We start from the raw sequence: 72,089 nt of genomic DNA, 5'->3' as shown, positions 1-72,089 counted from the left end.
TTTGTGTTACAGGGACTTGATTGTGAGTGTTACAGTGACTTGATATTTGTGTTACAGGGACTTGTTGTTTTTGTGTTACAGGGACTTGATTATTTGTGTTACAGTGACTTGTTGTTTGTGTTACAGTGACTTGATTGTTTGTGTTACAGTGACTTGATATTTGTGCTACAGGGACTTGTTGTTTGTGTTACAGGGACTTGATTGTTTATGTTACAGTAACGTGATTGTTTGTGTTACAGTGCCTTGTTGTTTGTGTTACAGGGACTTGTTGTTTGTGTTACAGGGACTTGTTGTTTGTGTTACAGTGATTTGATTGTTTGTGTTACAGTGACTTGATATTTGTGTTACAGGGACTTGTTGTTTGTGTTACAGTGACTTGATTGTGTGTGCTACAGTGACTTGATATTTGTGTTACAGTGACTTGATTATTTGTGTTACAGGGACTTGATTGTGTGTGTTACAGTGACTTGATTGCTTGTGTTACAGTGACTTGATTGTTTGTGTTAGAGGGACTTGATTGTTTGTGTTACAGTGACTTGATTGTGTGTGTTACAGTGATTTGATTGTTTGTGTTACAGGGACTTGATTGTTTGTGTTACAGTGATTTGGTTGTGTGTGTTACAGTGATTTGGTTGTTGGTGTTACAGTGACTTGATTGTGTGTGTTACAGTGACTTGACTGTTTGTGTTACAGGGACTTGTTGTTTGTGCTACAGTGACTTGATTGTTTGTGTTACAGTTACTTGATTGCTTGTGTTACAGTGACTTGTTTTTTGTGTTACAGTGACTTGATTGTTTGTGTTAACGTGATTTCATATTTGTGTTACAGTGACTTGATTGTTTGTGTTACAGGGATTTGATTGTTTGTGTTACAGTGACTTGTTGTTTGTGTTACAGGGACTTGTTGTTTGTGTTACAGTGACTTGATTGTTTGTGTTACAGTGACTTGATATTTGTGTTACAGTGACTTGATTGTGTGTGTTACAGTGACATGATTGTTTGTGTCACAGTGACTTGTTGTTTGTGTTACAGTGACTTGATTGTTTGTGTTACAGGGACTTGATTGTTTGTGTTACAGGGACTTGTTGTTTGTGTTACAGTGACTTGATTGTGTGTGTTACAGTTACTTGATATTTGTGTTACAGTGACTTGTTGTTTGTGTTACAGTGACTTGATTGTTTGTTTTACAGTGACTTGATATTTTGTGTTACAGTGACTTGATTGTTTGTGTTACAATGACTTGATATTTTGTGTTACAGTGACTTGATATTTGTGTTACAGTGACTTGATTGTTTGTGTTACAGTGACTTGATATTTGTGGTACAGTGACTTGATATTTTGTGTTACAGTGACTTGATATTTGTGTTACAGTGACTTGATTGTTTGTGTTACAGTGACTTGTTGTTTGTGTTACAGTGACTTGATTGTTTGTGCTACAGTGACTTCATATTTCTGTTACAGTGACTTGATTGTTTGTGTTACAGGGACGTGTTGTTTGTGTTACAGTGACTTGTTTGTTTGTGTTACAGTGACTTGATATTTGTGTTACAGTGACTTGATTGTGTATCTTACAGCGACTTGATTGTTTGTGTAAAAGTGACTTGTTGTTTGTGTTACAGTGACTTGATTGTTTGTGTTACAGTGATTTGGTTGTTTGTGTTACAGTGATTTGGTTGTTTGTTTTACAGTGATTTGATTGTTTGTGTTACAGTGACTTGATTGTTTGTGTTACAGGGACTTGATTGTTTGTGTTACAGTGATTTGGTTGTGTGTGTTACAGTGACTTGATTGTTTGTGTTACAGTGACTTGTTGTTTGTGTTACAGGGACTTGACTGTTTGTGTTACAGGGACTTGATTGTTTGTGTTACAGGGACTTGATTGTGAGTGTTACAGTGACTTGATATTTGTGTTACAGGGACTTGTTGTTTGTGTTACAGTGATTTGGTTGTTTGTGTTACAGTGATTTGGTTGTGTGTGCTACAGTGATTTGATTGTTTGTGTTACAGTGACTTGATTGTTTGTGTTACAGGGACTTGATTGTTTGTGTTACAGTGATTTGGTTGTGTGTGTTACAGTGACTTGATTGTTTGTGTTACAGTGACTTGATTGTTTGTGTTACAGGGACTTGATTGTTTGTGTTACAGTGATTTGGTTGTGTGTGTTACAGTGACTTGATTGTTTGTGTTACAGTGACTTAATTGTTTGTGTTACAGTGACTTGTTGTTTGTGTTACAGGGACTTGACTGTTTGTGTTACAGGGACTTGATTGTTTGTGTTACAGGGACTTGATTGTGAGTGTTACAGTGACTTGATATTTGTGTTACAGTGACTTGATTGTTTGTGTTACAGTGACTTGTTGTTTGTGTTACAGTGATTTGGTTGTGTGTGTTACAGTGATTTGATTGTTTGTGTTACAGTGACTTGATTGTTTGTGTTACAGGGACTTGATTGTTTGTGTTACAGTGATTTGGTTGTGTTTGTTACAGTGACTTGATTGTTTGTGTTACAGTGACTTGATTGTTTGTGTTACAGTGACTTGTTGTTTGTGTTACAGGGACTTGATTGTTTGTGTTACAGGGACTTGATTGTTTGTGTTACAGGGACTTGATTGTGAGTGTTACAGTGACTTGATATTTGTGTTACAGGGACTTGTTGTTTGTGTTACAGGGACATGATTATTTGTGTTACAGTGACTTGTTGTTTGTGTTACAGTGACTTGATTGTTTGTGTTACAGTGACTTGATATTTGTGCTACAGGGACTTGTTGTTTGTGTTACAGGGACTTGATTGTTTATGTTACAGTGACGTGATTGTTTGTGTTACAGTGCCTTGTTGTTTGTGTTACAGGGACTTGTTGTTTGTGTTACAGGGACTTGTTGTTTGTGTTACAGTGATTTGATTGTTTGTGTTACAGTGACTTGATATTTGTGTTACAGGGACTTGTTGTTTGTGTTACAGTGAGTTGATTGTGTGTGTTACAGTGACTTGATATTTGTGTTACAGTGACTTGATTATTTGTGTTACAGTGATTTGGTTGTGTGTGTTACAGTGACTTGATTGTTTGTGTTACAGTGACTTGATTGTTTGTGTTACAGTGACTTGTTGTTTGTGTTACAGGGACTTGACTGTTTGTGTTACAGGGACTTGATTGTTTGTGTTACAGGGACTTGATTGTGAGTGTTACAGTGACTTGATATTTGTGTTACAGTGACTGGATTGTTTGTGTTACAGTGACTTGTTGTTTGTGTTACAGTGATTTGGTTGTGTGTGTTACAGTGATTTGATTGTTTGTGTTACAGTGACTTGATTGTTTGTGTTACAGGGACTTGATTGTTTGTGTTACAGTGATTTGGTTGTGTTTGTTACAGTGACTTGATTGTTTGTGTTACAGTGACTTGATTGTTTGTGTTACAGTGACTTGTTGTTTGTGTTACAGGGACTTGATTGTTTGTGTTACAGGGACTTGATTGTTTGTGTTACAGGGACTTGATTGTGAGTGTTACAGTGACTTGATATTTGTGTTACAGGGACTTGTTGTTTTTGTGTTACAGGGACTTGATTATTTGTGTTACAGTGACTTGTTGTTTGTGTTACAGTGACTTGATTGTTTGTGTTACAGTGACTTGATATTTGTGCTACAGGGACTTGTTGTTTGTGTTACAGGGACTTGATTGTTTATGTTACAGTAACGTGATTGTTTGTGTTACAGTGCCTTGTTGTTTGTGTTACAGGGACTTGTTGTTTGTGTTACAGGGACTTGTTGTTTGTGTTACAGTGATTTGATTGTTTGTGTTACAGTGACTTGATATTTGTGTTACAGGGACTTGTTGTTTGTGTTACAGTGACTTGATTGTGTGTGCTACAGTGACTTGATATTTGTGTTACAGTGACTTGATTATTTGTGTTACAGGGACTTGATTGTGTGTGTTACAGTGACTTGATTGCTTGTGTTACAGTGACTTGATTGTTTGTGTTAGAGGGACTTGATTGTTTGTGTTACAGTGACTTGATTGTGTGTGTTACAGTGATTTGATTGTTTGTGTTACAGGGACTTGATTGTTTGTGTTACAGTGATTTGGTTGTGTGTGTTACAGTGATTTGGTTGTTGGTGTTACAGTGACTTGATTGTGTGTGTTACAGTGACTTGACTGTTTGTGTTACAGGGACTTGTTGTTTGTGCTACAGTGACTTGATTGTTTGTGTTACAGTTACTTGATTGCTTGTGTTACAGTGACTTGTTTTTTGTGTTACAGTGACTTGATTGTTTGTGTTAACGTGATTTCATATTTGTGTTACAGTGACTTGATTGTTTGTGTTACAGGGATTTGATTGTTTGTGTTACAGTGACTTGTTGTTTGTGTTACAGGGACTTGTTGTTTGTGTTACAGTGACTTGATTGTTTGTGTTACAGTGACTTGATATTTGTGTTACAGTGACTTGATTGTGTGTGTTACAGTGACATGATTGTTTGTGTCACAGTGACTTGTTGTTTGTGTTACAGTGACTTGATTGTTTGTGTTACAGGGACTTGATTGTTTGTGTTACAGGGACTTGTTGTTTGTGTTACAGTGACTTGATTGTGTGTGTTACAGTTACTTGATATTTGTGTTACAGTGACTTGTTGTTTGTGTTACAGTGACTTGATTGTTTGTTTTACAGTGACTTGATATTTTGTGTTACAGTGACTTGATTGTTTGTGTTACAGTGACTTGATATTTGTGTTACAGTGACTTGATATTTTGTGTTACAGTGACTTGATATTTGTGTTACAGTGACTTGATTGTTTTTGTTACAGTGACTTGATATTTGTGGTACAGTGACTTGATATTTTGTGTTACAGTGACTTGATATTTGTGTTACAGTGACTTGATTGTTTGTGTTACAGTGACTTGATTGTTTGTGCTACAGTGACTTCATATTTCTGTTACAGTGAATTGATTGTTTGTGTTACAGGGACTTGATTGTTTGTGTTACAGGGACGTGTTGTTTGTGTTACAGTGACTTGCTTGTTTGTGTTACAGTGACTTGATATTTGTGTTACAGTGACTTGATTGTGTATCTTACAGCGACTTGATTGTTTGTGTAAAAGTGACTTGTTGTTTGTGTTACAGTGACTTGATTGGTTGTGTTACAGTGATTTGGTTGTTTGTGTAACAGTGATTTGGTTGTTTGTTTTACAGTGATTTGATTGTTTGTTTTACAGTGATTTGATTGTTTGTGTTACAGTGATTTGATTGTTTGTGTTACATGGACTTGATTGTTTGTGTTACAGTGATTTGGTTTTGTGTGTTACAGTGACTTGATTGTTTGTGTTACTGTGACTTGATTGTTTGTGTTACAGTGACTTGTTGTTTGTGTTACAGGGACTTGACTGTTTGTGTTACAGGGACTTGATTGTTTGTGTTACAGGGACTTGATTGTGAGTGTTACAGTGACTTTGATATTTGTGTTACAGGGACTTGTTGTTTGTGTTACAGTGATTTGGTTGTTTGTGTTACAGTGCCATGTTGTTTGTGTTACAGGGACTTGACTGTTTGTGTTACAGGGACTTGATTGTTTGTGTTACAGGGACTTGATTGTGAGTGTTACAGTGACTTGATATTTGTGTTACAGTGACTTGATTGTTTGTGTTACAGTGACATGTTGTTTGTGTTACAGTGATTTGGTTGTGTGTGTTACAGTGATTTGATTGTTTGTGTTACAGGGACTTGATTGTGAGTGTTACAGTGACTTGATATTTGTGTTACAGTGACTTGATTGTTTGTGTTACAGTGACTTGTTGTTTGTGTTACAGTGATTTGGTTGTGTGTGTTACAGTGATTTGATTGTTTGTGTTACAGTGACTTGATTGTTTGTGTTACAGGCACTTGATTGTGAGTGTTACAGTGACTTGATATTTGTGTTACAGGGACTTGTTGTTTGTGTTACAGGGACTTGATTATTTGTGTTACAGTGACTTGTTGTTTGTGTTACAGTGACTTGATTGTTTGTGTTACAGTGACTTGATATTTGTGCTACAGGGACTTGTTGTTTGTGTGATAGGGACTTGATTGTTTGTGTTACAGTGACGTGATTGTTTGTGTTACAGTGCCTTGTTGTTTGTGTTACAGGGACTTGTTGTTTGTGTTACAGGGACTTGTTGTTTGTATTACAGTGATTTGATTGTTTGTGTTACAGTGACTTGATATTTGTGTTACAGGGACTTGTTGTTTGTGTTACAGTGACTTGATTGTGTGTGTTACAGTGACTTGATATTTGTGTTACAGTGACTTGATTATTTGTGTTACTGGGACTTGATTGTGTGTGTTACAGTGACTTGATTGCTTGTGTTAGAGGGACTTGATTGTTTGTGTTACAGTGACTTGATTGTGTGTGTTACAGTGATTTGATTGTTTGTGTTACAGGGACTTGATTGTTTGTGTTACAGTGATTTGATTGTGTGTGTTACAGTGATTTGGTTGTTGGTGTTACAGTGACTTGATTGTGTGTGTTACAGTGACTTGACTGTTTGTGTTACAGGGACTTGTTGTTTGTGCTACAGTGACTTGATTGTTTGTGTTACAGTTACTTGATTGCTTGTGTTACAGTGACTTGTTTTTTGTGTTACAGTGACTTGATTGTTTGTGTTACAGTGATTTCATATTTGTGGTACAGTGACTTGATTGTTTGTGTTACAGGGATTTGATTTTTTGTGTTACAGTGACTTGTTGTTTGTGTTACAGGGACTTGTTGTTTGTGTTACAGTGACTTGATTGTTTGTGTTACAGTGACTTGATATTTGTGTTACAGTGAATTGATTGTGTGTGTTACAGTGACATGATTGTTTGTGTTACAGTGACTTGTTGTTTGTGTTACAGTGACTTGATTGTTTGTGTTACAGGGACTTGATTGTTTGTGTTACAGGGACTTGTTGTTTGTGTTACAGTGACTTGATTGTGTGTTACAGTTACTTGATATTTGTGTTACAGTGACTTGTTGTTTGTGTTACAGTGACTTGATTGTTTGTTTTACAGTGACTTGATATTTTGTGTTACAGTGACTTGATTGTTAGTGTTACAGTGACTTGATATTTGTGTTACAGTGACTTGATATTTTGTGTTACAGTGACTTGATATTTGTGTTACAGTGACTTGATTGTTTGTGTTACAGTGACTTGTTGTTTGTGTTACAGTGACTTGATTGTTTGTGCTACAGTGACTTGATTGTTTGTGTTACAGGGACTTGATTGTTTGTGTTACAGGGACGTGTTGTTTGTGTTACAGTGACTTGCTTGTTTGTGTTACAGTGACTTGATATTTGTGTTACAGTGACTTGATTGTTTGTGTTACAGTGACTTGTTGTTTGTGTTACAGTGATTTGGTTGTTTGTGTTACAGTGATTTCGTTGTTTGTTTTACAGTGATTTGATTGTTTGTGTTACAGTGACTTGATTGTTTGTGTTACAGGGACTTGATTGTTTGTGTTACAGTGATTTGGTTGTGTGTGTTACAGTGACTTGATTGTTTGTGTTACAGTGAGTTGATTGTTTGTGTTACAGTGACTTGTTGTTTGTGTTACAGGGACTTGACTGTTTGTGTTACAGGGACTTGATTGTTTGTGTTACAGGGACTTGATTGTGAGTGTTACAGTGACTTGATATTTGTGTTACAGGGACTTGTTGTTTGTGTTACAGTGATTTGGTTGTTTGTGTTACAGTGATTTGGTTGTGTGTGTTACAGTGATTTGATTGTTTGTGTTACAGTGACTTGATTGTTTGTGTTACAGGGACTTGATTGTTTGTGTTATAGTGATTTGGTTGTGTGTGTTACAGTGACTTGATTGTTTGTGTTACAGTGACTTGATTGTTTGTGTTACAGGGACTTGATTGTTTGTGTTACAGTGATTTGGTTGTGTGTGTTACAGTGACTTGATTGTTTGTGTTACAGTGACTTGATTGTTTATGTTACAGTGAATTGTTGTTTGTGTTACAGGGACTTGTTGTTTGTGTTACAGGGACTTGATTGTTTGTGTTACAGTGACGTGATTGTTTGTGTTACAGTGACTTGTTGTTTGTGTTACAGGGACTTGTTGTTTGTGTTACAGGGACTTGTTGTTTGTGTTACAGTGACTTGATTGTTTGTGTTACAGGGACGTGATTGTTTGTGTTACAGTGACTTGTTGTTTGTGTTACAGGGACTTGTTGTGTGTGTTACAGGGACTTGTTGTTTGTGTTACAGTGACTTGATTGTTTGTGTTACAGTGACTTGATATTTGTTTTACAGGGACTTGTTGTTTGTGTTACAGTGACTTGATATTTGTGTTACAGGGACTTGTTGTTTGTGTTACAGTGACTTGATTGTGTGTGTTACAGTGACTTGATATTTGTGTTACAGTGACTTGATTGTGTGTGTTACAGTGACTTGATATTTGTGTTACAGTGACTTGTTGTTTGTGTTAAAGTGACTTGATTGTTTGTGTTACAGTGACTTGATTGTTTGTGTTACAGTGACTTGATATTTGTGTTACAGTGACTTGATATTTTGTGTTACAGTGACTTGATATTTGTGTTACAGTGACTTGATTGTTTGTGTTACAGTGACTTGATATTTGTGGTACAGTGACTTGATATTTTGTGTTACAGTGACTTGATATTTGTGTTACAGTGACTTGATTGTTTGTGTTACAGTGACTTGTTGTTTGTGTTACAGTGACTTGATTGTTTGTGCTACAGTGACTTCATATTTCTGTTACAGTGACTTGATTGTTTGTGTTACAGGGACTTGATTGTTTGTGTTACAGGGACGTGTTGTTTGTGTTACAGTGACTTGCTTGTTTGTGTTACAGTGACTTGATATTTGTGTTACAGTGACTTGATTGTGTATCTTACAGCGACTTGATTGTTTGTGTAAAAGTGACTTGTTGTTTGTGTTACAGTGACTTGATTGTTTGTGTTACAGTGATTTGGTTGTTTGTGTTACAGTGATTTGGTTGTTTGTTTTACAGTGATTTGATTGTTTGTGTTACAGGGACTTGACTGTTTGTGTTACAGGGACTTGATTGTTTGTGTTACAGGGACTTGATTGTGAGTGTTACAGTGACTTGATATTTGTGTTACAGGGACTTGTTGTTTGTGTTACAGTGATTTGGTTGTGTGTGTTACAGTGATTTGATTGTTTGTGTTACAGTGACTTGATTGTTTGTGTTACAGTGACTTGATTGTTTGTGTTACAGTGATTTGGTTGTGTGTGTTACAGTGACTTGATTGTTTGTGTTACAGTGACTTGATTGTTTGTGTTACAGGGACTTGATTGTTTGTGTTACAGTGATTTGGTTGTGTGTGTTACAGTGACTTGATTGTTTGTGTTACAGTGACTTGATTGTTTGTGTTACAGTGACTTGTTGTTTGTGTTACAGGGACTTGACTGTTTGTGTTACAGGGACTTGATTGTTTGTGTTACAGGGACTTGATTGTGAGTGTTACAGTGACTTGATATTTGTGTTACAGTGACTTGATTGTTTGTGTTACAGTGACTTGTTGTTTGTGTTACAGTGATTTGGTTGTGTGTGTTACAGTGATTTGATTGTTTGTGTTACAGTGACTTGATTGTTTGTGTTACAGTGACTTGATTGTTTGTGTTACAGTGATTTGGTTGTGTGCGTTACAGTGACTTGATTGTTTGTGTTACAGTGACTTGATTGTTTGTGTTACAGTGACTTGTTGTTTGTGTTACAGGGACTTGATTGTTTGTGTTACAGGGACTTGATTGTTTGTGTTACAGGGACTTGATTGTGAGTGTTACAGTGACTTGATATTTGTGTTACAGGGACTTGTTGTTTGTGTTTCAGGGACTTGATTATTTGTGTTACAGTGATTTGATTGTTTGTGTTACAGTGACTTGATATTTGTGTTACAGGGACTTGTTGTTTGTGTTACTGTGACTTGATTGTGTGTGTTACAGTGACTTGATATTTGTGTTACATTGACTTGATTATTTGTGTTACAGGGACTTGATTGTGTGTGTTAGAGTGACTTGATTGCTTGTGTTACAGTGACTTGATTGTTTATGTTAGAGGGACTTGATTGTTTGTGTTACAGTGACTTGATTGTGTGTGTTACAGTGATTTGATTGTTTGTGTTACAGGGACTTGATTGTTTGTGTTACAGGGACTTGATTGTTTGTGTAACAGTGATTTGATAGTTTGTGTTAAAGGGACTTGATTGTTTGTGTTACAGGGACTTGATTGTTTGTGTTACAGTGATTTGATTGTTTGTGTTACAGGGACTTGATTGCTTGTGTTACAGTGACCTGATTGTTTGTGTTACAGTGACTTGATATTTGTGTTACAGTGACTTGATTGTTTGTGCTACAGGGACTTGATTGTTTGTGTTACAGGGACTTGTTGTTTGTGTAACAGTGATTTGGTTGTTTGTGTTACAGTGATTTGGTTGTTTGTTTTACAGTGATTTGGTTGTGTGTGTTACAGTGATTTGATTGTTTGTGTTACAGAGACTTGATTGTTTGTGTTACAGTGACTTGATTGGTTGTGTTACAGTGATTTGGTTGTGTTTGTTACAGTGACTTGATTGTTTGTGCTACAGTGACTTGATTGTTTGTGTTACAGTGACTTGTTGTTTGTGTTACAGGGACTTGATTGTTTGTGTTACAGGGACTTGATTGTTTGTGTTACAGGGACTTGATTGTGAGTGTTACAGTGACTTGATATTTGTGTTACAGGGACTTGTTGTTTGTGTTACAGGGACTTGATTATTTGTGTTACAGTGACTTGTTGTTTGTGTTACAGTGACTTGATTGTTTGTGTTACAGTGACTTGATATTTGTGTTACAGGGACTTGTTGTTTGTGTTACAGGGACTTTATTGTTTGTGTTACAGTGACGTGATTGTTTGTGTTACAGTGACTTGTTGTTTGTGTTACAGGGACTTGTTGTTTGTGTTACAGGGACTTGTTGTTTGTGTTACAGTGACTTGATTGTTTGTGTTACAGTGACGTGATTGTTTGTGTTACAGTGACTTGTTGTTTGTGTTACAGGGACTTGTTGTTTGTGTTACAGGGACTTGTTGTTTGTGTTACAGTGACTTGATTGTTTGTGTTACAGTGACTTGATATTTGTGTTACAGGGACTTGTTGTTTGTGTTACAATGACTTGATTGTGTGTGTTACAGTGACTTGATATTTGTGTTACAGTGACTTGATTGTGTGTGTTACAGTGACTTGATATTTGTGTTACAGTGACTTGTTGTTTGTGTTAAAGTGACTTGATTGTTTGTGTTACAGGGACGATTGTTTGTGTTACAGTGACTTGTTGTTTGTGTTACAGGGACTTGATTATTTGTGTTACAGTGACTTGATTGTTTGTGTTACAGGGACTTGTTGTTTGTGTTACAGGGACTTGATTGTGTGTGTTACAGTGACTTGATATTTGTGTTACAGTGACTTGATTGTGTGTGTTACAGTGACTTGATTGTTTGTGTTACAGGGACTTGATTGTGAGTGTTACAGTGATTTGTTTTTGTGTTACAGGGACTTGATTGTGAGTGTTACAGTGACTTGATTGTTTGTGTTACAGGGACTTGATTGTGAGTGTTACAGTGACTTGTTGTTTGTGTTACAGGAATTTGATTGTAAGTGTTGATGAACACCTATTGCAGTTTATTTAAAATTCTGACATGACTGCGTGTTTGATTCAATGAAATTGTTAAATTGGTCATACATTTAACCAACTTATGTAGGACACCCGTCAAATGAAAGAGCAAAGTGATACAATAAAGCATACTTCAGATTTTAATTCCACTAAGTAGCCGTTATGAAAAATTTGCAAAAAATGTCTATTTTATGTTATTGGAAGGAGTTATTTAAAAGGTGAGAGTATTTTATTTTTAAACTGATAAAAACAGTTCTATTTTGAGGTTTTGAATTATTTCTTCTAAAATGTTGTTTTCTATAGGCTTTTACGAAGTTTTAAAGGGAGATTAGACCAATTATATATAAAAAAAAAACTATATATATAAAGTTATCTCCCTAATGAAACTTGTTGACAACATATCTTAACTGATCATGAACATATATTGTACTGAAAATTGCATGTTTAGATTCAAACTGATGTCTGATTCTTACAAAATATAGAAGACGTTTTTAAAAGGAATAGTATGAACATTTACACTTTAATTGGACATGTTTATAGCAATATCAATATATAGGCTTTCTGCAATTGAATTTTTTCTTTAGTTGCTTTGTCATTAATCAAACATTGATTGTTCAGGTTTGTATCGGTTCAAATTTTATAATACTGTATACTTTTTATAGGGATTTGCTTATTGTTGAACGTCCACATACAGTAATCTATTGTTCCTTAGATCTGCGTCAGTATGGACCCTGGTAGATAGTTGTCTCAACGGTATTCCCGTATGTTTATATACATGCAAATTGGTAATCAGTTGTCCGATTATCTAAAAGATATTTTGCCTCCCCCATTTTATTCATAAATTTCCCAGCTAAAATCTGTGAAATAGCCAAACGGTAACAAATCCATTTATCAAGGCCCATACTACATCTAGGCTCTGAAACAATGTAAATATAGCTTTACAATATCTAAATTCTATACATACCTTTATCAGAGGGTTTCCAAAAAAATTATGATTTTTTTTTTACTTTTTTTCAATTTTGGAAGGTTTTCTGTTTATTGTAAGCTGTTGTTTGAGATATAAATGTGATTTTAAATATTTCTACTTTGTACTTATAATACATATTGCTTGTCTTGAGTGGTTTTCAATATTTCCAGTTTTTTAGTACAATTTATAAAATATTCCGCCTTCCTGTTTTCGTTGATATCAATGATACAAATCTAAGTTTTAAATTCAAATTAATAATTGCTGGTCACCAAATTTGTTAGTTTCCGTTTACAGTTATGTTTGTATTGTTTAAGATAGATTCAAGATTGAAACTTTCCGGTTTCCTATTTTCTGAGATGTAATGATAAAATCTTTGTTTTGTCTAAACATATTTTCCCCTGTCATGAACTTTTGCGAGTTTCCTTATGCATTCATGGTTATGATGTTTGAAATAAAGTTATTGTAATAGACAGTTGTTCCATTATATGATAAATCTGAAATATACCAAGTTTCATCGAATGTTTTTTAATTAAAAACAATGATTAGAGACTTTCACTTTTGAATTTTTCTCGATATTTTAGTTCTTTTACTTTCTTTTACTATCCTTAGCACATATACTTTCTGTAGCAATTTCAGTTATGTCTTAGCTTTTTCTGCATAGATAAACCTGCCTTAAAGCCCCGATCATCGATTTAAATCTTTTAAAAATCTAGTTAATCGGTAACATTCGGTAATCATATTAAACCTCCCTATTTGCTGGTGGATAGTTGTCTGATCGGTAATGATACCAAATCTCATTTTTTCTGGTAGATATTTGTCTCATCGGCAATCATACCAAATCGTCCTATTTTCTGGTGGGTAGTTGTCTCAATGGTAATCATACTAAATCTCCTTTTTTCTGGCATATAGTAGTCTGTTCTGTAATAATACCAAATCTCCTTTTTTTCGGGTGGATAGTTGTTTGATCGGTATTCATACCACATCTCCAAATTTCTGGTGAATTGTTGTCTCATCGATAATCATACCAAATCTCCTTATTTTCTGGTGGATTTTTGTCTCATAGATAATCATACCAAATGTACTTATTTTCAGGTGGATAGTTGTCTTATCGATAATCATACCAAATTTCCTTATTTTCTGGTCGATAGTTGTCTCATTGGTAATCAAACCAACTCTCATTAATTCTGGTGGATATTTGTATCATCACTTATCATTTCAAATCTCCTTATTTTCAGGTGGATAGTAGTTGTATTGAAAATTATACCAAATCTTCTTATTTTCTGTTGGATAGTTGTCTCATCTGTAGTCATACCAAATTCTCCTTATTTTCTGTTGGATAGTTGTCTCATCTGTAGTCATACCAAATCTCCTTATTTTTTGGTCGATAGTTGGCTCATTAATAATCAAACCAATTCGTTTGTTTTTCTAGTGGATAGTTGTCTCATTGGTAATATACCAAACCTCCTAATTTTCTGGTAGATAGTTGTCTCATCGGTAATCATACCAAATCTCCTTGTTTTTTGGTTGATAGTTATCACATCAGTACTCATACCAAGCCTCCTTATTTTCTGGTGGATGGTTGTCTCATCGGTAATCATACCAACTCTCTTCATTTTCTGGTGGATAGTTGTTTCATTGGTTATCCTACAAAGTTTCCTTTTTCTGGTGGATAGTTATCTTATCGGTAATCATACCAACTCTCTTCATTTTCTGGTGGATAGTTGTTTCATTGGTTATCCTACAAAGTTTCCTTTTTCTGGTGGAAAGTTGTCTCTTCGGAAATCATACCATATCTCTTGAATTTCTAGTGGATAGTTTAGGTAGTAAACCAAATCTTCTTATTTTCTGGTCGAAATTGTCTCATTGGTAATCAGATCAAATCTCATCAATTCTGGTGGATAGTTGTATCATCCCTAATCATTTCAAATTTCCTTATTTTCAGGTGGATTGTTGTCTTATTGAAAACTTTATCAAATCTCCTTTTTGTTGGATAGATGTCTCACCTGTAATCATACCACAATCTCCTTATTTTCTGTTGGATGGTTGTTTGATCGATAACCTTGCCAAATCTTCTTATTTTCTGGTGGATAGTTATCACATCGGTACTCATACCAAGTCTCCCTATTTTCTGGTGGATAGTTGTCTCATCAGTACTCATACCAAGTCTCCTTATTTTTGGGGTAATAATTGTTTCGTCGGTAATTATACCAAATCTCCTTATTTTCTGGTGGATAGTTTTCTCATCGGTAATCAGACCAAATCTCCTTATTTTCTGGTGGACAGTTGTCATATCAGTACTCATACCAAGTCTCCTTATTTTCTGTTGGATAGTTTTCTCAAAAGTAATCATACCAGATCTCCTTTTTTTCAGGCGGAATGTTGTCTTATATATTGTCATACCAAATCTTCTTACTTTTTGGTGGAAAGTTGTCTTATCATATCTAATCTCCTTATTTTCTGGGTAATAATTGTTTCATCGGTAATCATACCAACTCTCCTGATTTTCTGGTGGATAGTTGTCTCATCGGTAATAAGATCAACTCTCATTAATTCTGGTGGATAGTTGTATCATCGCTAATCAGACCAAATCTCCTTATTTTCTGGTGGACAGTTGTCACATCAGTAATCATACCAAGTCTCCTTATTTTCTGTTTGATTGTTTTCTCAAAAGTAATCATACCAGATCTCCTTTTTTTCAGGCGGAATGTTGTCTTATGTATTGTCATACCAAATCTTCTTACTTTTTGGTGGAAAGTTGTCTTATCATATCTAATCTCCTTATTTTCTGGGTAATAATTGTTTCATCGGTAATCATACCAACTCTCCTGATTTTCTGGTGGATAGTTGTCTCATCGGTAATAAGATCAACTCTCATTAATTCTGGTGGATAGTTGTATCATCGCTAATCATTTCCAATTTCCTTATTTTCTGGTGGATGATTGTATAATCGATAACCTTCCAAATCTTCTTTTTTTCTGGTAGATAGTTGTCTCATCGGTAATCATACCAAATCTCCTTATTTTCTGGTGGATTTTTGTCTCATAGATAATCATACCAAATTTACTTATTTTCAGGTGGATAGTTGTCTAATAGGTAGTCGTACCAAATCTCATTATTTTCTGTTGGATAGTTGTCTCATCCGAAATAATACCAAATTCTCCTTATTTTCTAGGTGATGATTATCTGATTGATAATCATACCAAATCTTCTTATTTTCTGGTCGATAGTTGTCTCATTGGTAATCAAACCAACTCTCATTAATTCTGGTGAATAGTTGTATCATCGCTAATCATTTCAAATCTCCTTATTTCCAGGTGGATTGTTGACTTATTGAAAACTATACCAAATCACCATATTTCCTGTTTGATAGTTGTCTCGTCGGAAATCATACCATATCTCTTGAATTTCTGGTGGATAGCTGTCTCATAGGTAGTATACCAAAATCTCCTGATTTTCTGGTGGATAGTTGTCACATCGGTACTCATAACAAGTCTCCTTATTTTCTGTTGGATAATTGTCTCATAGGTAATCACACCAGCTGTCCTGTTTTTCTGATGGGTAGTTTTCTCATCGGTAATCTTACCAAATCTCCTTATTTTCTGGTTGATAGTTGTCTTATCGATGATCATACCAAATCTCCTAATTTTGAGGGTAATAATTGTCTCATCGGTAATCATACCAGCTGTCCTGATTTTCTGATGGGTAGTTTTCTCATCGGTAATCATACCAAATCTCCTTATTTGTCTGGTCGATAGTTGTCTCATTGGTAATCAAACCAACTCTAATTAATTCTGGTGGATAGTTGTATCATCGCTAATCATTTCAAATCTCCTTATTTTCAGGGGGATTGTTGACTTATTGAAAACTATACTAAATCACTTTATTTCCTGTTGGATAGTTGTCTCAACTGTAATCATACCAAAATCTTTTTTTTTTCTTGTAAATGGTTGTCTAATCGATAATCATACCAAATCTCCTTATTATCTGGTCGATAGTTGTCTCATTTATAGTTAAACCAAATCACTTTAATTTCTCGTGGATAGTTGTCACATACCAAATTTCCATATTTTCTGATGGATAGTTATCACATCAGTACTCATACCAAGTCTCCTTATTTTCTGGTGGATAGTTGTCTCATCGGCAATCATACCAAATCTCCTTATTTTCTGGTTGATAGTTGTTTTATCGATAATCATTTCAAATGTGCTTATTTTTATGTGGATTGTTGTCTTATTGGTAATATACCAAATCTCCTTATTTATACTAAGTTTCCTTTTTCTGATGGATAGTTGTGTCATCGGAAAGCATACCAAATCTCTTTAATTTCTGGTGGATAGTTGTCTCATCGGTAGTTTACTAAATCTCCGTATTTTCTGGTAGATAGTTGTCTCATCGGTAATCATATAATATCTCCTTATTTTCTGGTGAATAGTTGTCACATCTGTACTCATACTAGGTCTCCTTATTTTCTTGTGGATTGTTGTCTGATCAGTAATCATACCAAATCTCCTAATTTTCTGGTCAATAGTTGTCTGATCAGTTATCATACCATATTTTCTTATTTTCATAAACATGTGCATCATGCATCAGTGTCCCGATTATCTTGTAAATAATATGCCACCGTTTGTCTCTGATTTAACCATATAATCTGTGCAATAGCCAATTATAACTGTCCCTACTACTCATAAGCTACCGAAACAATGTAAAAATATCTATAATACAATGTATATGCAAGTTTAATCAATTCCTTTATCATAGGTTTGAACAAAATCATGATATTCAATCTAATTTTTTTCCGTTTTGTATGATTTTTATTAAACGAATCATTTAACTAAAATATACAATTATTTGACTTCAAATATTTCTACTTTTACAGAATACATTATTAATATTGTTTATCAGCAGTGATTTTACAATTGACACACTTTTCGGTTTCCTTATTTTCCCCTTGATTTCAATATACAAATCTTAGTTTTAAAACTCAGATTACTTATTTTGGGTCGTGAATTGTGTTATTTTCCTCATACAGTTATGTTGCTATTGTTTCAAGTAGAGTTACAATTGAAAAATTTCCCAGTTTCCGTTTTTCTGAGATTTGATGACAAAATCTTAGTTTTTGTCTAAAAATACTTTTTCCGGTCATGAACATATGTCAGTTTCCTTATTTACTTATCATGCTTATGTTTTTGATGTTTAAAATAAAGTTTTATTGTAACAAACATGTTGTTCCACATTTAACTCTGTAGACTTTTGTTATATCAAAGAAGATGTAATCCTTCACATACAAACTTTCTGTTGCAATTTTAGTTAAGTCTAAGCCTTTTCCTCGTAGATTAACTGGAATATAAGCCACCGGCCATCGGTTTAAAAAAAGGACAAGGGATAACATCAGCAAAAGTACTTGTTTAAAAACGAAAACTCTTTAATAGAGTGTGGTGTTTTAAAACAAATGTAATTATGAAATAGTATGTCTAATGTGGTGTCAATAATTGTACGGATATAAGTGCGGTTTTCTTATATGAATGAAATGTATATGTCATCATAATTTGCATTTTTCATTTGCTTGAAATATGAAAATAAGGAGATGTGGTATATTTGAAAATGAGACAACTATCCAACAAGGTTCTAATAAAGTAGATGTAACAGTTATAGGCAGCTGTGCACGCCTGACTTAAATAAAAGCATACTATATCATCCACGACTCACTTCATACTTACTGTATGAAATGGATAAAACGGGAAAAAGCTGACAAAAAATCTTTGGACTCTTTTTTTAATTCAGTATTGAAGATAGTTGATATACGTATTCAACATTTTAAAGAACATTTTACTATAAACAATAACCACAATAAACCTTTTTCTCGTATCAAACATAAACTAAAAGAACTAGCCAAGGAATTTGTTTTTGTCCCGGCAGATAAAGCTGCTAATAATATTATTATTGTTTGACGTAAATTTTACATTGAGGTTCTGAAAAAGGAAATCACCAATTCACCAACATTCCAACTGACTCCATTTTCAGAAAACGAAATCTGTAACAAACATAAACTTTTAGCCACCGCTTTACAAGCAGAGCCAAATACAATGAAAGTCCCAAATATGTATTGGCTTCCGAAGCTACACAAAACCCCTTACAAATATAGATTTATTTCGTCTTCAAGCCATTGTTCAACTACTAAATTGTCTATTCTTCTTACCAGCACACTTGGTACAATTAAAAACCTGATAATAAATTGTTCAAATAAGGCCTTCGAAAATAGTGGAATAAATTACTTTTGGAGTGTCAAGAACTCGTTGGAAGTACTTGATAAATTGCATGCTTATATTGGTGATTTTGAATCTGTTCAAAGTTTTGATTTTTCTACCCTGTATACCACATTGCCTCACATTCTCATTAAGAAAAATTCATACACCTAATTAAATGGGCATTCAAAAAATCAGAATGTGAATATATATGTTCAAAATCTTTTATCGGAATTCCAATGGGGACTAACTGTGTACCACTTATTGCGGACCTGTTTTTGTATTGTTATGAGTTACAATTTATGACAAAAATAAGCAAAGACCCATCGAAACAACATCTGATAAACAAATTTAATAATACTTTTAGATATTTGGATGATATTTTGGCTCTCAATAATGACGACTTCAGTATGTATGTTAATGAAATTTACCCTGTTGAACTTACTTTAAATAAAGCTAATACTAACAATGACCACTGCCCTTTTCTCGATCTTGATATCTATATCACTAATGGAAAGCTGAATACTAAAATTTATGATAAAAGGGATGATTTTTCATTTCCTATCGTTAATTATCCGTTTTTAGATGGTGACGTTCCCTTGTCACCATCTTACGGTGTTTATATATCTCAACTTGTACGATTCGCTCGTGTATGTAACAATGTTTTAGATTTTAACGAGAGAAATTTATGTATTACTGAAAAATTATTACACCATGGTTTTCGATATCACAAACTAGTCAAAACTTTTACTAAATTTTATCATCGGTATAAAGATATCATTCGTAAATATAGCTCAACATGCAGACTTTTAATACGTTCAGGTATTTCACATCCAATTTTTTATGGTAATATTCTTTATAAAGCACAAAGGTGTCAGTATTCACCTCAGAAACTTACAAAACCTTTGAATAGACTTATTAAGAAGGGATATAATTACGATACTGTTGTCAAGTCATTAAAGATTGCATATTTTGGCGTTAATATTGAGTCACTGATAAGGTCTTTGCATCGGAACTAAACACATTATTTTTTTTAAAAACAGTTGTTGGCATGACACGGGTTATGTTCTTCTCATATATGTTATGATGGTATGATACTAAACCCCTAACGGGAAGGATTGTGCCTGATGTTCATATGATGAAATCATAATCTTTCAGTCAGTTTAATTGAAGTCTGGAGCTGGCATGTCAGTTAACTGCTAGTAGTCTGTTGTTATTTATGTATTATTGTCATTTTGTTTATTTTCTTTGGTTACATCTTCTGACATCAGACTCGGATTTCTCTTGAACTGAATTTTAATGTGCGTATTGTTATGCGTTTACTTTACTACATTGGTTAGAGGTATAGGGGGAGGGTTGAGATCTCACAAACATGTTTAACCCCGCCGCATTTTTGCGCCTGTCCCAAATCAGGAGCCTCTGGCCTTTGTTAGTCTTGTATTATTTTAATTTTAGTTTCTTGTGTACAATTTGGAAATTAGTATGGCGTTCATTATCACTGGACTAGTATGTATTTGTTTAGGGGCCAGCTGAAGGACGCCTCCGGGTGCGGGAATTTCTCGCTACATTGAAGACCTGTTGGTGACCCTCTGCTGTTGTTGTTTATTTGGTCGGGTTGTTGTCTCTTTGACACATTCCCCATTTCCATTCTCAATTTTATGTCTTATGTCTGATTCCAATGCCACCATGCTGTCTATTGTATATCTACAAAGACTCCATACTGTCACATTTCTGAGTACAATGTTACCTGGCTGTCCCATGTCTGACTCCAATGATCATTATATTGCATGCCTCATTCCAATAACTTCATAATGCCCCATGATAATGTATATCCCAATAACACTATGCTGTGTAATGCCTGACTTCAATGATTCCATGCTGTCCAATTTCTGACTTTAATGACACCATGATGTCCAATGTCTTACTTCAATGTCTCCAGCTATTTCATGACTGACTACAATCCTAACATGATTTTCAAAACTGATTCCAAAGATTTCATACTCATAGACTTCATAGTCATGTCTGACTTAAATGACACCATACTGTCACATGTCTTATTCCAATGACACAATGCTCTCCGATGCCTTTCTCATATACCCAAATCCTGATTGCGATGTTTTCATACTGTATCATGTCTGATTTCAATAAAACAATGCTACCCTATGCCTGACTCACAAACCAGTATAATGTCCCATGTCTGGTTCTAATGCCGCATGTCTGTCTCATGTCTGACTTTAATGACTACATACTGTCCCATGTCTGATTCCAATGACACAATGATATCCAATGTCTGGCTTCCATACTGACTAATTTTTGACTCCATTGACACTATGCTGTCCCTTACTCCAATTACTCCATGCTGTCTTATAACATTCTCCAATGAAACAATGATGTCCTATGTCTGACTTTAATGACTCCATACTGTCACCTTTCTGACTCCAATGACACCATGCTGTCGAATGTTTTATTCCATTAACTCCGAGCTACCCCATGTCTGACTACGTACAATCCTATCATGCTGTCCCAAACCTGATTCGTATGATTTCATTCTGTTTCACGCCTGACTTAAATAAAAGCATGTTGTCTCATGTATGATTCCAATGCCACTATGTTGTCCAATATCTGACTACAACGACTCTATTTTGTCACATTTTTGAGAACCATGATACCTTGTTGGCCAATGTCTGACTACAATAACACCATTATATTTCATGGCAAACTCCAACGACTCCATACTGCACCATGATTTTTTCCGAATGACATTGTGCCGTCCCATATCTGACTCCAATGACGACATGATGTCAAATATCTTACTTCAATGACTGGAGCTATCCAATGTCTAACTACAATCAAATCGTTCTATCCCAAACCTGATTCCAATGATGTCATGCAGTCTCATGCTTGACTTCAATGACTCCATGCTGTTCAATTTATGACTCCAATGACTCCATGCTGTTCAATTTCTGACTCCAATGACAACACGATGTCCAGTGTTTTACTTCAATGACTTCAGCTATTCCATGTCTGACTACAATCCAATCCTGCTTTTTCAAAACTGATTCCAAAGATTTCATACTGTTTCATGCCTGACTTTAATGACACCATGCTGTCCCATGTCTTCTTCGAATGAAGCAATGCTATCCGAATCTTGACTCAAATACCGCCAGGTTTTTCCATGTCTGACTAGAATGTCACAATTCTGTTAATTTCTGACTCCAGTGATACAATTATTTTTAATGTCTTACTCCAAAAACTCTATACTGCCACATGATATTTCCCAATAACACTGTGATGTCCCATGTCTGTCTGCAATGAATTCATACTATCCTTATTTCTGACTCCAATAACACCATGATGTTAATGTCTTACTTAAATGCCTCCAGCTATACCATGTCAGACGAAAACTCAATAATGATTTTCTTTATCTTATTCCAATGATTTCGTACTGTATCATGTCTGACTTCAATGACTCCATACTGTCACATTCTGACTCCAATGATACCATGATGTCAATGTTTTACTTCAATGACTTCAGTTATTCCATGCGTGACTACAAGCCCATCATGCTGTACCAAATCTGATTTCCCTACTGTCTCAAGCCTGACTTCAAAGAATCCATACTACCCCATGTTATTCCTCAACAACACTGTGCTGTCCCATATCTGACTTCAATGAATCAATACTGTCCAATATCTGACTTCAATGACACCATAATGTCAATTTCTTATTCTAATGATTCAAGTTATTCCATGCACGACTACAATTCCATCATGGTGTCCAAAATCGGATCTCCCTACTGTGTGAAGAATGACTTCAATGACACCATGCTGTCCCATGTCTTATTCCAATGACATCATGTTATGGGATTCCTGACTTTGATACCACCTTACTGTCCCATTTCTGCCTTTATTGACTCCAGTCTGTCCCATTTCTAACTTTCATGACACCATTCTGTCCCATGTGTGACTCTAATGACACCATTATATGTCATTCCTTACTTAAATGAGTACATGCTGTCTATTCCTGACTTTTATAAAATTATACTATCTCATGTCTGACTTTAATGACTACATACTGTCCCATTTCTGACTCCAATTACACCATGCTCTCCAATGGCTTACTCCAGTGATGCAATTCCTGACCAAATCCTATCAAGCTATCCAAAACTGGATTGCAATGATTTCATACTGTCTCAACCTGACTTTAACGACGCCATGCTTACCCATGTCTTATTAATGTTACAAGTATAGCCGATGCCTGATATTACAATGTGTTTTTATAATATTCCCAAATGACTTTATGCTGTCCAATTTTGACTCTAATGACACTATGGTGTCCAATGTTTTACTCCAATGACTCCAGGCTTTAATATGCCTAACTAAAATAGCATGCTTTCCCAAGACTGATTGCAACGAGTTCATCCTGTCTCATGTCTGACTTCAATGACACCATGAAGTCCCGTGTCTGACTCAAATTACGGCATTCTATTTTATCCTTTATTTCAATGATTCCTTGCTGTTCCACGACTGTCTCAAATGACACCATATTGTTTTTTGTCTGACTTCAATGACTCCATACTGTGCAATTCCTGACTCCAATGACACCATACTGTCCATTGTCTTAATCTAATGAAACCATTAAATCCCATGGCAGCCTCAAATGGCACTATGCTGTCCCATGTCTGACTATAATGTCTTATGTATGCCTCAAATGACACCATGCTGTCCAACATCCTACTCCAATGACTCCATGCTATCCCATGCCTGACCATAATGATATCATGCTGTCCCAAACCTGATTCAATTGATTTCAGACTTTAATAAAAGCATAGTGTCCAGTATCTAATTCCAATTCCACCATGCTTATCCATTTCTGACTACAATGACACCGTGCTGTTCCTTGTTTGACTCCAATTACACAAGTATATTGCATGCCTTACTCCAATGACTACATACTGCCCAAAGATATTTCGTCTTACTTCAATGACTCAATACTGTCCCATTTCTGACTCCAATGACACAATTATGTCAATGTCACTCCAATGACTCCATTCTATCCGATACCTGGTTACGTATATAATGCTGTCGAAAACCTGATTCCTAAGATTGTATACTGTATCATGCCTGACTTCAATTTAAACCATGCAGTCCAATGTCAGATTCAATAACACCATGTTATCCCATGACTGACATCATTGCCACTATGCTGTCCCATATCGCCTGATTCTTATGGTGCTGTGCTATTTCATACCTGATTTTCATACCACCATGCTGTCCCAGGTCTGACTTCAATGACTCCAAACTGTCCAGTGTCTGACTCCAATGACACCTTGATATCCCATGTCTGATTTTCAATACCTCTGTGCTGTTAAATGGTTGATTCCAATGACAACCATGCTGTCCCATGTCTGACTCGAATGACACCTTGCTGTCATATGTCTGGCTGCCTGCAAGGACATCATGCTGTCGCATTTCTGAATTCAATGACACAATGCTATCCTAAGTCTGATAATAATCGCTACATCCTGTTTCATGTCTGATTCGATGCTGCCCAGTGATGTATGATTCCAATTACACAATGCTGTCAAATGCCTGACTCTTATGACACAATGCTGTTCCATGTCTGACTCCAGTGACTCCATGCTGTTCTATATCTGACTTCATGCTGCTATCATTTTAGACTCAAATAACACAATGTTGTCCAATGTATGACTCTAACGACACAGTGCTTTCCCATGTCTGACTTCAACGACTCTTTTTTGTTCCATGTCTGACTCTGATGGTACTCTGCTGTCCCAAGTCTGACTCTAATGACTCCCTACTGTCTCATATGTAAAACATAGACAGTATTTGAATTTTCTAACAAATGTTGTATCATAGCATCCTATATTCATATTTATCAAGAAACTCATTTCTAAATTCATTTGTTGGTATAATCACCAAAGCATTGTGTATCCTCTGTTTATTCATTTCCTACTCAGAACACATGTTAGCAACATTAAGACAAGTCAGACAATGCACAGTTTATTATCCTTAAAGAAGTGACTGTACCAAGCAAAGAATATGCTAGTTGTTATATTGTGTTTCTTTTGTGTCATTTGTTTCCTTTTATAGTTAAGTGTGAATTCACATTATTATAAGTCGTTGCACGGTACTTTCTATCCCCAATTCATGTATTTAGTTTTGATGTGATATTTTTTATTTTCATCGGATTTTGTCTAATGCTTAGTTCGTTTCTGTGTGTGTTAAATTTGAATGTTGTGTCGTCATTCTCTTGTATTTAATGCGTTTCCCTCGGCTTTGGTTTGTGACCCAGTTTCTTTCGATTTATGAGTTTTGAACATTGGTATACTACTGTTGCCTTTATTTATAAGTTAAATGATCTGTGTCTCATTGTCAATGCTACAACATCTTCTTATTTATTTAAAAGAAGCTCCTGACTAGGCACAAAAACCTGAATAGTTATTTTAACATGTACTGTTAAAAACTGGTATGTTTGCATTGATGTTGCCATACGAAGACATCATTTTTGTAGTGCAAATCATAGAAAGTCTAGTAAGAAAAAAACTTTTATTTTCATATATGTTTTGGAACATTTGTTTCGCCTTTTTTTTTCAAAAGTAAACATATAGAATTTGATTCATCAATTCTCTCATAAGATGGTTACAGATATACGCTCTACAGAAGACTTTTGTACAAAAGTGATGTGAATTTCTTAATCATCTCTTAAAAAAAAAGATATAAAGTATATATTTGACGTGAATAACTAAATGTACAGAGAATAACGTTCATAAAAATTATCATTTAAGAGTACAACATGTGGCATAGATGATTTGTTGTATTAATAGTTTTGTTAGTTCAATATGCACTCCTCATTGTGAAAACAATGTGTTCCGTAACAAAGTGTTTTATGTACAGTAAACAATCACAGCCGGACCACCATTCAGCAACAAAAGTCAAATCTGTAATAATGTAGAATAAACATCAAACAAGTATGTAATCAAATATATACTTCTCAGTAACAATGACATAAACTGTCATTTAAAATTTACTTTACACTACATTTCTAATCAAATACAGGTTGAAAACACAAAGAAGCTGGCTCTCCGTAGAAAGGAAATTTAAATACTTAACATGCTTAAGGGCAGACAAATCAAATAAAACATTTCAAATGAAAAAAAAATATCAATTACATCATCTTTTAACACATGTTATTAATTGACAATATGAATCAAGTCTGTCTTACATTTAACATGTTTAAATACAAATTCCTCAAAAAATCAAAATTATTATGAAATAATTTTGTTTATTTATGTATTTTTTTAACTTCACGTCACTGTCATTACCTTAATACTTACATCGACCAAATCACGTCTTTCAGCTCAAATCCATGCCATTAACTAATCCTTTGTCTATGTACGATTTATTGTGACAACAAAGTGCTCTGTAGCAATATGGTACCTTTCATCTGTGTGATGGTACAGTATAGAATCACAATCAGCCCACCGTTCAGCGACAACAATAAATTCTATAGAAATGCAGTATAAACCAAGTGCAGACATACATAACAGAAATCATACACGAGATGAGATTCACTTTGATGCGGTTCAGTCTTATCATACATGAGATGGTCTACAGATTCACGTTGGTGAGGTTCAGTCGCATCATACATGAGATGGTCTACAGATCGTTCAGTCTTGCAATACATGAGATGGTCTACAGATTCAATTTGCTGAGGTTCAGTCTTATCATACATGAGATGGTATAGAGATTCATTTTGGTGAGGTTAAGTCTAGACATACATGAGATGGTATACAGATTCACTTTGGTGGGATTCAGTCTTGTCATACATGAGATGGTTTAAGATTTACTTTGGTGAGGTTCAGTTTGTTCATACATGAGATGGTCTACATATTCACTTTCGTGATGTTCACTCTTGTCATACATGAGACGATCTACAGATACAATTCAGTGAGGTTCAGTCTTGTCATACATGAGATAGTCTACAGATTCACTATGGTGAGGTTCAGTGTTAGCATAAATGAGATGGTCTACATATTCACTTTGGTGAGGTTCAGTCGTATCATTCATGAGATTTTCTACAGATTCACATAGGTGAGGTTCAGTCTTATCATGCATGAGATGGTGTACAGATTCACATTGGTGAAGTTCAGTCTTGTCCTACATGATATGATCTACAGATTCACTTTGGTGAGGTTCGGTCTTATCATATATGAAATGGTCTACAGATTCACTTTAGTGATGTTCAGTCTTGTCATACATGAAATGGTCTAAAGATTCACTTTGGTGAGGTTCCGTCTTGTCATACATGAGATGGTCTACAGATTCACTTTGGTGAGGTTCAGTCTTATCATACATGAGATGGTCTACAATTTTACGTTGATGAGGTTCAGTCTTGTCATTAATGAGATGGTATAGAAATTCACTTTGGTGAGGTTCAGTCTTGACATGCATGGATTGGTTTACAGATTCACATTGGTGAGGTTCAGTCTTGACATACATGAGATGGTCTACCGATTCACTTTGGTGAGGTTTAGTCTTGACAAACAGATTCAGTCTTGTCTTTAATGAGATGGGATAGAGCTTCACTTTGGTGAGTTTCAGTCTTGACATGCATGGATTGGTTTACAGATTCACATTGGTGAGGTTTAGTCTTGACATACATGGATTGGTCTACAGATTCACTTTGGTGAGGTGACATGACTATAAGACGTGTCACGGTACTTTTCTATCCCAAATTCATGTATTTGGTTTTTATGCTATTTTGATTATTCTCATCGGATTTTGTCTAATGCTTAGTCCGTTGCTGTGTGTGTTACATTTTAATGTTGTGTCGTTGTTCTCCTCTAATATTAAATGCGTTTCTCTCAGTTTTAGTTTGTTACCCCGATTTTGTTTTTTGTCCATAGATTTATGAGTTTTGAACAGCAGTATACTACTGTTGCCTTGATTTAGTCTGGTCATTAATGAGATGGTCTACAGATTCACATTGGTGCGGTTCAGTCTTGACATACATGAAATGGTCTACAAATTCACAATGGAGCGGTTCAGTCTTGACATACACGAGAAGGTCTACAGATTCACTTTGGTGAGGTTTAGTCTTGACATACATGAGATGGTCTACAGATTCACTTTGATGATATTCAGTCTTGTCATATATGAAATGGTCTACATATTCCCTTTATTGAGGTATAGTCTTGACATCCATGAGATGGTCTACATATTCACTTTGGTGAGGTTCTGTCTTGTCATATATAAGATTGTTTACAGATTCACTTTGGTGAGGTTTAGTCTTGACATACATGAGATGGTCTAAAGATTCACTTTGGTGAGATTTAGTCTTGGCATACATGAGATGGTCTACAGATTCACTTTGGTGAGGTTCAGTCTTTACTGTTTTATGTTGTGTTTTGTATACAATTTTACGTCGGTGAGGGTTAAGTCTTGACATGCATGGATTGGTTTACAGATTCACTTCGGTGAGGTTCAGTCTTGACATGCATGGATTGGTTTACAGATTCACTTTGGTAAGGTTCAGTCTTGACATGCATGGATTGGTTTACAGATTCACATTGGTGGAGTTCAGTCTTGACATACATGAGATGGTGTACATATTCACTTTGGTGAGGTTTAGTCTTGACATACATGAGATGGTCTACATATTCACGTTGGTGAAGTTCAGTCTTGACAAACATGAAATGGTCTACAGATTAACTTTGGTGAGGTTCAGTCTTGACATGCATGGATTGGTTTACAGATTCACATTGGTGATGTTCAGTCTTGACATACATGAAATGGTCTACAGATTCACTTTGGAGAGGTTTAGTCTTGACATACATGAGATGGTTTACAGATTCACTTTGGTGAGGTTCAGTCTTCACATACATGAAATGGTCTACAGATTCACTTTGGTGAGGTTCTGTCTTGTCATACATGAAATGGTCTACATATTCACTTTGGTGAGGTTCAGTCTTATCATACATGAGATGGTCTACAATTTTACTTTGGTGAGGTTCAGTCTTGTCTTTAATGGGATGGTATAGAGATTCACTTTGGTGAGGTTCAGTCTTGACATGCATGGATTGGTTTACCGATTCACATTGGTGAGGTTCAGTCTTGACATACATGAAATGGTCTACAGATTCACTTTGTTGAGATTAAGTCTTGATATACAGATGCAGTCTTGTCATTAATGAGATGGTATAGACATTCACTTTGTTGAGGTTCAGTCTTGACATTCATGGATTGGGTTACATATTGACATTGGCGAGGTTTAGTCTTGACATACATGAATTAGTCTACAGATTTACTTTTGTGAGGTCACATGACTAAAAGACGTGTCAAGGTACTTTTCTATCCGAAATTCATGTATTTGGTTTTTATGCTATATTGGTTATTCTGATCGGTTTTTGTCTTATGCTTAGTCCGTTGCTGTGTGTGTTACATTTTAATGTTGTGTCGTTGTTCTCCTCTAATATTAAATGCGTTTCTCTCAGTTTTAGTTTGTTATCCGATTTTGTTTTTTGTCCATAGATTTATGAGTTTTGAACAGCAGTATACTACTGTTGCCTTGATTTAGTCCGGTCATTAATGAGATGGTCTACAGATTCACATTAATGCGATTCATTCTTGACATACATGAAATGGTCTACAGATTCCCTTTGGTGAGGTTTAGTCTTGACATACATGAGATGGTCTACATATTCACTTTGGTGAGGTTCTGTCTTGTCATATATAAGATTGTTTGCAGATTCACTTTGGTGAGGTTTAGTCTTGACATACATGAGCTGGTCTACAGATTCACTTTGGTGAGATTTAGTCTTGGCATACATGAGATGGTCTACAGATTCACTTTGGTGAGGTTCAGTCTTTACTGTTTTATGTTGTGTTTTGTATACAATTTTACGTCGGTGAGGGTTCAGTCTTGTCATTAATGAGATGGTATAGAGATTCACTTTGGTGAGGTTCAGTCTTGATATGCATGGATTGGTTTACAGATTCACTTTGGTAAGGCTCAGTCTTGACATGCATGGATTAGTTTACAGATTCACATTGGTGAAGTTCAGTCTTGACAAACATGAAATGGTCTACTAATTCACTTTGGGGAGGTTCAGTCTTGACATGCATGGATTGGTTTACAGATTCACATTGGTGAGGTTTAGTCTTGACATACATGGATTGGTCTACAGATTCACTTTGGTGAGGTCACATGACTATAAGACGTGTCACGGTACTTTTCTATCCCAAATTCATGTATTTGTTTTTTATGCTATTTTGATTATTCTCATCGGATTTTGTCTAATGCTTAGTCCGTTGCTGTGTGTGATACATTTTAATGTTGTGTCGTTGTTCTCCTCTAATATTAAATGCGTTTCTCTCAGTTTTAGTTTGTTATCCCGATTTTGTTTTTTGTCCATAGATTTATGAGTTTTAAACAGCAGTATACTACTGTTGCCTTGATTTAGTCTGGTCATTAATGAGATGGTCTACAGATTCACATTAATGCGATTCAGTCTTGACATACATGAAATGGTCTACAGATTCACTTTGGTGAGGTTTAGTCTTGACATACATGAGATGGTCTACAGATTCACTTTGATGATATTCAGTATTGTCATATATGAAATGGTCTACATATTCCCTTTGGTGAGGTTTAGTCTTGACATACATGAGATGGTCTACAGATTCACTTTGGTGAGGTTTAGTCTTGACATTCATGAGATGGTCTACATATTCACTTTGGTGAGGTTCTGTCTTGTCATATATAAGATTGTTTACAGATTCACTTTGGTGAGGTTCAGTTTTGACATACATGAGATGGTCTACATATTCACTTTGGTGAGGTTCTGTCTTGTCATATATAAGATTGTTTACAGATTCACTTTGGTGAGGTTTAGTCTTGACATACATGAGATGGTCTACAGATTCACTTTGGTGAGATTTAGTCTTGGCATACATGAGATGGTCTACAGATTCACTTTGGTGAGGTTCAGTCTTTACTGTTTTATGTTGTGTTTTGTATACAATTTTACGTCGGTGAGGGTTCAGTCTTGTCATTAATGAGATGGTATAGAGATTCACTTTGGTGAGGTTCAGTCTTGATATGCATGGATTGGTTTACAGATTCACTTTGGTAAGGCTCAGTCTTGACATGCATGGATTAGTTTACAGATTCACATTGGTGAAGTTCAGTCTTGACAAATATGAAATGGTCTGCATATTCACTTTCGGGAGGTTTAGTCTTGACATACATGAGATGGTCTACAGATTCACTTTGGTGAGGTTCAGTCTTCACATATATGAAATGGTCTACAGATTCACTTTTGTGATGTTCAGTCTTGTCATACATGAAATTGTCTACAGATTCACTTTGGTGAGGTTCTGTCTTGTCATACATGAAATGGTCTACATATTCACTTTGGTGAGGGACAGTCTTATCATACATGAGATGGTCTACAATTTTACTTTGGTGAGGTTCAGTCTTGTCTTTAATGAGATGGTATAGAGATTCACTTTGGTGAGGTTCAGTCTTGACAGGCATGGATTGGTTTACAGATTCACATTGGTGAGGTTCAGTCTTGACATACATGAGATGGTCTACAGATTCACTTTGTTGAGATTTAGTCTTGATATACAGATTCAGTCTTGTCATTAATGAGATGGTATAGAGATTCACTTTGGTGAGGTTCAGTCTTGACATGCATGGATTGGGTTACACATTGACATTGGTGAGGTTTAGTCTTGACATACATGAATTAGTCTACAGATTCACTTTTGTGAGGTCACATGACTATTAGACGTGTCAAGGTACTTCTCTATCCCAAATTCATGTATTTGATTTTTATGCTATATTGGTTATTCTGATCGGTTTTTGTCCTTAGTCCATTGCTGTGTGTGTTACATTTTATTGTTGTGTCGTTGTTCTCCTCTAATATTAAATGCGTTTCTCTCAGTTTTAATTTGTTATCCGATTTTGTTTTTTGTCCATAGATTTATGAGTTTTGAACAGCAGTATACTACTGTTGCCTTGATTTAGTCTGGTCATTAATGAGATGGTCTACAGATTCACATTAATGCGATTTAGTCTTGACATACATAAAATGGTCTACAGATTCACTTTGGTGAGGTTTAGTCTTGACATACATGAGATGGTCTACAGATTCACTTTGGTGAGGTTCCGTCTTGTCATACATGAGATGGTCTACAGATTCACTTTGGCGATGTTCAGTCTGATCATACATGAGATGGTCTACATATTCACTTTGGTGAGGTTCTGTCTTGTCATATATAAGATTGTTTACAGATTCACTTTGGTGAGGTTTAGTCTTGACATACATGAGATGGTCTACAGATTCACTTTGGTGAGATTTAGTCTTGGCATACATGAAATGGTCTACATATTCACTTTGGTGAGGTTCAGTCTTTACTGTTTTATGTTGTGTTTTGTATACAATTTTACGTCGGTGAGGGTTCAGTCTTGTCATGCATGGATTGGTTTACAGATTCACTTCGGTAAGGTTCAGTCTTGACATGCATGTATTGGTTTACAGATTCACATTGGTGAGGTTCAGTCTTGACATACATGCGATGGTCTACATATTCACTTTGGAGAGGTTTAGTCTTGACATACATGAGATGTCTACATATTCACGTTGGTGAAGTTCAGTCTTGACAAACATGAAATGGTCTACAGATTCACTTTGGTGAAGTTCAGTCTTGACATGCATGGATTGGTTTACAGATTCACATTGGTGAGGTTCAGTCTTGACATACATAAAATGGTCTACAGATTCACTTTGGTAAGGTTTAGTCTTGACATACATGAGATGGTCTACATATTCACTTTGGTGAGGTTCAGTCTTCACATATATGAAATGGTCTACAGATTCACTTTAGTGATGTTCAGTCTTGTCATACATGAAATGGTCTACAGATTCACTTTGGTGAGGTTCTGTCTTGTCATACATGAAATGGTCTACATATTCACTTTGGTGAGGTTCAGTCTTATCATACATGAGATGGTCTACAATTTTACTTTGGTGAGGTTCAGTCTTGTCTTTAATGAGATGGTATAGAGATTCACTTTGGTGAGGTTCAGTCTTGACAGGCATAGATTGGTTTACAGATTTACATTGGTTAGATTCAGTCTTGACATACATGAGATGGTCTACAGATTCACTTTGTTGAGATTTAGTCTTGATAAACAGATTCAGTCTTGTCATTAATGAGAAGGTAAAGAGATTCACTTTGGTGAGGTTCAGTCTTGACATGCATGGATTGGGTTACATATTGACATTGGCGAGGTTTAGTCTTGACATACATGAATTAGTCTACAGATTCACTTTTGTGAGGTCACATGACTATAAGCCGTGTCAAGGTACTTTTCTATCCCAAAATCATGTATTTGGTTTTTATGCTATATTGGTTATTCTGATCGGTTTTTGTCTAATGCTTAGTCCGTTGCTGTGTGTATTACATTTTAATGTTGTGTCGTTGTTCCCCTCTAATATTTGATGCGTTTCTCTCAGTTTTAGTTTGTTACCCCGATTTTGTTTTTTGTCCATAGATTTATGAGTTTTGAACAGCGGTATACTACTGTGGCCTTTATTTAGTTTGGTCATTAATGAGATGGTCTACAGATTCACATTGGTGCGATTCAGTCTTCACATACATGAGATGTCTACAAAGTCACATTGGTGCGGTTCAGTTTTGACACACATGAGAAGGTCTATAGATTCACTTCGGTGAGGTTTAGTCTTGACATACATGAGATGGTCTACATATTCACCTTGGTGAGGTTTAGTCTTGTCATACATGAGATGGTCTACAGGTTCACTTTGGTGAGGTTAAGTCTTGACATATATGAAATGGTCTACATATTCACCTTGGTGAGGTTTAGTCTTGACATACATGAGATGGTCTACATATTCACCTTGGTGAGGTTTAGTCTTGTCATACATGAGATGGTCTACAGGTTCACTTTGGTGAAGTTCAGTCTTGACATGCATGGATTGGTTTACAGATTCACATTGGTGAGGTTCAGTCTTGACATACATAAAATGGTCTACAGATTCACTTTGGTAAGGTTTAGTCTTGACATACATGAGATGGTCTACATATTCACTTTGGTGAGGTTCAGTCTTCACATATATGAAATGGTCTACAGATTCACTTTAGTGATGTTCAGTCTTGTCATACATGAAATGGTCTACAGATTCACTTTGGTGAGGTTCTGTCTTGTCATACATGAAATGGTCTACATATTCACTTTGGTGAGGTTCAGTCTTATCATACATGAGATGGTCTACAATTTTACTTTGGTGAAGTTCAGTCTTGTCTTTAATGAGATGGTATAGAGATTCACTTTGGTGAGGTTCAGTCTTGACAGGCATAGATTGGTTTACAGATTCACATTGGTTAGATTCAGTCTTGACATACATGAGATGGTCTACAGATTCACTTTGTTGAGATTTACTCTTGATATACAGATTCAGTCTTGTCATTAATGAGAAGGTAAAGAGATTCACTTTGGTGAGGTTCAGTCTTGACATGCATGGATTGGGTTACATATTGACATTGGCGAGGTTTAGTCTTGACATACATGAATTAGTCTACAGATTCACTTTTGTGAGGTCACATGACTATAAGCCGTGTCAAGGTACTTTTCTATCCCAAAATCATGTATTTGGTTTTTATGCTATATTGGTTATTCTGATCGGTTTTTGTCTAATGCTTAGTCCGTTGCTGTGTGTATTACATTTTAATGTTGTGTCGTTGTTCCCCTCTAATATTTGATGCGTTTCTCTCAGTTTTAGTTTGTTACCCCGATTTTGTTTTTTGTCCATAGATTTATGAGTTTTGAACAGCGGTATACTACTGTGGCCTTTATTTAGTTTGGTCATTAATGAGATGGTCTACAGATTCACATTGGTGCGATTCAGTCTTCACATACATGAGATGTCTACAAAGTCACATTGGTGCGGTTCAGTTTTGACACACATGAGAAGGTCTATAGATTCACTTTGGTGAGGTTTAGTCTTGACATACATGAGATGGTCTACATATTCACCTTGGTGAGGTTTAGTCTTGTCATACATGAGATGGTCTACAGGTTCACTTTGGTGAGGTTAAGTCTTGACATATATGAAATGGTCTACATATTCACCTTGGTGAGGTTTAGTCTTGACATACATGAGATGGTCTACATATTCACCTTGGTGAGGTTTAGTCTTGTCATACATGAGATGGTCTACAGGTTCACTTTGGTGAGGTTTAGTCTTGACATACATTAGATGGTCTACAGATTCACTTTGGTGAGGTTTAGTCTTTACTGTTTTATGTTGTGTTTTGTATACAATTTTACGTTGGTGAGGTTCAGTCTTGTCATTAATGAGATGGTTTAGAGATTCACTTTGGTGAGATTCAATCTTGACATCCATGGATTGGTTTACAGATTCACTTCGGGGAGGTTCAGTCTTGACATGCATGGATTGGTTTAAAGATTCACATTGGTGAGGTTCAGTCTTGACATACATGAGAAGGTCTACAGATTCACGTTGGTGAGGTTCAGTCTTGTCATATATGAAATGGTCGACAGATTCACTTTGGTGAGGTTTTGTCTTGACATTCATGAGATGGTCTACAGATTCACTTTGGTGAGGTTTAGTCTTGACATACATGAGATGGTCTACAGATTCACTTTGGTGAGGTTTAATCTTGACATACATGAGATGGTCTACAGATTCACTTTGGTGAGGTTTAGTCTTGACATACATGAGATGGTTTACAGATTCACTTTGGTGAGGTGTAGTCTTGACATACATGAGATGGTCTACAGATTCACTTTGGTGAGGTTTAGTCTGGACATACATGAGATGGTCTACAGATTCACTTTGGTGAGGTTTAATCTTGACATACATGAGATGGTCTACAGATTCACTTTGGTGAGGTTTAGTCTTGACATACATGAGATGGTTTACAGATTCACTTTGGTGAGGTGTAGTCTTGACATACATGAGATGGTCTACAGATTCACTTTGGTGAGGTTTAGTCTGGACATACATGAGATGGTCTACAGATTCACTTTGGTGAGGTTTAGTCTTGACATACAAGAGATGGTCTACAGATTCACTTTGGTGAGGTGTAGTCTTGACATACATGAGATGGTCTACAGATTCACTTTGGTGAGGTTTAGTCTTGACATACATGCGATGGTCTACAGATTCACTTTGGTGAGGTTTAGTCTTGACATACATTAGATGGTCTACATAAAATTGAGAATGGAAATGGGGAATGTGTCAAAGAGACAACAACCCGACCAAATAAAAAACAACAGCAGAGGGTCACCAACAGGTCTTCAATGTAACGAGAAATTCCCGCACCCGGAGGCGTGTTCACTTTGTTGAGGTTCAGTCTTTACTTTTTTATGTTGTGTTTTGTATACTATTGATTGTCTGTTTGTCTGTTAGTCTTTTTTTTTAGCCACGGAGTTGTAAATTTTCGACGTATGAGTGTCGGTTTCCATCTAGTATCTTCTGTTTAACTTTAAATTGTCCAACGTTCATCAAGTATGCCAACATATTTAATCGAGTATGTCATTGTGTATTACAAAACATTATCTACATGAACAAGGTAGGCTTTGAAACAAAAACATCAAAATAAAAACAAAGTTTTGATTTTGAAAAAAATTGATAAATCCGAACAAGTTTTTTAGTCAATTGAAATCAAGTCAAATATAAAGATTCGAGTATTAGCTAAACATCAACCTTATTTCTTGTGTATAGCACTCATTTGCCTCAATTCTAGTTTTGGGTATTTTGTAATATTTTCCAACATTTACACTCAGAAAAGTTCATAATTTATATATATATATATATATATTTATATATTTTCACTTCCAATCAAATGTAGCCACCAGTTGACTTTTCGTTAACGAGTTTTATCGAATTGCAATATGACCATTCTGCATTATTGTTTTTTTTTTCAAACAGGGGACTGACAAGTTAGGTTTTATTAAACAGCAAATACAAATTGGATTCAGTCATGTTCTTTCTGAAAACAATACATGTATGTAACAGCATTATTAAAAAATTTAATCGGGGTTTACCATAGATTATTTAAGGTTTCTCCTCAAATATGGAATATCCCGCATCAGTTTTAATGTTCCAAGCACAAAATACTTTAATTCAGAACATTATTCTGAAGCAGTGATATTTGGAAAGAAAATACTTAAGTTCAATGTTTTGTCATAAAATCAGGAATTCGTGATACACATGTTCATGTATAATCTTTTAGTGATATTCAACCTGTTGATTGTTTATAAATTAAGGTTAGTGCTTAATAAAGGCAACAGAAGTATACCGCTGTTCGAAATTCATAAATCAATTGAGAAAAAAAAAAACAAATCCGGGTTACAAACTAAAATTGGGGGAAACACATCAAATATAAGAGGAGAACTAGGACACAACAGAAACACAGCATTACAACTATTACTTTATAAGTTCATCTATTGAGCAATTATTTATAATGATCACTGACAGTTATGATGTTTGGGGAAAACATATAATAAACAAAACGATAGATCATTTTCAATTTCAAGAAATCGCAATGTCTCTTTCATAAAAGATATGTACATTAAAAAGGATAAACATGATTTCCATATCCACATATACTTGTTTGTGATGGTGTTTACGTAATTCATGCTTTAATTAAATTAAACTTTGATAGACAGTTTTGCCGGAAACAATGTGTCAACGTAAGCTTCAACTTATTTTAAAAGGCGACCTATTCAACACTGTAATAAAATCATTGAATATTGATTTTATTGGTATAAATATTGATTTTGTTCTCAGTAAATTAAAAGCCAACTAAATATTACTAGTATTTTATATACATATACATATAAACGGATCTACCATTTGTCGATACCTGAAACTTGGCATTGCACAAGGTCATGTTTTTCTCTTGCTGTTTATGACGTCTTTACACTAAATCCATTGGATGTTGGATGTGCATGGATTGATAGTTTAGTCTTAGATGAATGATTTTTTTATTAGTTGCTAGTGGCTTTGGACTAGCTGTCAGATAACTGCGAGTACTTTCAGATCTGTTCAATGTGTCTTTTTGTGTCGGGATGTATAAGTACCCGGCCACGTCCACTTGTATTTTTTGTCCATCTGATGAGTTAAGCCTTTTTCAACTCATTTTTATAGTTCTTTCTTATGTTATACTGTTATACCACTGTCCAAGGTTAGGGGGCGGGTTGGGATCCAGCTGACATGTTTAACCTCGACACATTATTTATGTATGTGCCTGTCCCAAGTCAGGAGCCTGTAATTCAGTGGTTGTCGTTTGTTTATGTGTTACATATGTGTTTTTCGTTAAATTTTTTTACATAAATAAAGCCGTTAGTTTTCTCGTTTGAATTGTTTTACATTGTCATATCGGAGCCTTTTATAGCTTTCTACGCGATGTGGGCTTTGTTTATTGTTGAAGGCCGTACGGTGACCTAAAGTTGTTAATGACTGTGTCATTTTTGTCTTTTGTGGATAGTTGTCTCAGTGGCAATCATACCACATCTTCTTTTTTATATATTCAGTCAATTTCACTGTAATGTAAATACCCAACAGAAACGAATGGAATTCCTGGGTTCACAGATGATGATATCTTAAGTAAAATAATAATTATGAAAATTAAAGAAATTCTAGTTGTGTGAGTGCATCGGCGCAGTTTACACTTCAATAATCTCTCGAAAAGATGTGCTTAACTCCTTGATATTTTTTCTTTAAATTTCCATAGCATATTAGTTATCTCTCATTCGGAATGAGTTCTTCTGTCACTCATTGGAAATTCACTGTGCATGCCATGAACGACAGTAGGTTTTAATGATACACCTATATGGAGTTATTTTCTTTCAGAAGATAGCTCCTTCTTTTGTTAAGTCAACCTGGACGATTTCAAGTTTCAATTAATTTTGCTTCAAGGCATACTGTTACGACCTGTGTTCAGCCTGAACTGCAGATACTATATATGATGATCTTGTAAATCTTGCGGTGAAGCTACAATAACACCCCCCCAAAAAAAAAACAAAAACAAGAAAGAAAGAAAACAAAACAAGCAAACACACAAGCTAAAAATCTTAAGTGCAATTGGTTCCCAGTGACCATGAAAAATATGACACATTTATTACAGAACAGGTTCCAAAATTGATATTGTTTGAAGCCTTGGGAGTGATTTAAATAATTCTTGCACGCGTTAAACAACCAATTAAGAAAACTTCATGTTATTTTTCTTTGCCTGCATGTATCAATGCCAGATTTTCATACAATGTATATCAAAGGTGTATATCAGACGGGTAACAGACACGTTAAAAATCAATGTTGATCAACTATTTGTATCATAGATGTGTCTGCTGGAGATACAAACTATTTTATTTTTTAGCCATGACGTTGTCAGTTTTTTATTCATGTATGAGTTTGACTGTCCCTTTGGTATCTTTCGCACCTCTTTATATAGAAAATTACATTGTTAGTGCTCTCCCGTGTACAATTCTTGCCAGGCATTTATGCAATTCCGTATTGCCCTTGGACAGATAAAATATGATAATTGATGGGGACATTGGAACTTTTGTTTTTCATTTTTATCAAAATCAATGCGAACAGAAAAATGCATTATTACAGAGCCCTATGTGTGCCATGTAAATATAAATATTTTCGTTTGACAGAGATTTAATCTGGTGCGCACCAGTTTGAAATATCGTGTGCACGACTTTGAAACTCATGCGCAATCGTTTAAAACCGCAGTGCACGACTTTAAAACTAATGTGCACGACTATGAAACTCGTGTGCACGACTAAGAAACTCGTGAATATGATTTATGATATTTTTACATTTTAAAATTGGTGTGCATAATTTTCAAACGCAGTTTGACTGTCTCTATACTGGTTTGAAAGTTGTGTGCTACATTTTGAATGTCCTGCGCACGAGTTTGAAAGTCGTAAACCAGATTAAAACTTCAGCACACAAAATATGATAATATTTACATAGCACTTCAGGGTCTATGTACTATTCTCAAAGACTATACACAGTGGAAACAAATAGTTTAAAAACAAAAACATAAATAAAAACCTGATCAACAATATTATCCAATTCCCTTTTAAAATATTCGTCTGTTATGAGAGGGCTATTTTTTAAACTTGAAAAGTGTTTTTAATGTAATCGTTAACATTATCATACGACTGGAGCAAGATATATTTATTGGGCCTTTGACATCTCTTCAACTGTTTTTGTTCCTATACATCTTTGGGTTTCAAATATTTGTCTTTAAGCGTTCCTAATGAAGGTAAATTCAGAAAAACACTTCGGATGAATAAAACTTATAACGTGATGTTTTAATTTGTTTATTTATGAATACTTTATAAATTAATAAGAAATGATTTTTTTTTTATTTATGAATATGTCTGTTTGCAAGTGTACACAAAAAGCGCACTATCTGCCCTTCTTGGACTCCGATTCTGATAGTAACTGTAAATCTCTACTACTAGTTATACTACTACTACTACTACTACTACTACTACTTTTCTGTGGAAAGACCTGTTGTTTTTCTTTTTTTCTTTTTTTTCTTCCGCCTAATTTTGTTCTTGCGATAAATATTTGTTTCGCAATGTGTCGCGTAGATATTTAGAATATGATATCGAACAGTTTATGCGTAACCGAATACTTTTCTTTGTAGAAGTTATTTCACCAAACACTGTTTTCCTTGTGTCCACGACTCCTTCACAATTTTTTTTTTTAATTGCTCGTTATATCCTTCGCATGATTTGTCCAATTTCGACCGAAGCAATATGAACGCTCCATATGAGACTTATTTCCCCTTTTGTATTTGAAATTTTGAAATGTATTTTAAACTGGAACACCATAAGTGATAGAGACCTAGGATCTTTTGATTTGAGGTGCTTGGTCCAAAAAATGAAAATTATGTCACGGTCAAAGGTCAAGGTCATATTCTTATTTTTGATTTAGGCTTATTTCCACTCATTTCCAGAAACTGTATAAGATATCGACAAATTATTTTGACTTAATTGTTAGTTGCTACATGTCGTAACTTTATAATTTTAGTTGAAAGGGTGCATAGACAATGAATGGGAGTTTTTGCCCCTATCATATCTAAAATTATGTGTAAAGTGATATAACATATTAGAGACCTAGGGTCTTTTGATTTGATATCCTCAGTTTGTGACCTTGAAACTGAGGTCAAGGTCATATATTAATTTGACGTTCTAGATTTTGACCTTTGCTTTAAATTCATATCTATACATCATAAAGCCATATGAACTGACATTTTAGACTGATTTTTAATATTTTGATATCGAAATAGATATTAACTGGTGGAAAGACCTTCAATTGTTCTCTAAACAATTGGTTTTTAATTATCATTATTATTGTTATAATTACTTCTACTACTACAGCTGCTAATATTTGTCCTACTTCACCATTACATGCCGTTTCTACTTTTGTAGTTTCTTTTTCTATGAAAGCTTCAAACACTATATATATATTGAATGTCTCAGATAAGGTCGCACATAATAAAACTACTTCTGCTTGTATTTCTATTACTACTATTTCTAATACTATTTCTGGTATTTGTATTACTACTGCTATAAGTTATTGAAAGTAGGATAAGATAAGGATTGGTGTTATGAAAATTTGCTGTTACAATTTTTAATAAAACAGTTTAGATTAAGGATTGTATCTCCCTGATGCGAAGCTCTGATTCCTTGCTCGGCTTTGGCTATACATTTTTGTTCTCATTGGTTTGTAGCTCTTCACCTTTTAAATAATCATTGGATTCTCAAAAATTTGGCCTCGAGCATGACTGAAGAGACATTGATTTGTTGTCGAAATTCGTATCTGGTGCAGAAGAATTGGTACCGTTTGTGTTATTGGACAGTTTTAACCAGTACATTTTTTGACAGTTCTAACCGAGTACAGTTTTGGACCGTTCTATATTATAACAGAACCTGCAGATCTATCTCGAGAACCGTTCCTGAGAATCTATCTATTTTTATTTTAATTTGCTAATACATGTAGTACTACATTAAGGTATTTATTTTCTTTCATTCGTTCTTTCTTTCTCAGATTTATCTATTAATTTAGTTTCATTTATTTGATTACATTTGTTAATTATATTCATGTATTTCTCATTCTATCTATGTATGTAATTTGTTTTACATTCCTTCAAATATTTGCACACAAATATTCAAGAATATCTATGTTACTTGTGTTTGTATACCCCTATTTAACTATAATGTATGTCTGTTTGTTTTTTTCACACATTGTTGTCAATATAATCGATGTTTTGTAAACAACTGTCATACAATTATGAGATTTAACTAGCTACAAAATCACGTTTCATCTACCATTTTCTAAATAAGAAAATGTCTGTACTAAGTCCTGAATATGACAGATGTTTTCCATTCGTTTGATATGTTTGAGCGTTTCATTTTGTCATTTGATAAGGGACTTTCCGATTTGAGTTTTCCTTGGAGGTCGGTTTTTTTGTTATTTTACTTTTCAGCATATGCCACCGTTTCCATGTTCATACAAAAACGCTAAGGTATTGTTACAAAATATTTTATGAAGTGATGTTATCTTTGGTATTTCGCTGCATATTTGAAGATACAATGCTTTTACTCTATTTACTCTATTTGCCCATATATTTGTTTTGTCTGTTTTTTTTTCATTCAATGAAATATTACAATTCCTGCATACACGTTGATATTAAAGTACCTAGTATAGTTCAAGCATGTCTAAAACATGTTCTTATATGCATTCACATTATATGGGTATACTGTTTGTAAATGTGATTCGGTGTTTTAATGAAAACAATTAGATAAATCGAAGATCAGCATAAATCGATACTAATTTGTTTTTAAACGTTGTATTACTACTCAAGTACCAGAAGCACTCAGAATGTATCCACTTAAAATACTTGAAGATGTGGAAGTTGTTCTATATTAGTGTTTCCTGACAAATCACTTGAACAATTTCTGACAGTTCAATCAATATAATATATTTTAATTAATGTACTCTTTTTTTTTCTTTCTTCCTTTTCCTTTTTTAATTTTCGTTAATTAATTTATTTAAGGTTCTTTCAGTGATCTAAATTACTGTGTTTTTATTCATTTTTTTGTCTATTCTATATATATATATATATATGTATTTTCTTTTAAATGTATCAATATTATTTCAAACATAAGTGATACGGATGCTACCTTTATACATCATGTAAATAAATTTCAATGATAATACTTCACCCCATTGTTAATGTTATTATTACAACAGAATGTTAAATGTCGGATTACACTTGGACAGCATAATTTTATTTATGTATTTCTTATTTTATCTTTTTATCTTCAATGTACTTTTTTAATTTGATCGATATCTTTTTTTAATGAATTACCTATATATATCGTTGTTACATTTATCATGTTTATATGGCATGTTCACAAATGTTCATGATAATACTTGAACATAAATATAGTATTACAAAAGATTGTAAAAATCGTATTTCAAGACAATTTCCGCCTAAACGATAAAGTCAATGTGTACTCAAATTTGAAACAATTTACTCTTTCTAAAAAAATATACAACTAGTATTATTGCAAATAATTATGGAAATATTAGAAGCATATTTTCTTACGACTGAAGCAATACTACATACAAACACAATGTTGTTGATTACACCTTTATTATAAAGATAGAGAATTAACATAACTACGTACATATAAAACATAGTAAATGTGTCTAAATAAAGGCAACAGTAGTATACAGCTGTTCAGTAGTCATACATCGATTAAGCGAAAAACAGTTCGGGTTACAAACTTAAACCAAAGGGAACACATAAACTATAAAAGGAAAACAACAGAACAACAGAAATAATGAATTGCAACAAAAACAAACGTAAACTTACATACATAGAAATGGACTATTTGATGACAACTGCCATATATTGATTGATGTTTTGTATCCAGAATATTATTTACTGGACAAATGCAGATAACCGCCAATGTCCAAAATCACGATAGTGTTACTGCTCTACATGAAGTCTGAACGAACTGTTAAAATCTTATACAGATGGTGCACTCGTACCTTATTTGATAAAACTCAGTATTTTTGTTTATTTATTTCTTGTTTTATATATATATAATGCCTAAATGATAACAAAAATATGCATCACAGATAAAGATTAATGGATATAGAGGTAAACTGTAACGCAGTTTTTTATAATAATTTGCCTTTAAAAGTCTGATTGATACGCAAGTACCGGAAGCATTTTAAGTGTATCTACTTATATAAGTCTATAAAGCCTTGTAAACTGGTATAAAGAGACAATCCCAATGAAAATGTAACGATGACTGTGTAATCTACTTTTAGATATTTATCTTTTCTAATGTTTTTAAGGAAAACATAGAACTTGTACTTTTTGCTATTAATTGTGAAAATCTTTGCAGCATCTCTTTTCTCTACTAAAGCCTTATAACATACATATATAATATTTTCGCCTAACAATGATTTAAAATATAGATTCATAGCAGAACTATAAATTAAAAAAAAATATGGCGTTCAAATTGATACTTTGTATTTATCATATGACTTACAAGAAAATCCAACTATCACAGACTGTTCTAATTTTATAGTTTATTTTATATTTATATGTGATATAAAGTCACTGACCGTGAATAGGGTTAGGTCACGCCTACCACTTTTAAATTCATATTGAAATGTACACACTTGAGCGAGGTAGTCACCGACACAAATCCCATATTTATCCTACAAAACTGCACAATAAATATGTAATTGCTATTGTTAATTGATAAATGTTTATAGTTTCTTACATTCATTTCTTATTTTTGATATTTTATTATGTAATCTGCCACACTCGTTCATCAATCTTCATGAATTTTATGATTTTCTTTATCACAGTCTAAATTTAGAAATTCATATCCGTCAAAGTAAGAAACTTTTCTAGGGTGAACCTTTTTATAATATTTATAAAAAGCAAAATGATAACACAAGATGGGTATCAAATTGTTTCAGATCGGAGTATAAAGATTCCTATTTTTATTGACATATTGACTCATGATATATAAAAATTAAAGGTGGACTAACTTGACACATTGACGATACAAGGATTCGTCACAAAACGCAAAGAATGCTCTACATAACTTAGGTTTTATAAAAAAAAAATGATAGTAAAGACTGTATTTTTTAATATATGTTTCTTTTTCTTCATTTGCCTATACTGATTTTTTTTTTTTTTTTTGCAAATGTATTGTATCCTACAATTATTCGAATACGCATGCAAACGATACTTTTATAATAAATAATAGTTTGATTATAATGTATCTGAAGCATTTGTTTATACTAGTATATATTCATATTCAATAAATATATTACTTGTAATTTTCGTTCAGTTTTTAATTTTTACTGTTAGATAAATGATAATTAGATGTAAAATTATATGCAGATGTCTAATATAATTTACCATAATAGTATTATCTCTTCTCAAGTATCGGAAGCATTCAATGTGTAACTACTTATCATAACCTACATACAAGAAAACATATAATAACGAAGGTACGAATGATAAATATCTGATTGAACAGTTTAATAGCATAATAGGTCATATTTGATATGTTCTTGATAACCTTTGAGAGTGTTAGATTATCTACGAGGAAAGTAGGAGTTGGAAGGTATTAGAATTGTGTAACAGGAGGGAAAAGGATGTACAAGTAATTATCATCTTCTTGAAATTAGAACATAACATCGTTATCTTTGATAAATGCTTCATTAACCGATATACCAAACCTGAGATTACTATTACGCAGTAGTCTCAGATCAAACTAATCAACTATCTATTAAACATCCTGAATGTCATAGTGAATTTCCTCATAATTGTATAATTGATATAAATGAACCTAATATCTGGGGAACACAATTAATACTATATATTTGTGTTTGACTTGCGATAAAAATATTGTGCTTTCTCAAAAAATCTTTGTTCAAACGTTAAAAACCGGTTTTATATAAAATTGAGTATTATACCTCAAATATATTTGCTTTAAACTACACATATTGGTATGTATAACATGAAAAGTAAGTCTCATTAAAGATTGGGTTAAATGAAATGTAATCAAATTGAGATTGCAAATAAACATAACAGAATACATTATCGTAAGTTAGAAATAGAACATATTTTAAATTCACGTGTTTCGTTATTAAATTAAAATGACAAATCTGATAAACTTGAGATATCCTATACGGTAAATTCACATAAAAATACCGAACTCCAAGGAAAATTTAAAACAGAAAGCCCCTTCTCAAATGTCAAAATCAAAGCTCAAACACATCAAATGAATATACACATAATTTATCCCTTTATTGTTGATGCGTAAGAAACACTTCCAAATTGACTTTCATAAGAAACGCTGATACCAAAAACAAAAAACAATAAACCAAAGGTTGTGTATGTACTTTTAAATACAGAGAAACAATTGTGATTAGTTCTAATCAATCTCAAAATTTATCAGAAACGGTAAAAAAAAAAAAAAACTGCTCTAGAAATCTAGAAATGTCAGTCGATTAGAACCCCTTTAGAACAGTTTCTGACAATACCAGTTTTACCCTAGAACTGTTTTGGATTGTTCCGACTATGAATAGTCACAAACTGTTCTTGAAGATAACATATCATGATAATTCTAAAATATGACAGATTCAGACAGTTCTATATGATAACAGATCTTGAGAGATCTATCCTAGATCCGTACTTGGCAGTCTTATCTATTTATATAGTAATTTGATGCAAATGCAATATTTTCAATTAGGTTATTTTGAACATACCTTTTCTTGCTTTTCATAAAACAATTTATTCAATTAATTTAATTAAGTTTATAAAGCTTATTATTCTATTTATAAATTCATTTTATTTTAAACATGTATCTATGACATATGATATTGATTAATATTATGCCAAATCAATATGCATTGGTTCAATTTATGAAATATTATTTTTGTGTGTATTCATGTAATTATCTTTTTAGCAATGTGTCTATTTTATATAATTGTTTCATATAATGGCAAACAAAATATGCACGGGTAGCGTTGTTTTCTGTAGATTGCACAAGGCAATATTTCTAAAACAAAATAGACCAAACAATCATAGTATTATCATTAAAGATTGTAGTATATGAAAGGCATAAGGTACAATCTGATTTTTTTGCAGATATTTTTTCTTTTACTTGGTGAGGTAATTTGCTTGTATACTAACATTTGTGAAAATCGCTTTCAGTTGTGTTTCCATGTATAGTTGTCTCATTGGCAATGCTACAACATCTTCTTATGTATTTAAAACAAGCTCCTGACTAGGCACAAAACCCTGAATAGTTATGTTAACGTGTACTGTTAAAAACTGTTATGTTAGTATTGATGTTGCCATACGAAGACATCATGGGGCATAGATGATTTGTTGTATTAATAATTGTGTTAATTCAATATGCACTCCTCATTGTGACAACACGGTGTTCCGTAACAAAGTGTTTCATGTACAGTATACAATCACAGCCGGACCACCATTTAGCAACAAAAGTCAAATCTGCAATAGTGTAGTATAAACATCTAACAAGTTTGTAATCAAATATATACTTCTCAGCAACAATGACATTAAACATAAACTGTCATTTATAATTTACTTTACATTACATTTCTAATCAAATACAGGTTGAAAACACAAAGAAGTTGCATCTACATTGAAATGAAATTTAAATACTTAACATGCTTAAGGGGAGACAAATCAAATAAAAAAATGTATTGATGGACAAATTTCAGATGAAAAAAAATATCACTTACATCATCTTTTAACACATGTTGTTAATTGATAATATGCATCAAGTATGTCTTACATTTAACATGTTTAAATACAAAGTACTTATAAAAGCATAATTATTATGAAATAGTTTATGTTTATTTCTGTATTTTTGTAACATCACGTCATTGTCATTTCCTTAATACTTGCATCGATCAAATCACGTCTTTCAGCTAAAATCCATGTCATTAACCAATCATTTGTTTATGTATGGTTCATTGTGACAACAAAGTGCTATTTCGCAATATGGTATTTTTCATCTATGTGATGGTATAGTATAGAATCACAACCAGTCCACCGTTCAGCGACAAAAGTAAATTCTATAGCAATGCAGTATAAACAAAGTGAAGAAATTCATAACAGAAATCATACACGAGGTGAGATCCACTTTGGTGAGGTTCAGTCTTATCATTCATGAGATGGTCTACAGATTCACGTTGGGAAATTTGATCTAATCATACATGAGATGGTCTACAGATTTACGTTGGTGAGGTTCAGTCTTATCATACATGAGATGGTCTACAGATTCACGTTGGTACGGTTCAGTCTTATCATACATGAGATGGTCTACAGATTCACGTTGGTGAGGTTTCGTCTTATCATATATGAGATGGTCTAAAAACTCACGTTGGTGAGGTTTAGTCTTATCATACATGAGATGGCCGAGAGATTCACGTTGGTGAGGTTCAGTCTAATCATACATGAGATGGTCTTCAGATTCACGATGGTGAGGTTCAGTCTAATCATAAGTGTGATGGCCGACAGATTCACGTTGGTGAGGTTCAGTATTATCATACATGAGATGGTCTACAGAATCACTTTGGTGAGGTTTAGTCTTATCATACATGAGATGGTCTACAGATTCACGTTGGTGAGGTTAAGTCTTATCATGCATGAGATTGCCTACATATTCACTTTGGTGATGTTCAGTCTTATCATACATGAGATGGTCAACAGATTCACTTTGATGAGAGTCAGTCTTATCATACATGAGATGGTCTACAGATTCACGTTGGTGAGGTTCAGTCTTATCATACATTGAATGAGTTCGTCTGTCCTTCGTTGAAAGTTCACTGTGCAGTTCTTCGTGAATGACAGTAAGTTTTATTTTCTTTCAGAACGATAGCACTTTGTTTTGAAGAATCAACCTGGACGATATCAAGTTTCAATGAAATTTGCTTCAAGGCATACTATAATGACCTGTGTAAGGTCATCATGTTTTCCTGATTAAAATGCAATATATAGTTTATTTAAACATTCAATTCATTTGATAGTTAAAGTGCGTTGTTGCCTGACAATGGAAGTATAAAGTTTCCTAAAACATTCAATTCATTTGACAGTTAGTTTTAGTGCTTTGTTGCCTGACAATGGAAATATAAGAGCAGACGATTTTACTACGAAAGAAATTGCTACAAATACTGCTACAGCCTGAACTGCAGATACTATATATTGATGATCCTGTAAATCTTGAAGCGAAGCTACAATTACACCCCCCCCCCTTTTTCCAAAAAAAAAAGAAAGAAAAAAAATAAACTAACAAACAAACAAGCAAAGATGCTAGATGCAATTGGTTCAAAGTGACCATAAAATATATGAAACATTTTTTACGGAACAGATTCTGCTATTTATTGAAGCCACGGAGGTGATTTAAATATTCTTGCACCCTTTACACAATCATTCACAAAGCTTCATATTATTTTTCTTTACCTGTATGTACAAATGCAAGATCTTTATAAAATGTATATCAAAGGTGTGTATCAAAAGTGTCAATGTTTATCAACTATTTTTATAAGAGATGTGTCTGCTGGAGATACAAATTATATAGAAAATTGAATTGTTAGTGCTCGCACGTGTACAATTTCTTGCCAACGAATTTATGAAATTTCGTATTGCCCTTGAATGCATTATTACAGAGCGAGACCTTTATACGCCATGTACATATAAATATTTTCGTTTGATGGAGATCTTATCTTGTGCGCACCAGTTTGAAATATCGTGCGCACGACTTTGAAACTCATGCGCGATAACTTAAAACTAATGTGCACGACTAGGAAACTCCTGAGTATGATTTATGAATTATGAATATTTGCCTTTATTGCGCATAACTTTCAAAGACATTTTGACTTACTCTATACGGGTTTGAAGTTGTGTGCTACATTTTGAAGGTCCTGTGCACGAGTTTAATAGTCATACGCACCATTTTAAATCTTGAACCAGATTAAAACTTTAGCACAGAAAAAATGATACTATTTGCATAGCACTTAAGGTGCTATGTACTTTTCCCCAAGACTATATACAGTGGAAACAAATAGTCTTAAAACAAAAACATAAATGAAAAATTTGATCAAAAGTTTTATGCAATTCCTCTTAACTTATTCGTTTGGTATGAGAGGGTCAATTTTTAACACTTTCCCCTTTCTTCCATTTTGTTTAATTTCACCGTCTCCTCGAGCATTTTGGTTGAAAACGTCGCATTTCCGCACGCTATATTTAATTGGCACGTTTTGACGTCGGGCACTTTCAACTAATTGATCCCCATGTCTCGGCATCTGTCTTGACTAGAAAAACCTCATTATGGACAGAAAAAATAAGTTCCATGCATAGAGATACGAATAACATTTATTTAAACTATATTTTTATACCTTGTGGGCTTAAATACGGTGGATAATCGTGGTGTAAAGTTGTTTTCTGTATCATTTTTTTGTCAATTTTGACGAATGTCGATTGCGTCGGTGTTTTGTTTGGAAATGTATGTTACCGAATTTATTAGACAACATGGCTATCTTAATTGAAAACTTCTGATATAAAATCGTACTTTATGTCAATTGATTAAATAACTGTACGTGTTCTACGGCTAATTTAAAGAGAAATCAGATTTTTGATAACGTCTTGAAAATGCCGTTGTCATAGTGAACAAAGGGGAATAATCAAAAGAACTTCATAAAAAAACGTCGGTCTATTTCGATCCCACACATGCAATGAAATATTACCAGCACTTTGAAAAAACCTAAATCAATTGCAAATTTAACCAAGCAGTTAAATCATGGTTACTGTTTATGTCAGTTAAAGTTTTTTCTCCAAAGATAAACTGAAGACAATTTTATAAAAGAAATAAGCTTACTGCAATTGATACATGTATTTAATGCAGTTATAATTTTTTATCTGCTTCACAGAAAAATCAATTACACATGTATATCATCAAAAGTGGACAAACAATTATAGTCATTAAATTTATATAGAATAGAATGGAATAGAATATTTTTGTCTACTAGATTTAATATTAATACAAAGATATAAAATAAAAAAAAAATCCTTTGAGATTTATAAAGTTCAAACTCATTGATTACTGTGCCAAACAAACCACAAATATTTAACAGTAAATATACAAATGGTATGATACTAAACCCCTAACGGGAAGGATTGTGCCTGATGTTCATATGATGAAATCATAATCTTTCAGTCAGTTTAATTGAAGTCTGGAGCTGGCATGTCAGTTAACTGCTACATTTGTAGTAGTCTGTTGTTATTTATGTATTATTGTCATTTTGTTTATTTTCTTTGGTTACATCTTCTGACATCAGACTCGGACTTCTCTTGAACTGAATTTTAATGTGCGTATTGTTATGCGTTTACTTTTCTACATTAGCTAGAGGTATAGGGAGAGGGGCTCTCCTTTTAGTGAAAGAGTAGCCATTAAATGTGCCACCAAATTAATCCTGAAATCAAGTTGGGTGTATCTTTTTTTTTTCTTTTTTTTTTACTTGGTTGAAATGGTCATACAATACAAAGCCATTTATTACAAACAAATTAGTGAAAAGGAAGAAAAGAAATTTCCACCACTTTTTTGAGCTTCTTCCAATAGGATATTTTGACCGAAGTTGGTCACAAATATTAATATCAACACCATGAAAGTTTGCCTGGTAATTAGTAATAAATAAATTTGGTGAATTTACTGTCTTCTGATTGGTTAAAATAATCAATTTTAATGGCAACACGCCCACTCTAACGTTGTGTATTCATACGCAAACATCTGTGTACGTTGTTATTCGTATTTATATATATCTTTGAGCCTTATTTTTGATAGAAATTTATTTATAATGAATGGCAATAATTTATTTTAAATTTATTGAACCATAAAACTAATTTGTTGACTCTTCACATTTAACATAATCCGCTTCGCGGATTATTCAATGTGAAGAGTCAAAAATTAATTTTATGGTTCAATAAATTCAAAATAAATAACAGCCATTCCTTAAATGATCCGTGGTCTTGTGATTTGGTTAACAGTACCATCTTTCTGCCTCCTTTCAGTAATATCACTCTAAAATAATTGGTATACAACAAGTAATATATTCTGTGAGTACATATGTTTTATGTGCTAAAGGTATCTCATTTATACATATATTCTGTATATATTAAGTAAATGTTTTGATTTATAAAGGATCAATTGCAAGGATAACACATTTTTAATTTAAACTAAAATAATCGTATTAAAACATAGTTGATTGATTGTTTGCTGCTTAATGTCCAGTCACGAATACATCATCATGACATGGATTATCAGGAAGAGTAAACGTTTTTTTTTAGCTACTCGACATCTTTCAAGAACAGAGTCTAATAGAGGCCTAATTCTGGCAAGTTTGTCAGTAGAATCCGCCTCCGGCTCATTCACATGTAAATACTGTGTCAACTTTTCATATCTTTTTACAGGCATGACCTCTTTTACACTTCCATTTGCAAGGAATTTATTTGTCGACCATAACAACTTGTAGTCCGGAACTTGTATAATCCCTATTAGAATTAGGATTCCTAGAAAAGATAAAATATACACTTTTTACTTTTTGTCATAAAAATGTTACTTTTAATATCACTTTTAAATATACATCATGTACATGTGGATATAGGCTGTACATACATATCTTGACATGTAAAATTTCTGTGTTAAACCTACCAAGCAAACACAATTTTAAAATATCAGACATGTATAAAGGCATGTACAAACCAATAAATATTTTAAATAAAAGCATGTGGTTTGATTGCCAATGAAACAACTCTTAATCCAAGTCACAATGAATAAAAAAAATAAACAATTATAGGTCAACATACAGCCTTCAACATAGAGCCAAGGCTTACATTTCGTACACAAAACAGCAAGCTATTTAAAGGAACCAAAAATGTAAAAAAACAAAAGTCTTATCTACAACATGAGAAAGGAGAAACACCTATGAACCGCATCAACAAACGACAACCACTGAATAACAGGCCTGTACATAAACAGTTCATAAAAATGCATACATCACATGTACATGTATATACAAATGTATATCAGTTTAATAAAGGGAATTTACTATGCATTTCAATTTAATTTTCTTACTATCAACCAAGCTTACAATAAATCGTACACGTATAACCATTGTTAGTTTGTACAGATATTGTTTTCACTTACCTAAATATGCAGACATTTCAGCAAAATCTGTCTCCGTCCAGTTTGTGTCATTTCGTCCGGCTAGCTGCTGTTTGCATGTTGCATTTACGTTGGTCTCTTGGGCATGTTTACTAATCATGTTTGTGCCAGTTCACTAACATCAGCATTCAATAATACTTTAGGTCCGGTACGTTCGTTAAACTGTCGAACATTTATATCTTGATTATCCTCGCTCCATATTATCTGATTCATGTCAGCATGTCAGTATCGTCATTTCCATCCTCCTGATCCTACACGATTTCATCATCAATATCATCTTCCTCCTCGCCAACCAACGGTTCATCTATATCAGATACATTCCCGTTATCCTCACCTTCAATACTTTCGTCGTCTGATATATTTTGAAGGGCTGGTACAGACACAATTTGTTCCTAAACATCCCATACACTCGACCTGCCGAAGGCCTCCATATTTGTTATTGTCGTCTGTTATTAATACATTTGTGTACATGTGAGAATATCATGAATATTCATCGATTAAGTGTATAATGACCGCCCATTTCCTACGATAAGCACTGGCACTTGTCTCATTTATTGATTTTCAAATGTCACAACATTTATTTGTACGTTAAATTTTTACATTAACGTTTTGAAGACAAGATGCATGAAAGCGAAGGAAAGCGTAGTTGCGGGGGAAGGGGATAAGCGTAAAAAGCGTTTGCGCGGTGTAAGGGGGTAAGCGTAAAAAAGTATATGCGTGGTAAAGTATTAAACCTGAAAAGGTTTTTTTTTTTTTTTTATGTAATCGTTAATATTATCTTATAAAATGAGCAAGATATATTCATGATCTTTGTTGTTCAATTTTTTTTTTACCGCTCTTCAACTGTTTTTGTTCTTATACATCCTTGGGTTTCAAAAAATTGGCTCTGAGTATTTTTTATGAAGGTAAATATATTGACCATGTTGACCGTCTCAGGAAATGTTGCACACATTACAACTACTCTTATTACTATTACTAGTACTTCTAATACTATTTCTATTATTTGTATTACTACTGCTATAACTTATTGAATAACTATTGCTTCGAATTATATTACTGCTACTATTACTTTTACTTCTGTTTCTACTATTTCCATTTCTAAAAATTAGTAGCAATACTAAAAGTAGTAACAGAAATAGAAGAAGTAGTGTTCTAATTCAATTTTTATGTAACCATTTTTTTTCATTGGCCAAAAGTTGCCGTCATATCCACAGTTTACCAGACGTAACTAAGGAGGGACCCGCCATTTTGAATTGATTGAATCAACAAATGTTCGAATACTGCTATATAATAGAAATTATAACAACACCTACCTCGAATTCGACGTTTTAATGTAATTTTATCCGAATTTGAATCGTACAGGTAACGTAATATCCTCCAGTTTGTAAGTTGTATGACGTCACGTTTGTCCATGACGTCTTTGCGCAAAAATCATATGTAATGTTTCGCGTCTTTTTATTATTTGTCAAATTTAGACATTTTATCAAGTTTGATCGTATTATTTCTTTTTGTAATGCATTAGAATCGGAATAACAGTACTGTAGTTGAAGAGTTGCCAGTAAAACTGCATTTGTGACCGTCAAATCTACAATTGACGGTGGCAACTCTTCAACTACAGTACTGTTATTCCTCAAGTAATATGAATCGCAAAAGTAGTAGATGTAGTTTTAGTCGTAAAAGTTCCTTAATAAGTTGCTGCAGTATTAAGAACAAATAATTGAAATAGTAATAAAAGCAGTAGCAGTAGTAATAGAAGAAGAAAATATGGAAGCAGCTGTAGTAGAAGTAGTAAATGTAGTAATAACAGTAAGTAGACGAAGTATAATACGAAGTTGAAGTAGTTGTATAAGTAATAATAATTCTTCAAGGAACAGTTAAAACAGTTGTAGCAGAAGTATTATCAGTAGTACTAGAAGAAAAACCAGGAATGGGACATACATTTTTTTGTTTGCAGTTTTTGTAGAAGACATAGTCCCATTGTCAGAAAAAAAAAATAGCAGTAGTAGGAAAAGAATCAGAAGAAGTATATGATGTATTAGCAGAAGTAGAAGAAGAAGTAATAGAAGTAGAAACAGTAGTAGTTGTAGCAGAAGTAGTAGTAGTTACTTGAAATAATAGAAGTAGTAGCTGTAGTAGAAAAATTGGTAGCAGTTGTAAAACATTAGTACCAGTTGTAGAAAAAGTAGGACAATAAATCAACTGTGAGCAGATGTAGTAGATTTAATAGTAGAATAGATGTGGTAGAAATAAAAAGTACAGGTAGTAGAAGAAGTATAATTAGTAGTACCAGTATTGAAGTAGTTATAGAAAGTTACTTAAAAATTCTACTACTACTACTTCTGCTCCTCCTCCTCCTCCTACTACTACTACTACTTCTTCAACTACAGCTACAACTACTACTACTAAGACTACTACTTCTACTACTACTACTACTACTACTACTACTACTACTACTACTACTACTACTACTACTACTACTACTACTACTACTACTACTACTACTACTACTACTACTACTACTACTACTACTACTTCAACTACAGCTACAACAACTACTACTAAGACTACTACTACTACTACTACTACTACTACTACTAATACTAGTACGTACTACTACTACTACATATACTACTACTACTACTACTACTACTACTACTTCAACTACAGCTACAACTACTACAACTACTACAACTATTAGTACTACTACAAATACTACTATTACAAATACTACTATTATTATCATATCATGTTAGAACCAATATTGTATATGTAATGAGTTTCAGTTGGAACTATTTTCAGGCAGTCTTAACATCTGTCAGGAATTGCCAGGAAAAACTGTCAGGAACTGTCAGCAGAACTGTTCCAAAACTGTTGAAGTAATAGTTATCCTGTCACTTTAATAACAAATTCTGAAGTTCGATCATTAACCTCTTTGGATTTTCTTTTCCCTATACAGCTTGAGATTTTCAAACATTTTGTTCCCGATCATCACTGAAGAGACACTGAGTGTTGAAATGCGCATCTGGTGCAGAGAAATTGTTACCGTTAATGCTATTACTACCACTGCGTCGATGCCTCTGTCGATGGACTTATAGTCACCAGCCCATTAGCCATACGCATTAAAATACGGATGTTGTGCTATTAAAATTTGCTGTTACAAAATTGTATCAAAATATTTTAGATTAAGGAATGTATCCTCCTCATGCAAAGCTCTGTTTCCTTGGCCGGTTTTGGTCATAAATTTTTTTTGTGTGTAGTTCTTCATCGTTTAAATAAGCTTTGGATTTTCAAATAGTTTGGTCTGGAGCATGACTAAAAAGATTCTGATTGGTTGTCAAACTTTGCATCTGGTGCAGAAGAATTGGTACCGTTTGTGTTAATGGACAGTTTTAACCTAGTACATGTTTAACGGTTCTATCTTATAACATATCCTGGAGATCTATCTCGAGAACCTTTTCTGAAAAACTTATTATTTGTATTTAGTTTTCTAATACATGTACATTAAAGTATTATTTTTTTTCATTCATTCTTCCTTTCTCAGATATATCTTTTAACTTCTTTTCATTTATTTGATTACATTTGTTTGTTATTTTCATGTATTAATTATTCTCTCTATTATTTATTTGTTTTAAATTCATTCAAATTTTTTCACATAAATTATTCATGAATATCTATGTTACCTGTGTTCATGAACCCTATTTAACTATGATTTAACTATTATGTCTGTTTGTTTTGTTCACACGGTGTTGTCAATATAATTAAAATTTTGTATACGACTGTCATACAATTGAGAGATTTAACAAGCTATAAAACCAGGTTTAATCCCCAATTTTCTGCTTAAGAAAATGCCTGTACCAAGTTCGGAATATGACAATTGTTATCCATTCGTTTTATATGTCTGAGCTTTTGATTTTACCATTTGATAAGGGACTTTCCGATTTCAGTTTTCGGTATTTTTTTTTAATTTTACTTTTTAGCATATTCCACCGTTTCCATGTTCATACTAAAACACAAAGGTATTGGTAGAGAATATGTTATGAAGTGATTTTATCTTTGGTATTTCGCTGCATATTTGAAGATACTATGCTTTAACTTTATTTGCCAATATATTTGTTTTGTGTGGGTTTTCTTTCATTCATTGAAATATTACAATTCCTGAACACACGTTGATATTAAAGTAACTAGTAGAGTTCACGCATGTCTAAAACATGTCCTTATATACATTCACATTAGATGGGTATACTGCTGGTAAATGTGATTCGGTGTTTTAATGAAAACAATAAGATAAATCGAAGATAAGCATAAATCGATACTAATTTGTCTTTAAACGTTGTATTACTACTCAAGTGCTAGAAGTACTCAGAATGTATTTACTTAAAATACTTGAAGAGGTGGAAGTTGTTCTATATTAGTATTTCCTGATAAATCACTTGAACAATTTTTGACAGTTCCATAACGTAATATAATATATTTTAAGTAATGTACTTTTTAATTTGTTTTTAATTTCTTTCTTCCATTTCTTTTTTAATTTGAGTTAATTTTTTAATTTAAGTTATTTCAGTGATCTTAATTACTGTGTTTTTATTCTTTTTTTGTCTATTCTATACATATCTGAATTACCTTATTTGGTTTACTCAGTATTTTTGTTTATTTATTTCTTGTTTTATATATATAAAATGTCTGAATAATAGCCAATGATAATATATATCTATATTCTTTCAAAATGATCCACATCATTTAAAGCAAAAATATTTATGGATATATTTATAACTAGTATATAGCATGTTCAAACATGTCCATCATTAAACAAAAGACATACGTATTTATACTTGTGATTTAACGATATCAGGTGAAGTCTGGTGTATTTCTGTCTTTTTATAGAACTTGTTTGCTGTTAATGAACTTTATCTGCAATTATATTTGTGTTTGCAAATGTATTCTATCCTGATCCAATTCGTGACATACGTTGATATTATTGTAACTCGAAGTTTTCTAGTAAATCAAGAACATGTCTTTATATGCACATTTGATGGATACACAACGTGTAAGTGTCTTTAATTTTTGAATAAATGACAACAATAATAAGCATTACAGATAAAGATTAATGGATATAGAGGTAAACTGTAACGCAGTTTTTTTATAATAATTTGCCTTTAAAAGTCTGATTGATACGCAAGTACCGGAAGCTTTTAAAGTGTATCTACTTATCATACTTTAATTTCATAATACAAAATATTATATGAAGCCTGGTAAACTGGTATAAAGATTCAATCCCAATGAAAATATAACGATGACTGTGTAATATAATTTTAAATATTTATCTCGTCTAAGTTTTTCAAGAAAACATAGAACTTTTTGTTATTAATTGTGGAAATCTTAGAAGCATCTCCTTTCTCTGCTAAAGCCTTATAACATACATATACAATATTTTCGGCTTACAATGATTTAAAATATAGATTAATAGCAGAACAATTAATAAAAAAAAAATATGACCTTCAAATTAATACTTTGTATTTATCATATGACTTACAAGAAAATCCAGCTATCACAGACTGTTCTAATTGCATGGACCAAATACGCTTCTGGCGAAAACATATTTTCATCCTAGTATTTATTTTATATTTCTATGTGATATAAAGTCACTTATCGTAAATAGAGTTAGGCCACGCCTACCACTTCAAAATTCATATTGAAATGTACACACTTCAGCGAGGTAGTCACCGACACAAATCCAATAGTTTATCCTACAAAAATTGCACAAAAAATTATGGTCCTGCTATTGTTATTTGATAAATGTTTATAGTTTCTTACATTCATTTCTTATTTTTGATATTTTATTATGTAATCTGCCCCACTCGTTCGCCCATCTGCATGAATTTTATGATTGTCTGTATCACAGTTTAAATGTAGCAATTTATATCCGTCAAAGTCAGATACTTTTCTAGGGTGAACCTTAAAAGCCATTTTGAAGAATATTTATAAAAAGCTGGGTATCAAATTGTTTCAGATCAGAGAATAAAGATTCCTATTATTATTGAAAGATTGACACATGATATATAAAAATTAGAGGAGGACTAACTTGACATATTAACGATACAAGGATTCGTCACAAAACACAAAGAATGATCTACATAACCTTAGGTTTTATAACAAAAAATGATAGCAAAGACTGTATTTTTGAATATATGTTGCTTTTCCTCATTTGCCTATTGAAAACGTTAATTTTATAGTAAATAATAGTCTGATAAGTATTTGTTTATATACATTCATATTCAATAAATATATTACTTGTAACTTTCGTTTCAGAATTTTTTTCATTTGCCTATACTTAATTTTTTTTGCAAATGTATTGTTTCCTAATTTCATTCATTATACGAATTCGCATTCAAACGTTTATTTTACAGTAAATAATAGTTTGATAATTTATCTAAAGGATTTGTTTATACTAATATATATTCATATTCAATAAATATATTACTTGTAACTTTAGTTCAGTTTTTTTCAATTCTAATTTTTAGATAAATGATAATTAGATGTAAATTAATATGCAGATTTCTAATATAATTTGCCTTAACAGTATTATATCTACTCAGTTATCGGAAGCACTCAAAGTGTAACTACTTAGCATAACCTCTATCAAAGAAATACACACGAATGTACGAATGATAAATACCTGATTGAACAGTTTAATAGTATAATAGTGCATATTTTATATGTTCTTGATACCTTTGATGTTGTTAGATTATCAACGAGGAAAGTAGGAGTTGGAAGGTATTATAATTTGTGTATTAGGATGGAAAAGGGTGTAGAAATAATTATCATCTTCTTGAAATTAGACCATAACATCGTTATCTTTGATAAATGCTTCATTAACCGATATACCAAACATGAGATTACCATTACACAATAGTCTCAGATCAGACTAATCAACTATCTATTAAACATCATGAATGTCATAGTAAATTTCTTTATAATTGTATAATTGATATAAATGAACCTAATATCCGGAGTACACAATTAATGCTATATTTTTTTTTAACTTGCGATAAAACTATTGTGCTTCACAAAAAAAGCTTTGATCAAACGTTAAAAAACGGTTTTATATAAAATTGAGTATTACCTCAAATAAATTTGCTTTAAACTACACATATTGGTATGTATAACATAAAAAGTAAATCTCATTAATGATGGGGTTAAATGAAATTTAATCAAATTTAGATTGCAAACAAGGATAACAGATTACATCATCGTAGGTTAGAACTAGAAATATTTGAAAATCGCGTTTTTCGTTATTAAATTAAAAAAACAAATCTGATAAACTTGAGATATCCTATATGGTAAATTTTCCTAAAAAGTATAATACAAAAATACCGAACTCCAAGAAAAATTCAAAACAGAAAGGCCCATCTCAAATGGCAAAATCAAAGCTCAAACACATCAAATGAATAGAAAAATAATGTATCCCTTTATTGTTGATGCGTCAGAAGCACTTCTAGATTGGCTTTCATAAGAAACGCTGATATCAAAAACAAAAGCATAAAACTAAAGGATGCATATGTACTTTTAAATACAGAGAACACAATATGCATTAGTTAAATTTATAAAACATTTTTTTTGTGTGTATTTATGTATTTATCTTTTTAGCAAAGTGTCTATTTTATATAATTGTTTCATATTATGGCAAACAAAATATGCACGGGTATCGTTGTTTTCTGTAGCTTTCACGAGGCAACATTTCCAAAACAAAATAGACCCAACAATCATAGTATTATCATAGAAGATTGATGATTGAAAATGTATAAGGTACAATTTGCCTGTATGTTTTGTTGGCATACGTGTTTTATTTAAATAGAATATTTCTATTCGTAAACTACCGTCGAAATTTTAGAACAGTTATGTTACTTGTAAATCTATACATGTATGAATTAAAAAAAGACTAAATCGATTTGCACTTTTCTGTAATAATTATAACGTCTCAAGTACTGGAAACACTCAAATGATATGAATTATGGTCATTTCGTACCCTAATCATTTCGTACCCCAATTTCGTACCCTGGCAAAAACCATTTCGTACCCTGGCCATTTCGTATCTTGAACATTCCGTACATCGTGGACTATTTACATGTATACCATTTCGTGCCTGATAGAAGATTTATATATATACCATTTCGTATTTCATAGAAGTTTATATGTATGCCATTTCGTACCTTATGGAAGATTTATATGTAAGCCATTTCGTACCCAATGGAAGATTTATATGTGTCTCATTTCTTGGTAAAAACTGTCTCATTGATGTACGCCATTTCGTACCTTTAGGAAGATTTTAATGTATACCATTCCGTACCTCATGGAAGATTTATACGGATGACACGCGTAACTAAAGACAAGCGCCGAACTGGCGTATGATTTTAAAACGGTAGCATCCTATTTGATTGGATTAAAATGTTGATTGAATACACGCGCTATTTGAAATTGCAACGTGTGCCTAAATATTGTGGTCATCATAAGGTGTAATTGAACCTAAATGTATATATCTTATGCATTACTTTTAAATAATACTTTTATAAATATGCAATACACACTAAAAGAAGATATTTACCAAACGTTTTTAGAAATATAGATAGCTAGATATGTGTCGTCTGTCCTGTTTTTTTGTGCATAGTGGCTATTTTGGCAAGCACTTCTCAAAATGTTTTATATTTTTAAAAAAATGATAACTTTTACAAATGTATGATACGAGATAGTAAACATGTATCATTTAAACAGATTCTAACAGTTCAATCAAGTAGTATAATATATTTTAAATAATGTAGAATTTAATTTGTTTTTCCTTTCTTTCTTCCTTTCTTTTTTTAATTTTGATTAAATAATTAATTTAAGTTATTTCAGTGATCAAACTTACTGTGTTTTTACCCACAAATGTATTATTACAAACAATTGTGTAATGACGGTCACACTTCCTGAATCCAATCCCATAAAAAAAGATCACTGTGTAATCAAATTTGAAATATATTTCTTTTTTTATGATTTTTTGTAGTATACAATGTTGACTGCTGTACCCTATTTTTGACATTTTTACGTATCATTCACACATCGTTGTCGATAATGGAATTTTATGCCACTGTCACACAAGAGAGGTTTAGCTATCTATAAAACCAGGTTCAATCCACCATTTACTACATAAGAAAAGGCTTTTACCAAGTCAGGAATATGACAGTTGTTATCCATTCGTTTGATGTGTTTGAGCTTTGGATTTCGCCATTTGCTTTGGAACTTTCCGTTTAGTTCGGATTTTTTTGTTTTTTTGCTTTTTACTAAAACTGATATTTTATTGTAATAATCAAAATAAATTTTTTAGACGGAGTCCACTAGTATTTATCCATTTTCTATTCTATGCATCTTTCTTTTTTCTTTTAAAATGGACTATATTATTTCAAACACAATATCAATGTAAATTGTTGTTACCTGTAATCAGTCGTTTTATTTGAGCAATAAACATGCATTGACTTGAACTTCAAACATTACTTGGGTTTTTAAACTTTTTCGATTTGAGCATTACTAATGAGTCTTTTGTAGACGACAGTCGAGTCTGTCGCACACAACATTTCTATCCTGTAATCTATATGACGTGTTTTGTATATTTGTATGTGATATTCAGTCAAAGAATCAGGCCACGCTCACCACTTTGTATTAAAATGTACACACTTCGACGAGACAGTCAATTTGATAAGTTTTCATAGTGTGTGGTATTCAGTTCTTAATGTTGATATTATATTACCTCATTGAATCCGTATTCATGTGAACTTCAATTTTACCCCTTAGCTAGATTTGGATTATGCATGATGAATACGTGTTAGGCTATAAAAAGAAAAGAATGTCAACATTGAAAGTGAAACACAGTTAACTCATTTAAATGGCTGATTTGATCCACAAAACATCATTCTTTTACAGGTAAAATCGAAAATTAACTTTTGTTTTTAACCTTAAAACTGAAATCAAACAGACATAGACAAATCAATTTCCACGAGGTTTATATATCTATTCATATTTATGTTAATGTTTATATCGTGTTATGTGACCGTCGGTTGTTTTCGGGTCATCTCGATAGTTAATTGAACTTTTATAATCTAGAAATTATCTATGAGGGTTGATACTGATAGTGTGTCAAAAAAGGCATTAATGATTGACAACCTTAAAACATTTCATTCATAGGTAAGTACATTTTCGGAGCAACTACAAACAATATATCAAACTTCCTTCTGATTCTGATTCTGATTCAACAGATTGCGTTCATAATTATTATATGAGGAGTAGGTCATTGTAACGAATTATTGACTTTTGGGGCAAATGAATTTCCCCCCTCCCGGTTCATGGTGGGGTTCATCTTGTTTATGTTTTTTAGTACTTAGCTATTGTATGATGCATTTTTTTGTCTTTTTTTTGTTTTGTTTATTGCCATACCGTGGTCAGCTTTTTGTTGACGTATTGCCCTTTTAGATTCCCTTGGTATTTTTTGCCTCTGATTTTCTTACATATATTGTTACAAACTTACTATATACAACATCTGAGCTTATACAAAGTAAAATAAAAAAAAAATAATTTAAAACGAAAGTTTCCTTTCAAATAGCAGAATCAAAATCTCTAACACATCACACATATGAAAAACAACTGTCATGTTTCTGACTAGGTACTGGCATTTCCTTGTGTAGATAATGGTGGATAAAACCTCGTTTTATAGCTAGTGAAGCCTCTCACTTGTATAAAAACTACAATACATTATCGATATATAAACACAGGTGAATGACGTTCATTTTGAACACAGCCATTTTCAAATAAAGATTGAGAATGAGCTCATATTTCAAAAGTTCTCAAATCTCTATCCGACGACACTTTTTTTTCAACTTCAGATACTTTATTTAACTATAATAGTTGTTTACAAAGCCCCTTAATGTTAGAACAATGATAAACTTTGTGCAAAGACTACAATAACTTGTTTCAATATCCCAATACACCAATTTATCGCAACGTATGTGTGCATAACTTTACTTAACAATGAAAAAGAAAACGGAACTTTGACCATTTTTTGTTTAGCTTTTAGTTTCGAATTAATCGAAAGTGAAAGAGCATGGTTTCTGACGACTCGTTTTACTGCAATTGGGTATCATGGGGTCAGTGGTCTCATGGAATGAATGGGGCATAACTTGTTATTCCCATGGAAAAAAAATATTGTTTTGAATGTAACATCACTTAAACATTTTGGTTCGTAAACAGTATATGTAGTACATTTCAAGTAAATGTTTTCATCTTACACAGACAGTATGAACCCATTATGAAAGAACAGTCGTAAGAGTGCAGTATTCGTAAATACAATATCAAGTAGTAATATTTATTAATAATCCAAAAGATATATATAAACATTATCATTATAAATAGCACAAATAATGTACAAAGTAGACATATACTACTACTTTAAAAAGAAAATGGACTACATTTGCTTTTTTATTTACATATATATTGAACACATCATCTAGAAATGGTGTTAGAATACAATGTACCAAATTAAAAATTAACAGAAACATATTTACATGTAAGCAATATACTTGTATGCAGACACCCAACAGTAACACTCACAACATGTATTTTTAAGACCACATAAAAAAACTAATAACAGTAAATATATCATGAGTTATGAACAACAAAGAGCATTGAAAAATTGCGTTGACATTTTCAGTTGATACAAATACTGGTCATGATATTGCACACGTGATGTGTGTCATTAGCGAATTGGCTTTTTATTGCTCCGCTGCTATCTTCAGATTAAGGGAAACATGCGAAATTTAAGGGCTTAAGATAAAAATAGAAGATGTTGCATGATTGCCAATGAGACAACTCTTCACAAGAGACCAAAATGACACATAAATTAACAACTATAATTCACCGTACTGCCTTCAACAATGAACAAACCCCACACCGCATAGTCAGTTATAAAAGGCCCCAAAATTACAATGTAAAACAATTCATAAGAAAAAACTAACGGCTTTATTATTGTACAAAACATGAACGAAAAACAAACATGTATTATTTTTCTTGTATCATTTTAATTTTAGTTTTTTTGTGTGCAATTTGGAAATTAACCTGGGACAGTGATATAACAGTACAACATAAGAATGAACTATACAAATCAGTTAAATAAGGCTTAACTCATCAGATGGACAAACATAAGTATATTTATCAACACAATATGACTTTTGTAATGTTTGTCTTATGATTTCACAACAATGAAAAAGTACATCAAAACCTATTTTATTCTAAGCTGCTGGGAAAATATATGGCTATTTACAATTAGACTTTCACTGACAGCTGTTTCTACTTTTAAACTTAAAACTTTTCACACACATACATTGAAGATCTATATTCACAATTTACAATACAGAAAGTAGAAAAATACTAAATAGCATTATTCAAATTCAATATTTATAAATGCATATATTTAACAGTTGTCGAGCTGTCTTTTGTAATGTGTTTTCTACCAAGTTTTCCTACGCCGTTTGCTGTCTTCCTGCATATTTACATCATTTGTGTTTTCAATGGGATCGTCCAGGACTTCGAAATAGTGTACACTTGAACAACTAGCATATTGTCTGAACTCGTCCAATCGATTGAATCGTATGGGTTGGTAAAGATTGGTGTACGCGGTGTTTTCTTCATCAGGATGGCTATATTCATCAGAATTATTATGGTCGTTTCCCGACTGCTGCAAGGAAGGCAACAATGATTGATATGGGTTTAAGTAGTCATTGCTTGGGGGACTGATTCGATCATACGAATCACTTGAGGTGTCGTCTTGTTCTATATGTAGTTGTTCAGGTGGTGTCAAAATGAATTCAGACAACTCAAGTTCGTCTATTTCAGCATATCCGTAACCACTTCCCCTTCCTGTTGAAACAGTGGGGCTTCTTTGAGCGTCACTGTCTAGCTCAGTTCCGCGGTTATTTGTATCGACAATTTGATTAATTCCTAGATTTGGGTTATTTTGATATTTTTTGCCTACGTAAAAGCAAGCCATACTGAAGCTAAGAAGAAGAATAAAACCAACTCCACACGATAAATAAATGATTACTTCAGTATTAATGATACCTGCAAAACAGTAACAATAATATGATGCTATACAATCTGATTAAAATCAATAGTTTAGTTAGCTACGTTCGAATTAAAATTAACGTTGTCAACGGTCTTAAATCATACCTTGAATGTTCATGTTCCGGATCCAATCAAACATTTTACTTAGAAATGTCAGTATGCGTATTGTTAACTATTGCAAACATTGATGGGTAATCTGATGAATATGTATATGAATATAGTCCAGCAAGTCTATGTTCTTACCATTCAATTGCCTGGCATTACTGTAAGCGTTCCTCAAAATGGGAAAGAATTACAGGTCAAATGTTGAATTTGTTCTAAATTGTTAGTCGATTCAATCAATATAAAGGTAAAATGATGAATCTATTCTGGCAGTCTACGCTCTCGGGTAACATTTTGAATTTAAAGACCAAACAATCACTAGAATTGATAATTGACAAATTTGCATCCCAAATCTAAATATAATCCCTGATTTATTATTGATAACTTTCAAATGCACATCCAATAAGCATAATTGCATATGTTGTTTTTTCTCCAAAATTAGTGTGTATATATTGAATATATTTTTTATAAACGTTAAGTTTAAGTATTTTTTATTATGTGTTTCATTTTTTAATGAACATTTAATTTTCTCTTTCGTAAATAAAACAAGATCTGATCTTACCTGAAGTACTTTCTGATGTACTTGCTGGAGTATCTGTTCCAGCAGAAGATTGAAATGATTCTGTTGTTTCTGATTCTGACAACAAAAATGTGAAACAAAATTATTTAAACAGGTAGGAATCAATCAATCATTCAATAAAACGAGGAAGGACATGTCTTTTGGAGAAAATAACTATTCAACAAACAGTCATCAGCAAAGTAAGAAGTAATGCAATTGTCGACAATTATTTTCTCTAGAAATCAAAGTGTTAACTATACCAGTACTAAATCATGTTTCAATGATTGAATGGGTAATGCTTCTCTTTACATGATTGTTATTGGTGAAAATAGATGGTAGAGAATAAAAATATAAAATTCTGATACGACAAGCTAATTTATATTAAAAACAAGTTTACCAAAATTTAGAAATCCTTTAAAAACATATGTTTGTTAGTTTGATCTCTCGTTTTGTAAAGTATATCAACTAATAACAGGCTAATTCATATCCGGAGAAAGATATTTTCAAAATTCAACACAGGTATTAGTGTTGTATGAATGTGCGTATCCTAAGAAAGGAATATTACAATGGACATTTACGTTAATTGACTTTTAATGTTAGTATATTGCGTATTGGTAATTTTTAATTTTTAATTCTTATAAAATTGAGTATGGAAATATGGAATGTGTCAAAGAGACAATAACCCGACCATAGAATAAACAACAGTAGAAGGTCACCAACAGGTCATCAATGTAGCGAGAAATTCCCGTCCCCGGAGGCGTCCTTCAGCTAACAAATATATACTAGTACAGTGATAATGAACGCCATACTAAACTAAAAATTGTACACAAGAAACTAAAATTAAAATAATACAAGACTAAACATGCAATGTTAATCTCATTATCAAAAAGAAATTTGGTAGTACCTGCAATAGTGATTATAAGTGTTGTTTGCTTCTGGGAAACAGTTGAAGTTTCTTCTCTATGTTCTGCTGTTAACTCTGATTAGCAAAATGTTTCAAAAAGAAAAAAAAAGCATTTAAGTCTACAACGAAGTTTCGTATTTGATTCAATGAATGCATTTTAATCAGAAGTGCAATTTACAAATAAAGCGAACAGTCCATATATGATGTTAGAACGAGACAAATACTTGTAATAAGACTCAGTTTATTCAGAAATCTAACAATATGCGCACACATGCGCAGTCAATAAAGTTTAGACACATTTTCATTGTTACATGTACTAGTTGTCGAACGTTCATAAAAAGTAAAATAACAAAAATACCGAACTTCAAGGAGAATTCAAAACGGAATGGCCTATATCAAATGGCATAATCAGCAGCTCAAACACATTAAACAAATTGAAAACAACTGTACATATTACAGTTTTTTCCTTTTTTTTGTGGAAAATGGTGGATTCAACCTGGTTTTATAGCTAACCTAACCTCTCACTTGTATGACAGTCGCATAACAGTCTCATGAATTATATAACATATCTTGTTAATTTCAAACAACATTAAATATCTAATAAATGTTTCAAAATATACTGTACTTTACAAGATATATGATTTGTAGTGTTTTGACTAACCGGTTACTCGGATAATCGTTCGACCGATTAACCGGTTAACTTTATCTATAGTACCCTGTAAATGTACGTTTTTATAATACGATGAATTGAAGTTTGTCCTTTGACCTTATAAGGCTTGTATGTGAGGATTCCTGGCGAAGTTTGACTTTTAATAATCCAAAACACCGTATCTACTATGGCGCTTGTAATAACTTCAGATTGGAAAAAAACTTCTTTATTCTTAAATGTCTGAAACCGATGATACTTTCACTTTTTCTTGGTGTCTCAGAAAATAATGTTGAGTGTTTCAATTTGAAATGATTTAGCCTGTTACTCGTAACATCAGGTATACATTAATTACATTCACGTTGATTTGCATTTCACAATTTTTGAGTTGGCATTTCGTTTAAAGTAAAGCCTTGCACGATTGAGGTTGCACATTCAGATGTTGGTCTACGCAATATTTGATCAAAAATAAAATAATGAACTAAATCGTAAAATTAAATCGGATTACTGATTTAAAGTTACTGTTTAAAAAGACATATATACTAATTATGGTTACTTTATATCTTGCCCCGAGCTGACAACTTGATTTCTAAATTATAACCGAGAATTATGTGTTTAAACCAGTCATTTAATAATTAGTCAGCAGTGAACTTTTTTCCCCCAGTTGTTTCAATGAGCACAATAACATATTAAGTTTTTTTTATCCAGAATTAGTCTGTATATATTGACTATTCAACAAACAGACAGCAGCAAAGTAAGAAGTAATGCAATTGTCGACAATTATTTTCACTAGAAATCAAAGTGTTTTAAAACTATACCAGTACTAAATCATGTTTCAATGATTGAATGGGTAATGCTTCTCCTGACATGATTGATATTGGTGAAAAAAGATGATAGAGAATAAAATGGTAAAATTGTGATACGGCAAGCTAATTTATATTTAAAAAGAAGTTTACCAGAATTTAGTTACAGAAAATTAGAGATACATTTACTTAGGAATATAAATAAATTCATAGAGAGATAAAATCAAATTTTAGTATAAAACAACTAATTGAAGACGTATTTTCGAATACATAAGTGAGGAGAAAAGTAGACAAATCGCAAAAACAGATAAAGGTCTCAAGTTGAGGTTACTGTATTACACATATGTTTGTTAGTTTGACCTCTCTTTTTGCAAAGTAAAACAGCTTAGAACAGAAAAATTCATTTCTGGAGCAAACTATATTAACCTGTCAAATTCAACACAGGTTTCAGTGTTGTCTGAATGAGCGAATCCTAACTTAGGAATATTACAATGGTGTTCAAAACAACAACACTGAACTGAGCATTTCTGTTAATTGACGCTTAATGGTAGTATATTTCGTATGGTTAGTTTTTATTTTTAATCCTAAACATGCTAAAAATAAAAAAGGTTTAAACTCATTATCAAAGAGAAATTTAGTCCTACCTGTACTAGTTATAATAAGGCTTGTTTGCTGCTGGGAAACAGTTGAAGTTTCTTTTCTATGTTCTGTTGTTATCGTTAATAAACACAATTTTTTTTTTAAAAGAGAAAAAAAAAACCCTCATTTAAGTCTACTATTAAGTTTTAATCAGAAGTGCAATACAAAATAAATAGAACAGTCTAAATGATGTAAGAGCGATACAAATACACGTATAAGACTTGGTATATTCAAAGATCTCACAGAATGCGTACAAATGGGTCAATATCAAGAATGCACTTAAGTGAGGAACTCAACTATAGATAGAAAAACAACTGTATGCAATAAAATTGGACATGATGCTATTTTCAGTACATTTTTAATTTACTGAGGTTAACCATGTGTGATTTTTGTAGAGCAGAAGACTGTGAAATAAAGAGAATTTACCTGTGTGGATATAAGGACTTTTCATTTGCTGAAGCGGCTTCACGTGAGGCCTTTCAGGGTTTCCATATTTATTTGTTTGACAAACATAGCTGCATGCTGCATATCTTTGTTTTCATTATATAGTGACATTTTTTCTTTGTTTTTATTTCATATTCAAGCTGTATTAGATATACTACCTTTGCAGTTGGTGAAGTTATGATCAATGAGCCGTTTGTTGTCACACGAAGCAGAGAAACCATCCAAATTTCGCAGAAATTCCTTTAACCTTTTTAGTTCACATTTTGAGCAGTCCAGTGGATTTCCGCCTAAGAACCTGTTGATACCAACAATAAAAATGTAATGTAACTTGAATCTATTTGAAGCAAAAACAAAACTTAGTTCCTCTTATACCATATACACAGAATAAAACAATGTCGGTTTCAATTATTGATGGACTGTTATATCGGTATTTTGTGTAGTTTGTGCTTTTGATTTTGATTGGTCCTTGTGTTTAATCTATTCTGATGTGTTAAATTGTAATTAATTGTAATGGTATTTGAATAAGCTGTTGGTAACTGCGAGAACTCGGTATTTTTGCGCCGTGTCAATCTGATGAGTTAGTTTTTAAATGATGTTCTTATGTTTTGTTGTTACACAATTGTTCAATTAGTAGAGAATATAACTCTGACTAGATGTTAAATTCTGCCACTGTATACATGTATTATTCAACGATATATACTTGAAATAAAGTAGTTGTCAGTTAGTCAGTTGAAATATTGTTTTGCTGTTAAAAAGAACAAATAAAGAAGAAAACTGTACGTCAATATTTTGGAAGTTATCATTCGGAGAAAAGCAGTAAGATTAATACACACTACACCTTAAAATAACTATTTGTGAAAATCTGATAACAAATAGTAAATGTATGATGTTGAGTATTATACTAAAATTCATTATGTTCTTTGATTCACTAATTGTTGATATACGAGGTCACTCAATGTCACTTGCACACATTCAATTTAAAAAGTTACATTGTTCAGTCATTTATCTTATGTGCAGGGTAATGAATGACGTCATTTTCTCGATCTTTAACCATCAACAGCCATAAGGTTGTTGATATTTATCCAATTTAAGGTTGTACTTCTGTAAATATAGACAATGCAATTGCCCATAGGAACTCCCTTTGAGGCTAAACAGTGTCACATTTACTAGGAAGTTTCGTAAAAAAATATATCCTAGTATGGAAAGTTGATATGCACTACTATTTTATTCAAAGGTCAAACCATAGGGCTGTGCGGCATATTTTTAACATCTCCATCCACTTTGGGTCTTCCTCAGAATTCAATTTTCGCCGTTACCATGTTTTTTATACTGGTAATATGCCCAACTTATGTATATACGATATTATATTTCTCCCCCATGGAGCTCGAGGTTGTGGATTGTGAAACAACTGTATTTACAAAGTGCAACCTTTAATGCAACATATATTACAGCTTATCAATTAAGCGGACAATATTTGTGTTTTTTTTTTCGCTTAAAGAATTCCAATTTATGATGAAAGTTTTTTCGAGATAGATTACATTCGATCAATTGATTTACTCTTGTTAGTTATGCTTATTTTCATAACAACGTATATTTCC

The 72,089-nt window shown here is 33.1% G+C and overlaps 2 protein-coding genes across 2 annotated transcripts; both read right to left on the bottom strand.

Moving 5' to 3' along the window:
• Positions 1–28,580: 28,580 nt before the first annotated feature.
• On the bottom strand, positions 28,581–29,801 carry LOC139493056 (involucrin-like). Its single transcript, XM_071281197.1, has 2 exons — positions 29,509–29,801; positions 28,581–29,016 (listed from the first exon to the last, which is right to left on the bottom strand). The coding sequence occupies exons 1-2, from the start codon at positions 29,799–29,801 to the stop codon at positions 28,581–28,583; spliced, it is 729 nt and encodes a 242-aa protein (XP_071137298.1).
• Positions 29,802–55,631: 25,830 nt separating this feature from the next.
• LOC139493055 (uncharacterized protein DDB_G0280579-like) lies at positions 55,632–66,320 on the bottom strand. The gene is made up of 2 exons (XM_071281196.1): positions 65,785–66,320; positions 55,632–55,785 (listed from the first exon to the last, which is right to left on the bottom strand). The coding sequence occupies exons 1-2, from the start codon at positions 66,318–66,320 to the stop codon at positions 55,632–55,634; spliced, it is 690 nt and encodes a 229-aa protein (XP_071137297.1).
• Between the last annotated feature and the right edge of the window lie 5,769 nt (positions 66,321–72,089).

The sequence above is a fragment of the Mytilus edulis genome, chromosome 10, assembly GCF_963676685.1.
Source record: "Mytilus edulis chromosome 10, xbMytEdul2.2, whole genome shotgun sequence".
Taxonomy (NCBI): Eukaryota; Metazoa; Mollusca; class Bivalvia; order Mytilida; family Mytilidae; genus Mytilus; species Mytilus edulis.
This window is presented reverse-complemented; position numbering and strand designations above follow the sequence as displayed.

Excerpts from the sequence above, each read along its gene's own strand:
- LOC139493055 (XM_071281196.1), bottom strand. The coding sequence starts at position 66,320 with ATGGCTTGCTTTTACGTAGGCAAAAAATATCAAAATAACCCAAATCTA. Across the intron at positions 55,786-65,784 it reads AAACGGCGTAGGAAAACTTG|TAGTAGTAGTAGTAGTAGTA; the intron begins GTAGAAAACACA and ends CTGTAGTTGAAG.
- LOC139493056 (XM_071281197.1), bottom strand. The coding sequence starts at position 29,801 with ATGACAAGACTGAACCCTCACCGACGTAAAATTGTATACAAAACACAA. Across the intron at positions 29,017-29,508 it reads GAATCTGTAGACCATTTCAT|TGAATCTGTAGACCATTTCA; the intron begins GTATGTCAAGAA and ends ATCTCAACAAAG.